We start from the raw sequence: 72,089 nt of genomic DNA on the forward strand, positions 1-72,089 counted from the left end.
GTCCTAGGGTGCAAAATGTCCATAATCTTTCAACGCTGATCTCAGGGGGAGGCGTCACCATCATGCATAAGCGCTGCCTCTCTCCTTGCTGCTTGGGATGCTGTGTTGGTTGAGGTCTGGCTGGTGAATTTCTGTTTGGTCCTAAATCCCCCTGGTGCAACTCCCAGTCCCAGGGTGCAACGTGCCCAAAATCTTTTGCAGCTGCTCTCAGGGGGAGGCAGGACCTTCGTGCATATAGCGCAAACTCTCCCCCCACTGTGCGGGACATGCGCAGCTGTGCCTGGGCAAAGCCTGCATCCATCAGCATCAGGAAGAGGCAGGCAGGGTCACCCGCCTTGGCTCTAACTTTGGTAAGGAGAGGAGCTTGTCGTGGGGGAGGGCTTACCTGATGGCCCGATGACTTACCTTGGACCTTGTTGACTCTGTAAGTGGGATGATCTTGTTTATTTAGAAAGCTCTCTCACCTCGTTTTGTAGTCCTAGCTGTTAATGTAATCCTTTCATGGATATACCCTTAGGGACATATGTATCAAGGTACCAATTTGCGATTCGAAATAGAGATTTTTAAGAAATCGCTATTTCAGAATCGCAAATTGGTATTGATATATGGGTACTGGTGGTCCGCACACTGTGTTAAGTTAGCATGAGCTTATTACGAGTTTAAACGCCATTTTTCCCTTTTGCTGCTTCTGCACACTGCCCATGTTATTACAATTATTCGTGGTTTACGACAATGTTTCTGCTTCACACGAGAATAAAATGGTTTTGCTAGAATATCAGCTTTGCTTAGTCAGCTATGTCTGCACTGTGAGTGCCGGAGCCTTCAAGGTTATCTTAAGCCCAGGAGCTGTTATTTAGTAGATCAGCTCACGTTCTAGCCATAACATACATGCAGCTGTGCCCGCTTCTGTTTTCCTCACGTTTAATAATGCGTTGCACAGAGCCTGCACACACATTCGAAGAACATCTTGCATGCTGAGAACTGGTGTAGAAAATGGTGTGATCTATTTCTACTGAGTTTAAAGGTATGGGCCCGCCCTTCTAAACCAAAGAGACCTTCATAGATTTAATATAATATCCTAGCAAGGGAGGGTAGGTCTAATGTGTTATTTAGCCTGATTCCCATTTTAGCATTTAACATGCTTGCTCCATTTGTATTCTATGGAATAGTAACTATGCTGATAATCTTGTTGCTTATAGTATGCTTGCTCGTATTATTTAAGATTCTGCGCTTGAGAACACTGCATTAGAAATAAACAGTTCAAACGCTCATCATTTACTCCCTGTTTTGGACTAGTATGATAGTATGACGAAAGAGTGCTCATGTGTTCCACGTTACCTGAGGGTTTCTAAGTCCATGCTCTGGGTTGTCTAATCATTGGGAGAAAGAAATACCAATGAGACACTGATTGCTGGTCTGGTAGGGGAGTTTGGACACTAAGGTGAGTTTTGGTACACCCTAATTCACTAAGGGCCACATGCATCAAGGAAAAAAACGGTTGCAAACGGGCAGATTCTCAGAATCTGCCCCTTTGCGACCGGCAATTTTGCATTTGGGATGCATCATCCCAAATGCAAAAATTGCAAATTGCTATTGCATTTAAGGAATCGCACATTGCGGTGCCTTGAATGCCATGCATTAAATAAAAATTCACTGCGATTTCACTATTAAGAATTGCAAATTACCATCAAACTAAAGTTGATGGTAATTTGCGATTTCTTGGGGAATGCACTAAAGTGCATTTTTCAAAGTCACATTTTATACACACACACGCCCTTGGGGCATGTGTGTGTGCAACATGTGTAAAAATTGGAATTTCAGGGATACAACAGGGTATTCTTTTGGAACCCTTGCACCCTTGAAATTGCATGCACAATTTGCAGAGTGGACCCCCAAAACGTAAAGTGGTTTGCAGAATGTAGGAGGGCTTATAAGCAAGCTCTTGATGCCTGCCAGTCCATCCTGTGGGCGACAGCCTGGGGGGAGCTATGTTAGGGGTGTGACAAAGGGGACAGTTCAAATAGTTGGATAGTGGTCAAGAGGCCCTTTTTTTGAGGGGATGGATTGGTACTGGTTATGGGCCAGATGTAGGTAACACATTTTTACCGACTCCAAAATACCGATTTTTACCGAATCGGTATTTCAGAAAAGTGAAACGAGATGTAGGTCAAAATCCGGTATAAAATACAGATTCGGTAAAAATCGGTAACCCCTTCACGGTATTCAACGAATCGGTATTTTCCGATACGGCAAATACAGAATCGGTAACTCACATGCAATCCTATGGGCCCGGAGGCCCTTAGGAATGCATTGAAACTACCGACTCGGCATTTACCGAATCGGTAAATACCGAGTCGGTAAATACCGTGTCGGGGATACAAAATATCAGGCAGTTGAAATATCAACCAATCACGTGTCTCCATCCCACCCCTCAGCCAACCAACAGAGCAATAGACCAATCCTGTGCATCGACCCCACCCCACAACCAGGAAGTGGCCACACCCATGCAGGTGCAGTGTAACTGATCACACAGGAGAGCAGACACACAGAGACAGGCAGTTGTGAAGCAGATCCCTGCAGGAGAAACAAATGGAGCCCCAAGACTCTCAGAGGGAAGGACCAGGGAGGAAGAGGAAGATGAAGTTTAGCACTGGAGAACTGCAGGTGCTGGTGGAGGAGGTAGTCAAGCACTACCCAAGAATCTTTGGAAAGCAGTCCCTGCAGGTACCAGAGGCTGTCAAGAGGAGCACCTGGCTGGGGATCCAGACTAAAATCAACGCCATAGGAGTGACCAACAGGGAAGTGGACGACCTAAAAAAGCGATGGTACGATCTAAGGATCATCACTAAGAAGAAACTGGCTGCAAGAAGCAAGGAGTCCAATTTAACAGGTGGAGGGAAGAACAAGGCACCTCCACTCACAGACCTGGAAGAGCTAGTGGAGTCCACACTGGAGCCAGATTGCGTCCTGGGGATTGGTGATGCAGACAGCTCAGCCCGAGCTGCAGCCAAGAAAGGTAAGGGACATGTCCATCATCCCACACCCCCTGCCTATGTACCTCCCCCAATGTGGCTATGTATTTAGGAAATCCAGTTCTGACTTTAGTACTCACCTGCAATGCATTATGGGAGTGGTAGTCTTGAGAATACCCATATGAGCAGTCAACATGAAATGTCGTCAGGCATGCCACACAATACAATCAGACACATAGGAGGAGCAGAAAATAGTGATGTGAAAATGTAATTTAATATTGATGTACACGGTGAAAGCACCACTAAGATACTGTCCATGTCTGTCCACAGGAGAGACATCACGCAAGTCACAGCAGGTGAGGGAGAAGACACATCCCCAAAGGGATAGCAGTGAGCAAGAAGGCAGGGATGCTGGGCCCAGCAGTGCAAGACCTACAGCACCATGCACACAAGCAGCAGACATACCAGAGGCAGACGACACCATGCAACTGGAAGCATCTCCTGTGCTCATTGGCTCACCACTACCTGCGTCAGAACAATCACACACGCCAGCAGACTCCGAGGCGTCTGAAATCCTCAGGCCTGTGAGGCATGAGGGTCCCCCCGCATAGGATCCTACAAACATCCTCAGATGAGGAAGGGGAATGTGAGGAGTCAATGCAGTCTATGGCAGGGAATGCACCAGGTCACACATCCACTCCTGTCAGGCCATCTGAAGGAACAAGACGTCTCCTTTCTTCTCCCATACCGCGCTGCTCGTGGACACAGCGCTTCATCAGGTTTCCTTGCCCTTTCTGCCTCCTGTCAAATCCGCAGCACAGGACCTCGCCGGACCCGCTCCGCGGGTCCCGCATCGCCCTCGGACAGAGGCGATAGCTTGAAGATTTCTGGGGGCACTCAGTGGGCAACCGGCAGGGCTGCGAGCATTGGCTGGGACTCCAAGGACCAGGAATCCCGGCGCGCCCTTGGGAACAGCTGGGCTGCTCGCCCTGCCGGCCCCGCCCACCTGCTGGACCTCCCAATAGGGAGTTATTTAGAGTAGGCGTAGACCCCGCTGCGCGGGAGGGCGCCGGGAGAAGCCCGGGAGAAGCCCGGGACAAGGGCGGGACCGTCTGTGGCCGTCCGGGGCCGTTGGAGGCCGGGCAGGGCTACCCCTTTTTCATCTGTGGAAACAGGCTTATGGTAGTGACATTCCTTGGTAACTATTGTAGGACTACTGATTATAATCTTTCCAGCTAAATATATCTAGTTATTAACATAGAGTTGTTGTGTTTAAGTATCAATTCTGTTTGTATATTGCTATTTACATTCTGGTGCAAGTTACCATGTCAGCACCCGAGGTGACCACACGGCAAATTACGCCTGGATCTCTTATCTTGGGTCCCTTGGATAAATTCTTTGCTAAAATAAAGAGTGATACTGACAAGGAACTCACTCTCGCTGAGAAGCGAGCAGGACGACGCCTATCAATTGAGTTGTTAAAGCTAAGACCACTCCTTGCTGAGAATGTTTACCCAATTAGTGTTAAAGATTCCACTAAATGTAATGACTCAGATAGTGAATCTCTTAGCACTGAGGGCATCCCACTTATATTTCAGACTAATGACCCCGTCCAAAATGACATTATAGTCATCCCTGATCCTACCAATTCAGAGTCTATCGATAACCAGTTAATTGATCTAAGTACTCCGCCATCGAATGGTTTAGCCCCTCTCCCTCTCCATGATATAAATGTACCTTCTCCCATATTCACACCCCTTGGTTTAGACGAGCTATCTCATTTATCTAGCAACCCTGAAAAACCAAAGGAACCAAAGAAATTTCCTATTAAGAAAAGTAATAAGGGTTTGAATAGAGTCTCGGGCTCACCCCCGAGAAAGAGAAGAAGGAAGGGTGCACCTTTAAAGGGAAATAGCTCTTTTACGTTCCCTATGCACACGGTGTCGAAAGATGTGGAAAAAAGGGATTTAGGAGGGAATGTGTCTGCTAAATCAATATCTGTCCCAAGCTATGCAGGCTTACTTAAAGATATTGATGATCTTATCAAGGCTCTGATACTCCCACTCACTGAAAGGATCAAAACATTAGGGGAAAAAATGGATCAGATCCTTGACGGACAAAAGGCAAATCTCGATAAGAACCAAGTTGCCAAACCACCTCCCACTGAATCGTCAAAGAAACATATTGGGCCTCCCCCAGTCATTAATAAGTCTGCTGTGGGGAGATCTAACTTAGTGGCATGTACTAAACCATCTGACAAACTGACGACGACATCAGATAAAAAAAGTAAGGATACCTCTCACCTTAATATAGGGATACAAAAAAGAAGTAACCATATGGCAGATATTTCTAATGGTACGATCCCTGCGACAACTATGAGAACAAGAAATATAGTTGACCTGCCCCCGGATTCCCTAAATTTTGTTATCATCCTCACAGGGGTCCCACCTATATCAAACGATAGTCATGAACATCATTCAAGCTTAAAAAATAAGGTCATTCATTGGCTAAGGAAAAATAGACCCCTACCCCCACATCTAAATGGTGATATAGTGTCGGTCAGGCGATGTCAGTGGGTGGGATTGAGACCAAAGGACATCGAAGGAGATATCATCATTGTTAATTTTAAAGATCATAGATTGGTCACGCATATTAGTGATTGGTACCCTGGGGACGGGGAGGGGGGAATTACTACCTACAACCTGAGCTATTTCTATCCAGAAGCCCTTATGAAGCCTCCACCTATTTGTAATCCATCAAGGAAGAATAGAAATCATAGTACCCTAAACAACTGGAGACTAGAAGGTTTGCCTAGATCTACCTCATCGTCAAATCAGGCTCAGAGGTACTATAATGGAAATGGCTCCCCCCACCCCCAACCCATGTTTACGTCATATCATCCTAAGAGCAATAGGCCAAAAGTACCATATAGGTTAGATACTCCTATGAACTCGGTGGTCAACAATTGTTATAATAGGAATACCGATCCTTGTAGCCCACTGTTATACCCAAATTACCCACAGGTTTATAATCATAACTCATATGCCAACAAACCGAGGGACTCTTATCAGATCTATGACCCCAAGGATACTTGGCATATACCTCTCTCTAATTTATTCCATCCCCTCTCTCGAATGGATGAGAATGATTGACTTAATATGTCACACAAAATGGAAGAGACCTATGATGGGTGGGGCTGCATTGTGGACCAAAATGATTCGTCAAGTGTCCCCAGGAACCAACAGGTTCAAAAAGCTTGTGGGGAAGATCAACTAACACTTACTGTGGAACATATTCCAGCCCCATATTATCCTCGGTTATCCTCTAATGATTGTTGCAAAGAAAAGGAAGAACATGCTACCACCTATAAATTGGATAAACAGAGGATCCAAGAGCCGGGGTGTCACACTAGTATTCGGGATGTTAGGTCAAAGAGTGGCAGGGAAAATTTAAGGGTGCAAAATAAGGAACTTAAGATTATAAGTTGGAATGTCGCAGGCCTCAAACATAGGGTCACTGATTCAGAATGGCTAAAGGTTATATCAGATAAAGATATAATACTATTGCAGGAAACCTGGGCACTGTCAGCAGTACACATAGAAGGATTCCACTGTTATTGTATTAAGGCCAAAATGCCTATTTTTGGCCGCCCGATGGGAGGATTATTAATAGGGTTTAAGATAAATATAGGGGGGACCATAAAATTGATCCCCTCTAAAAACCCAAATATTCAGATAATTGAGTATACCAATAGCCTTCCATACTATATAATCAACTTCTACAACAATGATTTCAACTCAACTCCGAATAAGAATTATATAGATCTTTTCGGGGAACTATCAAAAATAGCGGAAAAATCTAATAATCAGGTGAGCACTAGGACAATTTTAGCAGGAGATTTTAATGCAAAGTTTAAAACATCTGAAATGGATAACGCACAAACAGATAGGGCTTATAAACGGGGTAAAGAATTAGAACACTTTTTAAATGAATATATCTTAACAGACATAATGGACGTTAATAAAAATGAGCCATATACCTATATTCCAACCTTCAGAGGACAAGAATTCTCTAGTACAGTGGACTATATCTTTATGTCATCTGACCTAATAGATAGAGTCAAGAAGGCTGGTGTCCTTGAAACTGCCTTTGGGGATCACAATGCCCTGGAGGTTAATATTGGCTTAGGTTCTCCTAGTGCCTTTGTTCGCCTCCTGGGAGCAAGGGATATTGTGGCCTCAACTAATAATTTAAGATTAAAATGGCGAGGAATAGACAGTGGCCAAGTAATAAATACAATCATAAGTACCCATGGTCTGTTAATTGAATCTTGCTCCCTGAATGATAAGAATCATCAAAGAATAGTTAAAGATTTTACTAAATTATGTAATATCATAAAATCACTCTTAAGTGTGCCTATTAAATTGTCTACCCCTGAACCACGGTGGTTTGACCGCCATTGCTCAGCAGCAAATAAAGCTCTTCGCAGAGCTTTAAATTGCAAACCCAGAAGCATAAGGGATGTGAGGGCCGCTAGACAAAACTATAAAATAGCCATAGGCTCAAGAAAGGCTGGTCTGTTAGTTGAGCAATGGGAGGCATTAACAACTGCTGCTGCACTAGGGAGCAGTACGACCTTCTGGCCTGCTGTTAAAAAGATGCGTGAGATGGGCAAGCAATTAATACCAACTAGCTGTATTATAGCGAGTGAACAATGGGAATTGCATTTTTCCAAAATATATGCTAGTCCTGGAGCCGATACAGAAGAGTATGCCCAAGGAACGCTAGAACCCCTAGAAATCACCGTGGGGGAAGTCACTATGGCCATTAATCAGAGCCTTGGTAGCAAGGCACCCGGGCCTGATGGCCTACCAATAGACATAATTAAGTACAAACCAGAACTTTGGGGGGATATTCTTGTGAACCTTTTTAATAGCTTAACTTATGCCCCAATACCCGCATCTTGGTCCACAAGTATTATAGTGCCGATTTATAAAAAGGGAGAACGATCTGACCCTGTAAATTATAGGCCTATTTCACTCCTAGACAACACACTGAAGATCATGGGCAGGGTACTATATAATAGAGTCAATGACTGGGCTGAGGAAATGGGGGTACTAGACCGTTGCCAAATGGGTTTTAGATGCAGGGTTGGGACCCTTGAACAATGCCTAAATTTAAATCTTTTAATTAGTAAATATAACATAGCTAAGGCATCTCCCATTTACCTTGCATTTATGGACTTATCATCCGCATTCGACCTAGTAAATAGGTCAAAATTGTGGTCGATCCTTTTGTCGCATGGCCTGGACCCCCCTTTGGTACATTTCCTCGCACACCTGCATAAAGACACAAAGGCACAGGTTCGGATTGATATGGAGGGAACAGTTTCTGGGCCAATTAGTGTACAAAGAGGTGTGAGACAGGGGTGCGTTTTAGCACCCCTGTTATTCATTATCTATATAAATGGCCTGAGCAATTCTCTTAAGACGGTTACCTCCGATGTCCCTAAAATCAAAGGAGGCCTATTACCCTGTCTTCTGTATGCAGATGACGCTGTGCTCATGGGATTGACACCAAATGCCCTACGTGCACTAGTCAAGGACTTCTCATTTTATATGGGGAATTTGGATCTTAAAGTAAATTTTAAAAAATCATTCATCATGTCCTGTGGGCCGGGTGCTAGGCAACTAAACTCAATTACGATAGGAGTCGATAAGCTGCTCTCAACTAAAAATTTCCCTTATTTAGGCATAGTCTTTGCTGCGAGCGGCCTGTGGGGTGGGCATATTGCCCACGCCACAGGCAAGTTCTCAAAGGCTATAAATTCAATTTTATCCCTCCCCAAACCAAGGAAGATTGGAACAACAAAAGCCATTTTAAAGATATATAGGCTCCAATGTATACCAGTGGCAACCTACGGCGCGGAAATATGGGGTTCCTCAAAAACACCTACCATACAAAAAGAAGAGAATCGGCTATGTAGGAAACTACTGGGGGTCCCCATTTCATCATCAGGATATATTTGCCACTCAGAGCTGAACATTCCCTATATTAGTGATTTTATTGCTGCTAGGCCCGCACTATTTTGGCTGGCTATCTGGGCAAATGATTATGCCAGCCTAACACAGGACATTTTGAGTGAGTGCCTAGCCTGCGATAAATGGAATAAGATCCCATGGCTCCGAGGTATACAAGAAAGTTTGTCTAGCATAGACAGAGGAGACCTCTTTGATAATCCATCCCATATTAAGAGGTCCGATAAAAAGGAAGTTCAATTCGAACTATATGCCATTTATAATGGAAATAGACTGTCAGAAGAGATGCGAAAACAAACTGTTGTGTCCTATATTAATAATGACTTACCAACTCACCAATTACCACTGTATCTGTTATTACCTATGTGCAATTGGGAAAGATCGTTACTTTTTAGAATGAGAGCAGGAACGATAAAGTTTGCCCTCTGCTTTCCCTTGGGACACAGCCCACATGGATATATCCCGTGCCCTTGTGATGGAATAAGTAAACAAAGTGATTTACATTTCTTTTTTATGTGTAAATTTTATATGAAATATATTAAATGGTTTTTAACCCCATATTTTAAAAAATTTAGACCTCTCTCATTGAATCAGTCCTATCTTATGCTTCTAAAATTAGAAAATGATGAACTTATATTCCGCACAAGTACTTTCTTAAAAGTTATTTTCAATGTTCGTAGAAGTATGGAATGCCCCTAATTCACTTTTGTACTCTTTATGATTATTGATCTTCTTTTACCCAAGAGTTGGAAATATATGAAATATATGATTTGTTACTTGTACTCATATGCACTGCATAAACATCAATTGCACTTAGGTACTGTAATTTTGAATATGCTGAATTGTATTTTTATGATTGTACTTTTATGGATTTTTGTGTAATCCGAATAAAGATTTTGAATCGAATCGAATCGAACAAGACGTCGTGGGGTCCGGGAGTCAGACGGCAGTGGCCGTGATGAGAGTGTGTTCCAAGGCCTCGAGACCACAATGGTGAAGGTTCAGCGCCTGCAGGCAAAAGGGATAAGTGCAGTACACAGGCAGATGCGAATTCTGAACACCAACTTCACAGACATGAACAAGGGAATAGCATCAATGGCAGACAGCATGAAGGACATGGCAGAGGGAGACAGGGACATGTCTCAGTGTGTGATGACACTCTGTGAGGAACTTCGTGAGGACCGTGCACAAAGGCACAGGGAGAGCCATTGTACGCAGCAGCAGACAAGGGGAATGCGGCAACTTGCAAATGCAACTTCACTGATGTGTCGCCGGTCAGTTGCAATGCAGGAGGGGCTGGTGCACTGCTGTACTGACCTCACACGGGGGATGGGGAGAGTCACTACAGCGATGGAAGTGTTGCTGACAAACCAGTCAGCCACCACAGGAGCAGACGGTCTTGGGGACACAGATACCACTAGTAGCAGGGGCAGCACCCCTGTCCCTGAAGTAAGGAGGAGTAGCAGACGCCAGAGTGCCGGCGCTGGCACAGCAGACTTTGAACCCAGCCAAGCTCATGCATCATGCGGGGCTGTTCATGGCCGTAAGCAGTGAGTCTACCATGTTCAGTTGGACATGTGAGGGTGAGGTAACCCCTGTACACACAGTAGTGCCAGGCACACTAGTATGTGACATTTGTGGCTCATGTCTTTTCTACGTAGTGCTAAATAAACTACGTGCATTGACGTACAACATGTGCTTTGTCTCGATACTTACTCAGAAGTAGTTGTGTGTGATTTCTGTCCGTCTCTGTCTTCCATCTGTGGGTGTTGGTACTCCGACTGTGTTGGCTGCTGGTAGTGCCTGCTCATCATCATGGTCTACATACTCCTCCAATTCCACCTCTGTGCCCCTCTTAGTTGCGAGGTTGTGCAACATTGCACAGGTTGCAATTATCTTACAGCACGTTTCAGGTGTGTACTGCCGTGCCCCCCCACTTTTGTGGAGGCAGCGGAACCGGCTCTTCAGGAGCCCAAAGGTGCGCTCAATGATGTTCCGGGTGGATTTATGTGCCACATTGTAACGTCTCTGGCTGGGGGTTGTGGGGTTGAGGTAGGGTGTCAGGACGAAGGAACGGAGTGCATATGCACTATCCCATAAAGTGGAAGACAAAATATACATTACTCAGATGCACATATTGACATACGTCTGCTTCATCTATCAAGGGAGTGTCACCCATTTATTTACCTAGCAGGTATCCTTCCCCGAATTCACCCGCTGTCAGGCGGGTATAGATCCCACTGTTTTGGAAGATATATGAATCGTGGGTACTTCCTGGGTATCTGGCCACTATATCGGTGATGATGAACTTAGCATCACAGATTGCTTGTACATTAATTGTGTGTGTTGACTTCCTGTTCCTGTATATGTGCTCTGTGGCAGCTGGGGGGCAAATGGGGATGTGGGTCCCATCAATGCAGCCAATCACGTGTGGGAAGTTTGCCATGAGGTAAAAGTCAGTCTTGGTCCTGAGCAAGTCCGCATCAGTGTCTGGGAAGTGGATGTAGTGATCCATTCTTTGCATCATGGCATCCAGGAACTTTTGGAAAAAACGCGACAGGCAGCTCTGGGACACCCCACCTACCGCTGCCACTATACTCTGGTAGCTCCCAGATGCTAGGAGGTGTATGCTACAGAGCACCTGGACATGGGGTGGGATGGCATGGTCCCTTGGTCTTGGGTGGTCCAGGAGTGGATGCAGGTCCCTGATCAGGTCCATGATGGTTTCAGGGTGCAGTCTGTATCTCTGCAGTATCTCTGGCCCTGTCAATTGGAGGAGTGTAATCCTTTGCCTATATACCTGTTCCTCCCTTCTCCATTCCCTCTCACCTGCTGCCTGTAGCCTTAGCCGTCTTGCTATGACATAAAAAGCCGCCATTCCTGTTCCAGTGTTGCATTTTGGGGACCTTTTCTATAGGCTGCACCTGATTACCACCTGCTTGCAATCCATGTTAAATACCGACTCGTAATTACCGAATTTCGGAGCAAATCGGTAATTTAAGGCTCACCTACATCTCGATGGCGTGGTATTTTCCATTTCGTATTTTCCGATTCGGTAATTTTACCGAGTCGGAACCTTTACCGACTCGGTATTTGTTCTGAATCGGTAATTTTACCGAGTTGGAAATATTGACGTTTCGGTATCTTTACCGAGCCGGTAATCTACCGATTCGGTATTTTTTCCGGTTTTAGGCGACCTACATTTCATTTTCCAAATACCGGTCGGTAACGGCCGAAAACACCGATTTTCGGCCGTTACCGACCGGTATTAGGCTACCTACATCTGGCCCTATATGTCATCATAGCTCTGAACAGAAATGGCTTGACCACTTTGAAGGTGTCTACAATTGGTGGGGGGCACATGGGAACAACAATATGTCAGTAGAGATTTCAGCCAGTGCTTCTGTGGTTTTCACCCTGGAGGAAGTTACCCAGGGCATCCTGGCACTGTCCCGCAATAAGACACCAGGACCCGGCGGAATTCCTCCTAACTTCTTCAGGGCTGATGAGGAGCTTTGGGGGCATATGTTGATTCAGGAACTGAAGTCAGCTGCCTTGTTGCCCTCATGGTCTACAGCCGTGATCGTGCCAGTCTTTAGGAAGGGGGACAAGGAAAACCCCCAATAAAACCGCCCAATCTCATTAATAGATGCAGTGGTAAAGGAAATGATGAAGGGTATTCTAAATAGGCTGCGGGAATGAGCAGAGGAGAGTAACATTATGAGTGATGCCCAATATGGTTCCAGGTTGGGTAGGTCCACTTCTGATCAATGCCTGAATTTATACCTCATTATTAATAAATACACAGCTGCCTGGTACGATTCACTGAATTTAGCTTTCGTGGACTTAACGTCTGCATTTGACAGGGTTAACTGCGCTAAACTCTGGGCCTTGCTCTTTAGGATGGGGGATGACCCTAAACCTGTGCGCCTTTTATCCAACCTTCACTCAGAAACCTCTGCCTCAGTGCGTTGTTCACAGGGCGCTGCTTGCACCCGATCATTTCCCACTAGTAGTCGTGTCCTTCAAGGATGTGTTCTCGCCTCATTCCTCTTTACTTTATACGTGAACGGGCTAGAGGCTGCTCTACTCTCAGTATTGGTGGACTGTCCTAGGGTAGGAGTTAGATCCTTTCCCGTCTTATTATACGCTGACGATGCTTTTCTTATGGTCTGCACGGCTCAGGGTCTGGCTCTACTGCTGACCGGGATTGCCTCATTTATGGGGGACGTGGATTTGTATATACAGTTTTTGAAGTCCTATGTTATGGTAGTTGGCCCAAAGTCCACTAGCAGCAAGATGTTTAAGGTGGCTAATCACAAGCTTGGTAACGTCTCGGCTTTCCCCTACTTTGGGCATTCTATTTGATGCTAGAAATAACTGGAAGCCGTTAATTGAGGCACAAAGATCTGAGCTCATTAAAACCATGGGGGCGGTTTCTAGTTTTGCATGTAGCCTAGTTTCTTGGTCACTGAGCGTCCTTTGAAAAATCTCTCAGGCTAGAATGTGTGCCCCAGTTACAGTATGGTGGTGAGGGCTGGGGGTACATCAACATGAGTAAGATCCAAACCACAAAGAACCAATTCCTACGTCAGGTAGTGTAGGTCCCACATTCCATCCCTGCGTTCTCAGTCCAGGCAGAGCTTGTCCTTGGCTAAGTTTCAGATATAATGGCCCTCCGCCCCTAGTTGTGCTGGATAAAGGTGAGGACTAGGGAGGAATTAAAACTTAATTGATCGATTCTTGCAGACTGTTTGTACCTCAATCGGGTGCACAAAAACCCATGGTTACCCTGTGTGAAGGTTGCTTTTGCCTCTTTGGCTACTCCAATTCTCTGTACTCTAGAGAATTGTTATGTGTAAAGAGGTTGTTTCTGGATCGAGCCCTTATGGATAGGGGGCAGCGGTTCGGGGACATATGCTCCTGAAGACCGTTCAGGGTATAGAGTCATATCTAGCTCGGTCCACCTCCATCAAGAAAGATGCAAGTTCAAACATTTCATATATATCCCTACTCACCAGTTCAATTTACTACTAAAACTTCTTAGAATTGACTTTTTTCAGGGTTAAGACCATACACCGTCCATAGTTTCAATCTAACTGCACACCATTGACTTCATTGTCATCAAATCTTTATTCGGATATCTATTTATCCATAAAAACTATTTTAAAATACATGGCATTGGAGACTTCACCTAGATACATTATAATAAAGTAATCTAATAAGCAAAATTGTTTAAACAGTTATACAATCAAAATCTTAATCCATTTTACATCCTGTATTCAGCTGCACATAAATATATAATCTAAAGATCTAAAAAGCCATTCAGATCATTTTCATAAATATCTATTTTTTAAAAACAGTTTAACCCGATATGTCCCGCACAATTCAAGGTACTGTAAGCTCTAAACTTCATATTTCAAATCATTACATTCTGTTAGTTGTTTCCTTCTGGCAATAACATGTATAATATACATTGAAACAGTATAACGGAATAATTCACTCTCGAGTTTACATGGCCATTTCAATGCATCCTGGTACAAGAAGAGCTTCTGGGGTAGAAAAAGTGGGCGTGACAGATACTTATATCTCGGTTTAGGCCCCAAAATAACATGGAATGGACAGTGGATAATTTTGTCCGGCCATCACAAGGGCATTTTAGCAAGCCAGGTGGCCCACTCAGGGCAGGGCACTAACGGATGTGATACGCCCGATCGTAGATGTGTCAAAAAGAATCTCTGCTGGGTATATTTAATAAAGATATATACTTAGGTAGACCCGGCTGAGGAGACATATAGCTTGTCACAGAATATTTTCCATTCACACTATTCCCCCTAATGCCCCTCCTGTGGTTATTGAAAAACAATTTTAACTCCCTCTTGCTAAACTGCAGGTTGCTTGCTAGATTGTTGATAGTTACTCCCTCAAAAGGCTCGGTAAGCAATCTATTCACAGAGCCTGACCGAGGGATCTTATAATATTGGCTGAGATATAAACAATCAGGTGTGACATCTTTTGTAAATTTCGAGCCTGGCTCACTCCATATATTGAACCAGCAAGTAATAGAACTCTGATCAATCAAATCTTTTATGAATGGCATATCCAACTCTTTATGAACTATAAAGGATGAAACAGTGCAGGTTACAGCCAATATCTTACATAAACATGATTTTCCTGAGACTGGGGTGGTGGGGAGAACCCTCTTCATGTCCCATTCTGCAGCCCCATATTTAGCAGCAGGGATACATCTGCTCCTATATAGTTTAGTCAGATCTCTTATTTGCTTATTTCCTATTTTTCTAGAGAATCTGTTCAGAGCCTCCATATTTCTGGCTGCTTTTGCTTTTGCATTTCTAATGTGTGAAAACTGAATGCCAAGGTAAGAGAAACTCTGTCCTTCAACCAATGTAAGATCCCTTACACTGTGCAGCCTTTATTAGGATTATCCCTACCACAGATCATAGTATATGTTTTAAATCAAGTCTTAAATCCAGTATGATGTGAACCCCTCGATAAAGAGCTGCAACCCATTTGCAGTTCTTGATATTAGGACTGCGTCATCTGCGTACAGGAGCACAGGGTCTTGCGTAGGCCTACTCTAGGGGCATCCACTTCTAGCTGTTGTAGCGCCTTATCTACCCCATTAATATATATTGAGAAGAGAAAAGGCACTAGAACACACCCCTGTCTTATGCTTATAGTTACATTAAAGCTGGGGGTACACTCTCCTCTCAACCCACATCACACTTGTGTCGTCCACCTTTGACTTGATAAACAGCATTAAATAAAGTTTAACATCAACATGAGGTCAGTGTCACAAACCATGGTAACCTAACAAGAATTTCCTTCCAGAATCATTTTACAAACATACATGAAAGCATCATCTGAAATAAATCAGTTTTGGGTCCGCAAAATATCCATCAATTGTCATCAGTGGGAATTCATAGTATTTGAAGCCGCACTGCAAACCAATATTTAATTTTGCTTCAGCCTCAAATTTCAAGCAGAACACATACTTCTTATTTCAGAAAGAAATTACTAACATGAATCTAGTTTTACATATTTCTAGACTTGAATCAGTTCATAGTTGCAATATTGTGTCATTTGAATTTTCTTAGGCAATAAATAATCAAAGAAACTTTGGCAAAGTCAGTAGGTCTCGACACTAAAACCTGTGGCTTTGACAATGCTTTTTAATATTAGATAGTCAAAGTGAATGGATTGAAATGCATGTTGATCGTTGGTTGATCTGAAATAGACTTTGTAAGAGCACATTTGCCCCTTAGTGCCAGGATTCAAGCTGAGGCCCTTCTCCATTTACATCAACCCAATGCTGACTATTGTTGTTTTGATGATGGTCACTGTCAGTCAACTTCTTCTATATTATATTTCAGGATTCCTTTCCAGTTATGCATCTTCTCATATGGTTCCCTTTCCAGTGATTAAAATAACAGGTCATGGGTTGCGTCACTTGTCTCTCCTCGACAAAGGCCAGTGCTCCTGGTGTTTCACATATTACTGGTCAAGCCTGTTCAATAGATATCTAAGAATCCCCGTCTGCCTGCCTTGGGTGGTGGGTCTCTTGACTGAGGCTGCTGTGGATTCTTCAAAGGTTAAAGGACAGTTACAATATCTTGCTGCTTGGAGGAGTTATGGACCAGAATGGTATCAAGAGTCTGTCCCCTTTGTATGTGACCCTCTCAGTATACATTTTTTATTGTCAGCACCCGAGGACTTTTAAGAGGGGGGTATTGCCAGAAATGATTTGCATTTACCTTATAAGCAACATATTCATCAAGGAAGTGTTCGACTCCACACTTGGTGCGCTTCTGTGTTTGTGTAAAATGGATCTATGGAACCTTGGTCTTCCAACCCATCATTCAATCTATGGTGTTTAAAAGGCTTTGTAAAATCACAGATGACTAACAAGTCGATGCATTATGGAGCTTATTCATTTTGGCTATATTGCTCTCCTCTCTGCATCCCACAATTGTGCTGTTTTCCTCCCGCTGGGTTCTCTAGGAGCAAGTTCTTGCTTTCGTTTTTCTTTCTTCTTGTCTGGAGTATTGTAATTTTCCTCTGGTCGCTTCTCCTTTTGTCACAGAGTCCTAAGATGATGGCTGCAACTTTTCCCTCTGGTTAAGGCCAGCCAATCACAGCGCAGATTGAGCTTGTGGATCCGCAGATCCATTACGGATCTGCCACAGATCCAGGTGCATGATACATATACATAGGGCCCGAATCACAGAGTGAATTTAAGATTAAATCCTAAACTTACTACTGTTAGGTATTCACAGAATGCCCTTACTACTTTCAGGATTCACAGAATGAACTTTATACTTTCGGTATTCACAGAATAGATATATCACTACTAACTTTACGTCCGCATTCGGGCCGGAAATTGCGGCCTGGAGGCGGAGCTTCCGCCCCGGAGGCAGAGCTTACTGCTTGGTGGCAGAGCTTCCGGCTCGGAGGAGGGGATTTAGCCATGGCTAAAATCTCCACCTCTCGGCTGCAAGCTCTGCCTCCGTGCCGGAAGCTCTGCCTCTGGGCTGGAAGCTCAACCCCAAGCAGGAAGCTCTGCCTCTGGGCCGGCAACTCCACCTCCGGGCCGGAATTTCTGGCCCGAGTGCGGACGTAAAGTTAGTAGTCTTAAATCTATTCTGTGAATACCAAAAGTAGTAAGTTCATTCTGTGAATCCCGAAAGTAGTAAGTTCACTCTGTGAATCCAGAAAGTAGTAAGTGCATTCTGTGAATACCAAACAGTAGTAAGTTTAGGATTTAGTATTAAGTTCACTCTGTGAATCGGACCCATAGAGTTTGAACCCTAATTTCTCAAAACCTGCAGAATGAACCAAATCCACCAAATCATAAAAGGCATGCATTCTGGACTAAGATCTAGTGTTATGCCAAGTTCCACCGCATTATGGATTGCCCAAAACATTTCATGCATAAATTATGTAAAAAAAAAAGCCCATTTTGGAAAGATTTGGCAAATATTTCTAACACTATTAGCAAAATAAAAACGGCATTTCCAATGGAAATGCTGACCTAACTATAACGACCCATCGATGCTCGTCACTGGGTAGTTATAGTAAGGATTCTGTTTTAACCACCTCTCTGATGGGGTGGGCGAGGACCTGAGTGAGTGGCACAAACATTATTTTGGTGGAGGTTCTGTGTCCTCCCTCACCAAGACTCTAAGAGGCCCTGGGGACTCCATCCCCCAGGGGAGATGTTTTAATGAAAAGGATCTGGGTGCATCGGCCCCCTACAGGAGCCTAAAAAGGCAGCAGGAACCCTAACCCTATGTGCCAACATCTTTCTAAAGGAGCAAGGGTGAGTGGCTGCCTTAAAGAGCCCCAGAGAGGCTCAGGAAGGTAGACTCAGAGGCATGCTTCTTTTATTTTTTAATAAACAAAACAATATATTTCTGATTATTAAATTTCACATTTTCAACCACAAAATGTAAAAATAAACACTATATGAAAAATTTCATAGACAAAGAGTGTGCTCTGAAGGGGGTTGGCTGAACACAGGGTTTTGGATGAAGATCCTGGCTGCAGGCCCCATGTGCGGCAGGGGGTTGGCTTTATGTATGGTAATAAAAAATTTTGGCAAAGAAATACTAGAAATTCACTGAAAAAAAGGTTAAAGTGCTGTTATAGTTAGTTGAACATGTCATTAAAATATGCCATTGTAAATGTACAAAACCGATGAAATTGACCAGCTATAGTTATCTCAAGTAATTATAACTCGTACTCTAACATAACTATAACTCAGGCCCTTACCATGCACTGCTGATTACACCATGTATTACGTCACTCATGACATCTTGCATGACATCATTGATAATATCACATCAACATTTGCATTTAAATTATTGGCGAGAAAACTGTGCATGGCGGGGGCGAGTCACAGTGGAGGGCTCCCAAAGCCAGGTCTCAGCTGCGCTTTCTCAGCTTGGAAGACCTTAATAGCAGCAAACTGCAACCTTATCTAATCACAGAAGCATCTTGGAAACAACCTTGTTATCCAGCTAAGGTATGCCTGCTGAGGCCATCTACCAAACCCATCTGGGCACTTTGGCACAAGATTAATTTATTCAGGGTAGCAAGGGAGGGGTTGCCTCAAAGGTGTCTTACGTCATTTAATTTTTAATTTAATGAATGCCATTCAAAATATTGTAAATATTTTCAATAGGCTTATTCACCTGTTGCAGCCCTCATGTTTATTTTTATGGATTCATCTTCACATATAGTCTGCTCTGGATTAGGCATTCATTTTAAATCAAGCCTTTTTACGTAATAAGGGCCTGATTCACAAAAGCAAACTTACACGTTTGTGTAAGTGTAGTTAAGGTTGTTTGCTATCCTTAAAAGTATTTTACAATTAGTTTATTTCCGAGGGCAGAGTCTCTGCACACAAAAAGATAATTCTGTCCTTGCTATTTAAATTGGGAGACTCCGCACATGTAAAGATACGATTCGTTAAAAACCTTTGTGCATAGTAAAAAATTGTAAACTTACACAAAAGTGCAAGTTACTTTTGTGTACTCAAGGTACGCAGATGTTGTGTTAAAAATAATAAATCTATACTTACCTATGTGGACACAACTTATCGATATTTTGGACCTCGACATTTCTGACATGATATTGTGTTCACGCAATATTTTTAGCTTCGATATTCTATCAGACATACTTCTATGTCTAATTTCTGTACTATAAAAAAAGTCTCATAGAGAAGTTAGGTGAGTTTATTGTCTCCCTTATTGCAGGATTCTGCTCAAGGACAGAAGTATGCTTTGGAGCCCAGCCGGTAGGGACTGAGTCACTATACCTCCTCACTATTTATGAGCCGGAGCCCGAATAACTATAGTGCCTCACTTGCTGTCCTAACCTTTCCAGAGAAACAATTGAGTTGACACCCCAGAATATAGTACTCTTGACCCTTTAAAGGATCGCAGTAACAGGACACTCCTTTCGCTCGGTCACTTGTCCACAATAGGATAAACAAGAGACACAAAGGAAGTTTATAATATTTATTTAAACTATTGTGCTCTAAGACGCAGTATTTGTGCCACAATTTGACAAGAAACGCACAGGATAATTATCATTAGCATGGTTAATTAACCCTATATCTTAAGATGCCCTGTCATATTATAAAACAGATTAGCCTAACCCAACCCCTTTCTGCTGAGGCGAAATGATGATATCTGATAGATTTCTGAGGTTAGTGTCGGACCCTGTACAATAGTATTCAGGGGTGGAAGTGATGAAGCAAAGCTTCGCATATTTTGCGGCTTGCCGAAGTCAAGAACCTCGTTTATGTGTAATAAGGTAACAAAAACGTATGTTTTACTAACGTTTATTTTTGTTAGGCAAAGTTTGCGAAGCTTGCCTACGTGTATTTCTAATACATTTAACCCGTGTACTTTAAAATGGCCGCCGCTTGTATTTTAGTTACTGCGCATGCGTCAGCCACACTCACGTGTCCTGACGCATCTGCAGAAGTGGAGGGAAATTTATGCGCATGCGTAATCCATAGCTGTGCTCATCATGTGGTACTGCTCGTGCCACTGCTCTTGTGTCTGTATCAATGTAGCTAACATTTAACCTGCATAAGTATATTTTATAATGATAAGTAGAAAGTACAAACCCTGTGATGTGTTTTCATGATGACATTATTATGTATTAATTTGTTTTCGCTTACTTTTCATGTACCGCGGGGAATGGGGGTCTGAGTGAAAGGAGAGCCATATTGGAGGTCCCTTCTGCGCCTGCGCAACTTTGGCAGCACAGTAGACCTTGACTGATGGAACATAGCCAGTTGGCAGCGATGGGCGAGAGGCTCCTGAGAAAGTCACCTCTGCCCTGCGAGAACAGCGAATGTGGCTCCTTATATGTTACATTGTAATATTACGCTACTGTTTGCCGTGTAGCTTCTCATGGGAACCCCAATCTTACTAGGCGGTGCCCAAACATGCAAATACAGGCTTGAAATGTTGAATTGTGATTGGTGTGTTACCCAAATCCTACCTTAGGACCAATCGAAATTGAGGGATTCTGACACTTTGCAACATTGGGGGGTGGTACACTGTCCCCAAACTGTATATCTACCCTGGGTTCACCTAGGGAACCGTCCGACTTGTCTGGTTTAGCTGACCTGTCACTGACCCATCGTACTCAATAGGTGACTGAAGATACAGAGAGCTGCGGAGCACTCTGTCCGAATTGACCATAGACTAAGGTTTTACTGAACCTTAAAGTGCTGGCGAAGCACTTTGCTGGGAGTTCGCTGACCCAATCGGGGTCTTGATCGATAACTGCAGAGCGGGTGGAGCGCAGGCGTTGCTTCCGAACTGTGGGTTCCGGTCCTGTCCTGAGCGGTCCTGTCCTGAGGGTTTGCTGTCCTGTCCTGAGGTCCTGTCCTGATTCCTAATCCGAGGGTATTCTGTCCTATCCGGGGTGTCCATTCTGCACCTGCTGTCCTTTGAGGGGTATCCTTCCTTGAGGGTTTCCTGTCCTTAACTGACCCGTGGCCAGGGTTTGGTTTCCACACCTTTCTAGGTAAATATTGCTCTGAACCTCTTAAATCTTGCACCTTCTGAATTTCTAACTTTTGCTTCAATAAAGTTTACCATTGCACATGTTATTTTTCCATGTCTTTCCGCAACTATTGAAAGTCATTTGCATTTTTCCATAAGTTTGTTCCTATGTCTTCTCACTTGTTAGAAATTATATTTTGCATTGCAGTTTGTCATTTTCTGATATGGTCTAGAACCTCATTGCCTAGATTGTTTAAAGGCCCGTTCACCTTAAGTGAAGCGTGTTACTCTTTATAGGCCCTCCTGTACTTATACCTACATAATCCGCCCATGCTTAAATATTATTGAATAGCATAGTATCTTCTCGTTACATTTATATCAGTATTTCAATGATTACTCTGTCATTATTTCTTTACAGTTATATCATTTACGTTATCTTGGTTATTGATTGCCTTATATTGATGTACCTTATACATGAAGCAAATGAACTTTAGATAAACATTTTTAAACTTCCCGTTGTCCGTGGTCATTTCAAACAGTATTTGAATGTTATTGGTTGGGTTTGTATTTTGCTGCCTTTCCTTTTACAGCTAGCTCCCTGATTCATTGTGGTCATTAGGTACCCGCATCGGTGGATGGTAAGTCGGGTGCACTGAGAAATAATAGTAGGGAACACACACACAAATTGGTAGAGCTCGTGAAGTCACCTGGTCAATGTATATGGTGATTTGAAAGTATATGGGCCCTGAAGCCGGAAACGGCGAAAATTATTGGTCGGGTGGCCTCGCGCGCTCTATCAGTTTTACTGGTAAGCAGAGGTATGGTTAGGGACTAGCTAAAGGTTAGGCAGGATTAGTTAGACTAGTTGAGTCGGAAGCTGCTAGTACATTAATGCTGCTATAAGAGCGGCTGTTCCGAGGGGACTGATCACTCTCTTGTGAATACGCTGCTGAAATCAATGAACTGTTTTTTCATTATTATTCTTGTTCTTATATTGTTATATGTATTAATCCATGCGTTTGTCAACCGTTTAGTTTCTTGTTATCCGAACTCCCCGGGGAATTGAAAGGGCAAGTGGTGAATAGAATCCATTGTCCTGAGGTCACAGGCTCGAGGAAAGTTAGGTGCAGGTTAAGATAACCGGGAAGCACTAACTAGGGTTTTCTGAATACATGTGTGAATAAATGTCAGTAACGGGGTTCATTGGCAAAATTCCCATAGTGGCGTAACCGATAATCATAGATGATCAGTCCAGTGAGTGCGAGTCTGAAGTTGCGTTCTTGGACTTGCCAAACAAACCGACCGGAAAGGGAATGCAGCAGAGGCATAACCCTTTTAATGCAAAAGAAATTAAATTAGAGTCAGCAACAGGCACTAGGAATGTCTCTCTGGTAACTCCGGATGAAATTGAGAGTTGGAGTCGTGAATTAGAGAAACAGACTCCGCAAACGAAACCTTTAGATCTCTACAAGCTGAGGGTAGAAATAGAAGAATTAATGGCAGGAAATGTGGGGTTGGATCGATTGAATACCTACTCTGAAGAAGAATTGTCGTTTATATGTAAAAGCTTTACAAGGAACACCAGAGTGCTCCACGAAAAACTGACCGAAACCGCAGCTAGTATGGGGGTAGATATCTCGAAATCCAAGCCCTTACAGAAACCGTACAGAGCAGACTTCTCAGACAAAGATATAGAGCACCTGAATGTGGCGGGAAAAAAGTTGCAGATTAAAGAATTATTGGGGGTACTGCAGAAATGGGGAGATGTGGAAAGATGGAGAAGCAGGTGGGCGAAAAAGAGGGAAGAGGCTCGCTCCCGACAAGTGACTCCTGAATTTGCTTTAAGGGAGGTAGAGAAACCTGAGCAGTTATGCCCCATGCGCGAAGTACCTGGAGGGAAATATGTGCATGTCCCCTGGTCTAGACAGGATATTGTGTCCTTTACGAACGATTTTCCAAAATTAAGAGAGAAACCAGTAGACTGGTACAGGCAGGTGGAAAGGTTCGTGAAGGTACAGAAATGTCTGTGGAAAGACCTGGATGGGTTTTTCGACATTGTGGTTCCGGTAGATTTATGGACCCAGTGTAAAATAGCCATAGACTGGCCTACTGAAGAGTACCCAAGAAATAAGGAAACAGGGGAGCCATCAAAGGATGTCATGCGAAAATATGAGCAGGTAATTCAGCATTTGAAAGAAAAGGTGCCCGCAAAGGAAACTGATTGGACAAAAATAGATAGAACAACACAGGAAAGGGACGAGACAGTGCACTCCTTCTATGAGAGGTTATTGCAGGTATTTAAAACATACAGTGGTATTGATAACATCGATTTGAAGGACATGACGCACTTTATTTACAGGTTTGTAAATGGTTTAAGACCTGAAATTTGTCAGTGGATAAAAGATAATAAAATCTGTTGGCATACAAAGAAAATGGATGAGGTCCTGCGGTACGCTAAGTACTGCGAGGACGAGATGGCAGAAAAGAAAAAGGCCCTTAAGGAAAAAGTGATGTGGGCTCAAGTAAAGCTCGCAGAACAGCAGGAAAAACAATTGAGTAACATGGTTAAAAATGCTGAGAACAAAAGTCCTGGGGGAGGGGGTGGAGGAAAGCCCCGGCCCAAATTTAGCAGGGAAGAGGCTATGAAGAAATTTCCCTGCCATCAGTGCGGCGAAATTGGACACTGGCGAAACGAGTGTCCCCAACTGACAGATGATAACCCCAAAACACCTGATTTAACTCCACAGACGCAGAAAGAAAGACCAAGAAAAACGCAACCACAGGTAAAAACAGTTCAGGTGCCTCGTGCGCCAAAGCAAGTATACAGGGGAAAACAGGGAGAGGGTGAGGAGATAGAAGTTTGGGAAAGCGGTGAGAACAGAAATACAGCAACTTCGCAGTATCTGCTAAATGATACCTTCCTTTGTAATGATCAGTACTGACGGGGCCTGAGAGGGGAGGACGAGGAGTGCGTACTTGGCGCTTCCTTGCCGGTAGACCAGTCTGGACCATACATTGAAGGAAAGGTCAACGGAAATGATGTCACCTTTCTATTGGACACTGGCGCTACCCGTTCTACTGTAAGAACAGTGGACGTTCCAAACCTACCCCTCTCGGGAGAAAATATCCAAGTAGTGGGTGTATCTAATCAATTGATTAGTACTCCTGTTACCGAACCAATGGAGATTTCAATTGGAAATTTTAAACAAATGCATAGGTTTGTCGTCTGTGACACCAGTCCAGTGAATCTACTGGGTCGTGATTTGCTGTGCAAAATGAACTGTACCATCTTTTGCACACCAAAAGGTGTTGAAATACAGACCCCGGATGAAGATGGCATTTATAAACTATTGTTACTTAGACCTGACTCAGAAATTAAAAGATTGACCCTGCAGGATTTGCCCCAAGAACTCCAGGAAGCGGTAAAGCCAGAGGTGTGGGATTTCACTGGAAAAGATGTGGGATTAATGAAAGATGTGGACCCCATACAGATAGCCATCAAGGACAATGCAGTATATCCTAACACTAAGCCCTACCGAATGAATGCTGAAGTGAAAGCAGGTGTCACTCTGGATATACAAAAATTATTAGAAGGAAACATCATACAGGAAGTGATGAGCAGCCCATGCAACTCACCGATTATGGGCATCAAGAAGCCTAGTGGCAAGTATAGGGTAGTGCAAGACCTGAGAAAGGTAAACAAAATTGTAGTTCCTTGCTGCCCTATTGTCCCGAACCCAGCAGTGATATTGTACCAGATTCCTTGGGATGCTGAGTGGTTCACTGTGATTGATTTGTGTCATGCATTCTTTTCGATACCCCTGCACCCCGACAGCAAATTTCTTTTCTCGTTTGCCTTCGAAGGTCACGTGTATTGCTGGAACCGGGTCCCCCAGGGGTATACAGAGAGCCCTTCTATCTTTAATCAGATCTTGAAAAAATGTCTAGAGACTTTGATCTTACCTGGGAACTCTGTCTTAGTGCAATACATAGACGACCTTCTACTGGCGTCTAAAAGTCATAGGGACTGTGTAGTTGACACCATTGCCCTCCTAAATCATCTGTGTGAGAAAGGGCATAAAGTGGCCCCTGACAAACTACAGTTCTGTGCAAAATCAGTGAAATATCTAGGACACCAGATAGAAAAGGGTGTCAGAAAAGTCACATCAGAAAGAGTGAGAATAATTCAAAAGATGCAGTTGCCCCGTACTCAAAAAGACGTCAGAATGTTCCTGGGTGTACTAGGATACTGCAGGCAGTGGATTCTGGGATTTGCAGTCTTAGCCAGGCCTTTGATAAAAATGACCACGAGAGGAATGCCAGACATTGTAGAATGGGACGATGAAAGCCTAATGGCTTTCACAAGACTGAAAAACTGTCTGTGTACAGCCCCTGCGCTGGGAATGCCAGATTATTCCAAAGAGTTTGCCCTATTCTGTGACACTCGCGATAATTGCGCATTGTCAGTCCTGACTCAAGAACATGGCACGACCAGAAGGCCTGTGGCCTATTTCTCTGCCACCCTGGACCCAGTAGCTGCTGGGTTACCAGGCTGTCTGAAAGCAGTAGCTGCTACCTGTGCAAGTTTGGAACAGAGTGAGTCCATAGTCATGGGACATCCTGTGATTGTTTATGTTTCACATGGAGTGGTAATTCTATTGACCAGAACTAAAACGCAGTATCTCACCCCTAGTCGGCTGACTAAATACGAGAGGATTCTTGTGGGTGCAGCAAATGTAAGCATTGTTAGGTGCGGTATTCTGAACCCTGCCACTTTACTCCCCGACTCCCTGGAAATGGAAGGTGGGGATGATGATGAACATGATTGCATTGATCTGACAGAGTTCAGCACCAAACCACGCCCAGACATAAAAGAAACGCCATTGCCTGAGCATGATAAAGAACTGTTTGTAGATGGTTCCTGTCTAAGACATGAACTAGGAGGCCTGAGTGCTGCTTATGCAGTAGTCTCTTTAACAAAAATTGAAGAAGCAGGTTACCTATATAACATCAAGTCTGCACAAGTAGCCGAATTGATTGCTATGATAAAAGCTTGCAAAATTGGGAAGAACATACGCATAACAGTGTATACTGACAGTCAGTACTGTTATGGAGTTGTGCATGACTTTGGCCAATTGTGGCTACAGAGGGAATTCCTGACTTCCTCAGGTACTCCCATTCGGAATGCAAAAGTTGTTCATGACCTTTTAGAGGCCATCCAATTGCCAAAGGAACTGGCAGTGGTAAAATGTGCTGCTCATCAAAGGAGCATGGACAAAGTATCACTGGGAAACGATTATGCTGATCGAGTGGCCCAATGGTGTGCCAAAGATCGGTATATCGTAAATCCAAAACGAGGGGGGCCAGGAACCAGCTGCCAACTTCAAGTGTTTGAGGAAGTGCCTACTTGGGATGAAGTGAGAGAGTGGCAGGAGTTGGCTCCTTGGCAAGAAAGAGAGAAATGGAAGGAGGATGGGTGTAGACCGAGACGTGTGGATGGTGTCATTTTGGGCCCAACTGGTATGCCTGTGTTACCCCGACACTTGCTTGGCACAATGGCAAGATTAATACATGAAGGATCACACATTGGTAGGGATGCCATGATTCTGGTATTTCAACAGACTTGGTACAGTAAGAAGTTCAGGAAAGTAGCAGAGTCCCTCTGCCAGAGGTGCCTGTCATGTCAACAGATGAACCCAGGCAAGAGGACAATGGTTGAGCTGAGCAAAATTGGGAGATCAGGGGGTCCCTTTGTAAGGATACAGATTGATTTCATCACCATGCCCCGTTGTGAAGGGAAGCGATATGTCCTTGTCATTGTTTGCGTATTTTCAAAATGGGTAGAAGCTTACCCTACTCCCCAAAGTGACGCACTGACAGTAGCGAAGTGTTTACTAAAAGAACTGATACCTAGATTCGGGGTGCCATTCATTATTGAATCAGATAAGGGTGGACATTTTCAGAATGAAATACTGGCTGAACTCTGTAAGGCCTTTGGAATAAGGCAGAAACTTCACTGTGCATATCATCCAGAGGCTTCTGGAATAGTGGAACAAGTCAATGGAACTATCAAAAACAGACTAGCAAAGCTGACTGATGCAACTGGCATGACCTGGGTGAAGGCCCTGCCCCTGGTCCTGATGGGACTGAGAAGTGTTCCTGACCGCAAGACAGGCCTAAGTCCCCATGAAATCATTATGGGAAGAGTGATGAGACAAGCATGGGTGCCAGGAAGCAAACTGTTGAGTATTACTGATGATTTGGTGCTTGAATACTGCAGAAGATTGGGTGACCAAGTGCGTTCTATCTCTCGCCAGATTGGAGACGACGGCATCCTCAATCCAACGACTCCTCTCCACAGCTTGGTTCCAGGAGACTGGGTCAAAATAAAGAAACACACTCGATCAAGCTGTCTGGCACCAAGGTGGGGAAAGAAACGCCAAGTAATCCTGGTAACAACCACTGCAGTGAAGGTCGCAGGTATTCCCCAGTGGATCCACGCTGGCCACACCCAGAAGGTATTACCAGACAAAGAACTTGAAGAAGAAGGGCATCCAGCAGAGGACTCTGCAGGAGCCAGACCAGAAGCAGCTGACAACGAGCAGCCCAGCACCAGTCAGGCTGCAGGAACAGCAGACGTTGGCCCAGGAGTAGTTGATTACGAACTGCCGAGAATCCAGCCTGCTGAAGAGGTCCAGGAAGCTGAGCCAGGAGTAGCTGATGACGAGCTGCCAAGCATATGGCCAGAAGAATGGATACCGATGATTGATCTGACCGAAGATCCTATCAGAACAAGAGAGCGACTTTGTGAAGGTAGAGAGTGGACTAGTCAGGAAAAGCAAGGCACAGGCGAAGAACCTCAGCCGCCTGAGATTCACATCAAAACTGAGGAAGGAGAAGGTCAGACAGGGACAGAACAGGTGTTCGATACACCTCCACTAACTCCTGATGTGGATAAGGGACAGCTTAGACATAGAGTGATAGTTCGAGCAGAAGAAAATCAAGAGATCGAAGTGCTTGAACAGGATCAGATAGGGTTAGAAGAACGGGTTCAGGAAACAGAAACAGAATCAGAAACAGAGACAATCGAAAGCCAAAAACAACATATTCCTGAACAAGGCCAGATTAGTAACCAGGCAGAAGAATTTGATGCTAGCCCTGGAACTAGCGAGATAAGGGAAGAAGAAGAAGAAAGTGAAGCAGAATTGCCACAAGCTAAAGAGAATAAGAGGATAAGAGAAGAAAGCGAAGTCCAAGTACCAACTAAGAGACTAAAGAAAAGAAACAACCTTGAGCCTAGGTTCGTAAAGAGACTAAGGCTAAGGATAAAGACGGTGGAAGAAAAACGTGCAGAAGCAAGGAGAAGTGCACGGATAGCAGAGCAAGAAGAAAACTCTTCCAAAAGAAGGAGTGAGCGAATAAAAAGACAAAACAAGAAGTACAAGTCTCCTGAATGGACACTCGTTTTGGAAGAACTTGAAGATCTTGATATAACTGACGTAAGCGACGGAGAGCCCGTCCCTGAGTACTCTGCTGAAGAAGAAGACGAACCACCGTGAATTTGCACAAAGTAAGCTAGCTGTGTAAAGACACAAAGAGGGGTCGAGAAACTTCTTCTGAGCCGAAATGTCTGATTCAACTGTGAATGGTAGACCTAGTTGCAGTCGTTTCAAGACGTGCTGCAAGGTGTGTATATGTAGTATAGTAGTATTGATAGTAATTTGGATAGGACTAACAATCTTTATACCCTTCACTGTAAGTAAAGATACTAACATTGTCCCTACTGAAATTGTAAATACAGACAGTGAGGAGTTGACAACACAGAGTGTAGCAAGACATGAGAGAGCACTGAGACAAACAAAACGAGACTTAGAAGCATCAGATGAGGGAGGACTACATTATCATGGAATTAAGAACAGGACACACTTAAATGTTTTTGCAAACTTGTTAATACACTATGTAGAGACTATGGAAATTGAAGATTGCTATGTCTGCATGAAGCTACCTACTTCTGTGGCTGAAGGCGTGACATACCATCACTTGCCATTGACATATGGAATCTCCTGTAGCATTTTAGCTAGTTTATTTTACAAAAGAGGACCGTTACAGTACTATTACTCTAATAATGACGTAATCTTTTCTGAACTTCCTATACGTGGGAACTTGAATCCTGTACATACCAAAAGCGACACCATAAGATATATGGGAGACTACTTCTTGACTATAGGTAACATTGACATAGCTGATGCACACAGAGATAACTTGACTTGTTCTTTGCGTGAACAGGAAAAGATGTTCCTGAACATGGCAGAGAAAAGAAGAATTAAAATACAAAAGAAGGCTAATGACGAAAGTCAGAAAAAGCCAAAGTGGGCTGAGAACATGGAAGGCACCTCAAATGGTGGGGCGGGACCTGCTCTGTTGCTGGATTTTGAAAAGAAAGGCAAGCTATGTCTTCACCGCGAGAAGACTAGCTATTATAATAATGTTTTCATTGGTTCCAGTGAATGCGAACATAATTACAAGGTAATTGGAGGTTGGGGTTTCAAAAATGGGTCAGAGCCTGTGTTTCCTGGAATTTATTATATTTGTGGGGACAAGGCTTATTTCAAATTGCCGGATCACTGGTATGGAAGCTGCTATTTTGGCATTGTCTTCCCGAAAATATACCATGTGAATGGAAAAGCTGGAAGCAATGAAGATACTAATGGCTTAGTGCGTAGTAAAAGAGAAAGTATAGGTGAAATTATGGGTAGTATTTTCAGTGCACTGATACCTGGAGTGGGAGTGGTTCTGAACACTCACAGAATTTGCAAATTGTCTACTATAGTGGATGTGCTGTCTACTGAAACAGCTCATGGATTTCTGCTGGTCAATACCGAAATGGTTGCGATCAGATCAATGGTTTTGCAGAATCGACTTGCTCTTGACACCTTATTAGCGAAAGAGGGCGGAGTCTGCCGGATGTTGAAGGCGCAACATTGTTGCACTTATATTCCGGATAAAAGTGTACAGATCAAAAGATATGTGAAAAACATTACTAATTTGACAAAGGAACTCAAACCACTCGAGGTTGATAGTGCCTGGAAGAGACTGGTAGATGGTCTCTCAAATGTAGGTCATTGGCTTGCTAGCGTAGGTAAAAGCTTATTGTTCAAGATACTGATGCCAATTGGTATTATAGGTCTTATTATATTTCTCATTTTTATCTGTTGTAAATGCCGTAAGCGCACCAAGAAGCACGAGGTAAATGCAAGAGGGTTAAAACGGAGTGTGGATGAGATTGAGTTGGAGGAAGTGAATGATCAGATATACAAAAAGGTGAAGACTTCTCACCCTACTAAAAATGAGAGAGAAAAGTTAGAACGATTGCTGGAAGAGATAGAATTGTATAAAGTGTGAAAGAAAGTTGGCATCTGGTTCCATTTTTGTGATGATAGTAAATATCATCAAAGAGGGGATTGATGAAGCAAAGCTTCGCATATTTTGCGGCTTGCCGAAGTCAAGAACCTCGTTTATGTGTAATAAGGTAACAAAAACGTATGTTTTACTAACGTTTATTTTTGTTTAGGCAAAGTTTGCGAAGCTTGCCTACGTGTATTTCTAATACATTTAACCCGTGTACTTTAAAATGGCCGCCGCTTGTATTTTAGTTACTGCGCATGCGTCAGCCACACTCACGTGTCCTGACGCGTCTGCAGAAGTGGAGGGAAATTTATGCGCATGCGTAATCCATAGCTGTGCTCATCATGTGGTACTGCTCGTGCCACTGCTCTTGTGTCTGTATCAATGTAGCTAACATTTAACCTGCATAAGTATATTTTATAATGATAAGTAGAAAGTACAAACCCTGTGATGTGTTTTCATGATGACATTATTATGTATTAATTTGTTTTCGCTTACTTTTCATGTACCGCGGGGAATGGGGGTCTGAGTGAAAGGAGAGCCATATTGGAGGTCCCTTCTGCGCCTGCGCAACTTTGGCAGCACAGTAGACCTTGACTGATGGAACATAGCCAGTTGGCAGCGATGGGCGAGATGCTCCTGAGAAAGTCACCTCTGCCCTGCGAGAACAGCGAATGTGGCTCCTTATATGTTACATTGTAATATTACGCTACTGTTTGCCGTGTAGCTTCTCATGGGAACCCCAATCTTACTAGGCGGTGCCCAAACATGCAAATACAGGCTTGAAATGTTGAATTGTGATTGGTGTGTTACCCAAATCCTACCTTAGGACCAATCGAAATTGAGGGATTCTGACACTTTGCAACATTGGGGGGTGGTACACTGTCCCCAAACTGTATATCTACCCTGGGTTCACCTAGGGAACCGTCCGACTTGTCTGGTTTAGCTGACCTGTCACTGACCCATCGTACTCAATAGGTGACTGAAGATACAGAGAGCTGCGGAGCACTCTGTCCGAATTGACCATAGACTAAGGTTTTACTGAACCTTAAAGTGCTGGCGAAGCACTTTGCTGGGAGTTCGCTGACCCAATCGGGGTCTTGATCGATAACTGCAGAGCGGGTGGAGCGCAGGCGTTGCTTCCGAACTGTGGGTTCCGGTCCTGTCCTGAGCGGTCCTGTCCTGAGGGTTTGCTGTCCTGTCCTGAGGTCCTGTCCTGATTCCTAATCCGAGGGTATTCTGTCCTATCCGGGGTGTCCATTCTGCACCTGCTGTCCTTTGAGGGGTATCCTTCCTTGAGGGTTTCCTGTCCTTAACTGACCCGTGGCCAGGGTTTGGTTTCCACACCTTTCTAGGTAAATATTGCTCTGAACCTCTTAAATCTTGCACCTTCTGAATTTCTAACTTTTGCTTCAATAAAGTTTACCATTGCACATGTTATTTTTCCATGTCTTTCCGCAACTATTGAAAGTCATTTGCATTTTTCCATAAGTTTGTTCCTATGTCTTCTCACTTGTTAGAAATTATATTTTGCATTGCAGTTTGTCATTTTCTGATATGGTCTAGAACCTCATTGCCTAGATTGTTTAAAGGCCCGTTCACCTTAAGTGAAGCGTGTTACTCTTTATAGGCCCTCCTGTAGTTATACCTACATAATCCGCCCATGCTTAAATATTATTGAATAGCATAGTATCTTCTCGTTACATTTATATCAGTATTTCAATGATTACTCTGTCATTATTTCTTTACAGTTATATCATTTACGTTATCTTGGTTATTGATTGCCTTATATTGATGTACCTTATACATGAAGCAAATGAACTTTAGATAAACATTTTTAAACTTCCCGTTGTCCGTGGTCATTTCAAACAGTATTTGAATGTTATTGGTTGGGTTTGTATTTTGCTGCCTTTCCTTTTACAGCTAGCTCCCTGATTCATTGTGGTCATTAGGTACCCGCATCGGTGGATGGTAAGTCGGGTGCACTGAGAAATAATAGTAGGGAACACACACACAAATTGGTAGAGCTCGTGAAGTCACCTGGTCAATGTATATGGTGATTTGAAAGTATATGGGCCCTGAAGCCGGAAACGGCGAAAATTATTGGTCGGGTGGCCTCGTGCGCTCTATCAGAAGTTCTACATCTCAGTTGACGCAGTGCTCTTGCTTCTGGATCTTCATTCAGTGTGTGATTTTATCACAATCCATGTCCTCAGTTCAGTTATAAGACAAGGCATGTGTGCTCACAAACAGCAGCTGCGTGCTCTTGTTATGTCTAAGTGCTAATGTCTGACCAGTGAGAATAACAAGGGGCATTGTTGTTTAACCTTGTCTAGTGTGTTCAGACTAAATCCCAGGAAAAGAATAGAGCACAAAAACATATGCAGGGTCTGTGTGAAAATTCGATGTGGCACAAAAGCAAGTGTGTTATGTAGTAATTGGTGCAAAGGAAATGTGGCCTACTATGTGTACAACTAAGCTAACATAGGCAAAATGACAATGGGCCATGTAGGAAACAAACAACACTCTGGATTGGTCAGGATAATAGCACAATAAAAAACACTAGATGATATGAATGTAATTTCCCCTTCTTCAGGATATTACTGAGCTTCAATATTCTGTCAGACAACCCCCCCTGTCTACTTTCTGTACATTGAGAAAAGTCTCCTAGAGAAGTTAGCTGTGTTTCTCTTCTCCCTCTCCCATGTCCCCTTCTTCTAGGATATACCTTTCCTGACAGCAGCAGTGTTAGATACTGTGGTTCAGGAAAGACTGCCTTCAGTCTCAGCAGAGCCTTGTAGAACATGGAACTAACACCCAGGGCCACTAGCTGAACATCTCCGTAGAATCACTTACATGTGTGTTATTGAACAGCAAAGCACACATGTGTGATTGAAAGCTAAGCCGTTCTTCAGCCCCAGGTCCAGATTAGAACTTCTGAAGACAAGGATAGGGATCAAGTCAAGGCATGCTCCTCACATCTAAGCTTTAAGATGCAGGAAGGAAGGAAAGAAGTTGTTGAGCAAACAACAGTATTACTGTCCTGAGACCCAAATCAAGACTAGCTCATAGTGCCGCACCTGCCCTCCCAACCTTTACAGAGTAACAGGTAAGTTAGCGCCCCAGAACACACACTCTAGACCCTTACAGGCATCCGGAAGCAGGCAATCACCTTTCGTTAGCTCACTCATAAGTATCCACAATGCAAAGAAAAGAGACAAGAGGCAAGCTTACTATATTTATTATAACTATTATAACTATTGTGCTCTATTTTGCAATAGCTGCTCTGCAATTAAAAGACATACGCAAGTATAAAATGTCTTTAGCATAATTAACAAACTGTACACAATGAAAAGGCCTGTCATATTGGAAGACATTTGCGCCTAAACCTACCCTCACTATAGAAGCGCAGTGATATATTAAAAATTGGTGGGATTTGTGGGGGACCCCATCCCTGGCATACGTAAGTAGTTGCTTTACATCTCAGGCAGCAGAGCTCTTTCTCGTCTCAGAACCTTTGCATGTTGTGAATGTGTCCTCTCTGTTTTCAGAATGACAAATTTTGGTTTTTATGATAAGATTTATCCAACCACAGAGCTAAGACTGCACCATTTTTTTTACCTGGTAGGAAAAGTTCTGTATAAATTCCCAGCAGAAGAACAGAATAATAAAACATGTATTGACATTTTCTGAAATAAATGTATATAAAAAGCAAGCCTGTTGAAGCAAAGGCAGCATATTACCTTTAAGAAATACACATCAGGGGTGTTCAATGTATCAGAGAGGGTCGTACAGAGTATCAGCAGTAGGATCGAGAACAGAGGCCGCCCCGATCAGAGCACTTATATCGCGCGCCGAAATTGAAGTGATTTTGCTCATCTGTATGTTAAAATTGGAAATTAACTTGAGGAATTGCTTTTTAGAAATAAAAACGGGCACCACTTTGATTATAAAACTCACGATCGCGCTGCGCACACTCACCCCCTGAGGCTGCTCTGCCGACTAGAGCGCCGAGCAACCTTCCGGCCTCCTCCCGGGTCCTGATCACGTGACCTATGGGAGGGGCCGAGGCAACCACAAATGCCAGCCGCAAAGTGGGAGCACAGCGGACACGCGCAGCAGGCGCGCCAAAGGCAAGCCCGTCTATGCCCGTCCACGCCCAGCCGGGCCCAGGCACTCTGCCCAAATACTTAAATGCTCCTCCCAGGAACTGAGAGCAATGAACTCTGAATCTTCTGCAGCTGCAAGCACCTTGTCAACCTGACTGCAAACACACAATATCTATCATAAAAGAATTGCCTTCCCTGTGGTCAAGCTGCCCCACAAACTAAGCCAACAACTAAAACAAGTAAGCACAGAACATGTAGAACTGTCAATATGCTATCTTAACACACGCTCCTTAGTAAAGCAACAAATTGAAATCTTTGACCTCCACGATACGGATAGACCGGATATTCTTTTCCTTTCGGAAACCTGGTTAACCTGGTAAACCTGGTTAACCACAGAATCTACACCGACATTATAGCTGCACTTCCTAATGAATATTACATCTTGCAAACTAACCGCTCTATGGGAAAGCCTGGCGGCTGAGTGGCAGCAATCATTCACAAAAAAATGAACTTTTCTGCCCTTACTCCACTCAACCTACCCGCCACAGAAAACACAGTGCTCAAACTTGAATCTAAGTCAGCTCCTATCATCTGTATACTCATTTACAGCCCCCCCCACATATGCCCTGTTTCCCCACTCCTTGAGAGAACAATTAGCCCCCCTAGTCACCGACCACATAAACATTCTGTTATCAGGGGACTTTAACTACTGGGCTAATGACCCCCAAGAAGGACCACACTCAAGTGAATTGACCGAATCACTCAAATTTCAGAACCTCACCCAACAAATCTCTTCCCCCAACCACATAAAAGGCCACATCCTTGACCAAATATGGATCACAGATAGGAAATGGAACACCATAGACAACAATGATTTTATCAATACCCTAGAAAACACCGCACCCAACCCCAATCGAAGATATTGACCACCATGAGGAGTCCTCCTCTAACTGGCTTCAAGCAGCAAGCAATACCCATGCCCCCCTCCAAACAAATCAGACTCATCTGCTGGCACGAGGCTCAGAGGTGATTCTCACCCGAACTTAAATCTCAAAAATGCACTCTGCGCCAAATAGAGAGGAAATGGAGGCAGAACTATTCATTAGAAGGAAAGGACAACTATGTCAGAGCCATGAAAGAATACAAAAAAGCCATTACCACTGCAAAAGCAACCTATTTCTCATCTCGCATCCTTAACGCCAGTAACCAATCCAAATAAATATTCTCGATTGTAGATGAGCTATCAAACCCAGAGAGAGTATTAAACAAACCAAAACCCTCTCAAGCCTTCTGCAACTCTCTAAACACCTATTTCATTGACAAAATAAATATCATCAAAGCAAGCATCGCTCCCTCGTCAAACAATAATGGCTCACCTACCATTAGGAACCCCCAAACTACCGACCAATTTACCCCAATTGACACTACAACCCTGCGCCAATTACTGGCCAAGGTTAAATCTGGCTCCCCTCGGGATTACTGCCCCCCTTATCTCCTTAGAACAGCTTTCTCAGCTTTCCCAGACCCAGCTCTTGCCCTCCTCAACCACTCCCTGGTTCAAGGCTGTGTACCCAACGTGTTTAAGGAAGCCATTGTAGTCCCTCTTCTCAAAAAACCTGCCGCTGACCCACAACTGCCGGTCAACTATCGTCCCATTTCTCTGCTCCCTTTTATGGCCAAGATACTGGAATCCCATGTGGCCAGATGTCTATCTAATTTTCTGGAACAGACAGGATTCCTCGAATCCAGTCAAGCTGGCTTTCGCCCAGCACACTCAACCGAAACTGTGATAGTAGCTGTACTCGACACAGTACTACTTGAAAAAGCAGATACTAGCACACCACAGGCCCTGGTATTGCTCGACCTCTCGGCGGCCTTCGATACGGTCGACCATGGGATCCTGGCCGACAGGGTTGAAGATGCTGGCATCAGAGAGCCAGCGCTCTGCTGGATCAAATCCTTCTTGAATAGCTGCTCGCAGGCACATCGTTCTGGCCCGTTCACCGCCCCCAAGGTAACAACTACTTGTGGGGTCCCACAGGGCTCGTCCCTTTCCCCCACTTGTTCAACATCTACCTTCACTCACTAATAAGTGCCCTTAAGGAGAGAGGAATCACCACGTTCAATTACACCGACGATCTCCAACTCCTATTCCATATTGACAGTTCACCCCAGTCAATCTCTGACTTCAAAGACACTATGACCTTCATCCGCTCAAGGATGAATCACAACCATTTAAAACTGAACCCCAGTAAAACTGAACTCATTCTGATAGGTGCGGCACGAAACCACTGGGGCCCACACTACTGGCCTATCAACCTAGGTCCCCCCCCCTATTCCCGCTACCTCAGTAAAAAGTCTGGGGGTCACCATAAGCAACAATCAGTCCCTTAAAGCCCACATAGGCACAGTGATTTCCACATGTTTCCTGCAATTACACAAGATCAGGGAAATTAGCAGGCTTTTATCCCAAAATGCACCGATCCATGTCGTAATTGCCCTAGTCTTATCCCGGCTTGATTAAGCTAATGCTACCTTTCTGGGACTCCCATTAGGACTTGCCAAACGTCTACAATTAGTGCAAAATCAAGCGGCCAGACTTGTCTACCAACAACCCAGACAGCAACACGCCTCCCCCCTCTTAAAAAAACTGCATTGGCTACTGATCCCCCAGCGGTGTGCCTTCAAAATCGCCCGTATGGTGTTCAAATCCTTAAACAGCCACAGTCCCAAATTCATCACTGATCGCAACTCCTGTTACACACCCTCACGCAACCTTTGTTCTGCCCACCTCCACCTTCTCACAGTTCCCGTTTTCAAACTGTAGCGACAAGGGGGCTGCAGGTTTGCAACCCTTGCCTCTCGACTATGGAACTCCATTCCACTAGAAATCAGACTGAGCACTAACCTTATCAAATTCAGAAAATCCCTAAAAACTATTCTCATGCTCATATAATTAATCTGTTGAGTTTAGTGATCCCTCTGCCTCACTAGCGCCAAGAAACCAACCGGTGAACGAGGGCTCTACAAATCCCTTTTAACATAACATAACAACATCTATTCAATGTATCAGTGAGGGTTGTAAATAATATCAGCGGTAGGAAGTATTCAGTGAATAAGAGAGGGCTGTGCATAGTATCAGTGGTAGGAGGAATTCAATGTATCAGAGAGGGTCATATATAGTATTAGCAGTGGGAGGTATTCAATATCTCAGAGAGGGCCGTACAGAGCAGTAAGAGGTATTCAACGTATCAGACAGGGTCTTGCATAGTATCAGCCGTAGGAGATATTCAACGTATTAGAGAGGGTTGTGCATAGTATCAGCCGTAGGAGATATTCAACGTGTTAGAGAGGGTTGTGCATAGTATCAGCCGTAGGAGATATTCCATGTATCAGACAGGGTCGTGCATAGTATCAGCCGTAGGAGATATTCAACGTTTTAGAGAGGGTTGTGCATAGTATCAGCCGTCGGAGATATTCAACGTTTTAGAGAGGGTTGTGCATAGTATCAGCCAGAGGAGGTAGTCAGTGTATCACAGAGAGTCATTCATGGCATCAGCCATAGGAGGTATTCGGTTCATCAGATAGGGTCAGCTGCGCAAACGCTGAATTCAGTTCTGGGGCCTGTGAGGAAGAAACAAAAGAGAGCATGAAGACACTTCTCAGCCTACTTTTGGGGTTATTCAGGAGCTTAGAACAACATTATAGGGTGCATATGTTTTTTAAGCAATTAATTAACCATATTGTTACAGGGAGGCCCAGCTACATTTTAAACACCATGTGACAGCAAGGTTTTAAATGTATTTTCTTAAATTCTTAACTTTGTGTCCTGTAGGCTGAGTGGAAGCGAGGGGAAGAGTAGACATTAGAGACACCGTTCCATGTCTTCAGACTCGACATGACCAGAGTGTGGTTTTCAGTACTCCTGTAATTAGACTGCTTGTTCTCCAGGCAACATTCTTCTTTCCCTGGAGTTTGAGGAGACTCTGTAAGCTGAGTGTGCTCAATGATTTTAATGTTTTAGTGCTACATCCGCTATGTGCATATTTTTATTTTGTCAGATTTTAATGGGATCTCATGCTGAATAAAACTCCTGAAGGTGTCTATATTTCCCTTCATTTTAGGGTAAGGACCTTAGAGGGTATAATAATGATAACAAAACCTGTGCCCGCCAGGATCCTTACTTGGTGATGGCTTTGCGTGCTTCTCCGCTACAATTTTCAACACAGTTGCCAATGCCACCACAGAAAGGCATGCGGTAAAGGCTTGCGGGGGCCCGTTGCTGGCCCCCAGGGACTCTGAAGGGTGGGGGGTGCACATGGGGGTCCCTATGGTACCCCCCAGCAGTTCCGTGCACAACATGACAGGAACCGCGCGGTGCCTGCCATGTTGTGCATGGAAGTGCACAACATGCCTTCCTGGCATTGTGGAGGGCGGTGCTGAGTGCACCGCTGAACACAATGCCAGGAATGCAGGATGCGCCCGCCACTTTGGCCGGCGCATCCTAATTGCCCCCACGGGACCCCCGCCCTTATGGCGGGCAGTCCCTTTTACCATGAGGATGGCGGGCGGATTTTAAATTCTCTGTTTTCCTCTTGGGAAGCAGCCTGAAGCAGTTGCATTTTCCTGCTTCCATCAGCTACTGATCTTGTATGCAGTCATCCTGTTCTTGTCTAGGAAGACCACACAGCTGGTCCCCCGGCAGTGCTCCCTTTTGGGAAAGTGATGTCGATTTATGAAGACCACCCTATGCGAGTTTAGCTTCCATCCTCAAATTCCACATTCCTGCTACAGATGCTAGGGGCAGATCCTTTTTAGCCTTTACTATCAGTTTGTGATGTAAGTTAACCACTCCTCTAGGGAAACTGCATATACCCTATACGCTTTATACTCAACACATGCATATGATCGTATCCTAAATATTGATTAAAGAATATTTTCCCCACGGTAGTAATTGGTTTACCAGAGGGGGTGGAGGCCTTGCAAGGAACCCTGAGGGTCCCCATGCCCTCACACTGCCACCCAGGCCCCACCTTCCATGTTCATGTACCTAACCACTGCAGCCAAAGCCTGATGAGTCAATAGTCATAAGTGTGACAAAGACTTTCAAAGAGACCAACATGTAGAGAGGCATACTCGAAGCAGTTTCCTGTGCTATTAATATAAACAATGGGTGTTGTGGGGGAAACTGTCAGTGTCCCTGGCATCACATAACTTGAATCAGTGCAGCCTGTGGCAGCTTGCCGAGGGAGTGCTGCGGAGCGCATAGCGGGGGAGGGGCAGGGTGGGGGGTATTGGACTCGGACTTACGACAAACAGAACTCAGAGTAGCCTTACTCAGAGTCTTGTCTGTCGTAGGTCCGAGTCCACTACCCCCCACCTTGCCCCTTCCCTACCCTGCCTCACCTCCCTGCAGAATTCCCGCGGCAAGCCGCCACTGCGTTCATCCCTTGAGAAGAGTCTTTAGTGAGTTGCCGATGGACGTGCATTCCATTCAACAAGACGTGAAGAGTAAACTCACTGACTAACTATTGATATACAGCATCGGCCAACTTGAGGCATCTCTTGGTGTTGTCATCTTCACTACTTTCATCGCTTAAATAAATCTGGATTTCCTTCTTTTCTTTGCGCTGTATTGTTAATATACAGAACAAAAGTGTACTTGGTGAGACACTGAACTGGAGCAGAAACACTGTTCCATGGCATGACCTCAGAGCTAAGTGGACTGGGTTCTAATTCCAGCTACCAGTTCACCAATATTTGTGATCCTGGGAAAATTAAGGGACCTCGATATACATTGGTTTCATTCTCTCTGAAAACTGGTGATGCCAAAAGGTGATTCATGTTGAGGCACTTAGGGCAAAAATACCAATCACATCTTTTGAAGTGAAAATGAGCAAGGCTCCTTTCAGGAAAAGGGGCAGAGGTCAACCCTCCTTTACCAATTATTTGGAGAAAACGGGATCAGATCATGAATTTTACAATATGGGGCTTGATTTGGATATCCCGTCCACTGAAATAAAAATTCTGCTATATCCTATAGGATTTATATATCGGTGGACCGGGTATCCGCCACCGTTGTGATAGAGTAACCCGTCCACCAGCATCTAAGTCAGACCAAGAGTTTTTCAATACAATTAGCTAGTAATGCATAGGTTTTCGAGATTATTCTGAGAGGGAAGACATTGAACATTTAGATACTTGAGTATCTGCCACGATACCCTAAAGCATTACTTTTCAGCATCAGCAAATCATTTATGTGCACTTGAAGCTCTTGGATTTATCATTTTTTCACACAACGGAGAAATACAACTTGCTGTGCTGCGTGAATATTGAGAGGGCAGGAATGCACCATATCGCTCAAATTATGGCACAATCCTGTCCTCTGCTTGGACTGGCGCACTCGGTGCATCCTAGCACCGAAGCAGGCACGATAGCACCGTGGTGCAGGGACGCCTCTGTTGCAGGTAGGATTGTTTTTTTGTGTAGAAAGCACAAAGGCTTATTACCCCTTTCTAAGTGTATTGCAGAATGCAGCATTCTTAGAAAGAGGAAACAATGAGTAGAAATTAAGATATTTCTCCTCGTTGCACCTCCCCTGTGAAGGGGAAGTGTTTTGATGCATTCCTAAGTTTACCAGTCTTCTTAACTCTGGGAATGAGGCAAAATCCTTAGGTGGATGCGTGAGAACCATCCACGTAACGCTGTTATATTCCCGAGTTAGGCTCATGGGGCGAAGCAGCTTATTTCTTACATTCTCCTCACAAACAACATTATCACGATGCCTTGAACATCATGTACAAGGTCTCCTTTTGCACTATGTACAAAGGTCTCTCTATCTTCATCTTCGGGATGACAGGGCTATCTATAGATCCATCACAAGGCGGCTTTCAATTATAAAAGAAGATTATCAAGATAGATTAGACACTACCGCTGTCCCCGAGGGTGCTTGCATGCTGAGAAATCACTACGCAGTGGTCTGACATCGTGTGAGGGGTGGCCAATTTGTGACTAAGATGGGGTCCTTAATTCTATCCCATCAGGTAATGGGGTTGGATCATCCCTTGGACGTATTCTTGTACAGGAATTTATATAGCGCAAATCACCAAGCGGTTTCTAAGCGCTTTATTAGGGAACCCGTCCTGGTATTCCCCTGTGAGATAACCCCGGCAGGGTATCCGCAAGGTGAAAGCCAGGCATCCCGCCGCGAGGGGCCGTTGTGGAGATTAAGCAAGCTATTGCCCAGAGTCGCAGAGTGTGAACCCGTGAATCGAGTAGGCACCAGAGCAAGAATTGTCGAGTCCATGGACATTTTAGGACTCAAGACCCCGCCGAGCCGGGAATTGAACCCTGGTCCCAGGCTGACCTCTGCTTCCAGGTCTGCCTCCTCTAACCAGTGAGCCACACTTCTTGGCTCAACACCTACACAAACTCTCGTTATAGTTTGCATCGTAGGAGTATGCTCAATTACTGCCTGGTTTATAGGCCTGTCCTTATACATTGCTTTGCCACCATGGTAGAACTATATCTACTATTCACGCTTTTGGTGCTTGTAGACACATGTATCTGCTTCTGTCTATTAATCATTGCAGAACCAAGTATTCTATTGAAGAATAACGTTGGTTCAATAAATTCATGAAAACGTACCACTGTGTATTCTTTGTATACTTCTCTGAGAGCAGGTGAGCATGAGTGACTGAGAAGTGTTCTGTACTGTTTCCACGATCCCTGAGGGGTCAGAGTTGTCATGTTCAGTGGTTGCTGGAAACTGTTCGCTCCCTGGTAGGTTAGGGGGGCTTACAGTGACACAGTGACCTAGGTGGTCTATAGGCCAACATATCCTGCGAGGATGTCTGAAATCAGACCTTAGTTTATATTGTCCAAATATGCGCAGGTCCTATCGATTAGTAGGAACTACACAACATGGCACCGCCAACGCTGGTTAGGCACTTATTTAATGGGCAATCAGTTGAGACCCCTACTCACATTAAACCGGAGGCGTCCATAGTGGAAAGAGGGAATCCGCCTCAGCTGAGTAGGTAGGTCCTATGTATTGGCTGTAGGTTTTATCAAGCTTAATGGATGAAAAATATTCCCATATTGTACAAATAAGATCTCAATAAATTAATTTAATAAAAAACTGTTATTTATTTTTTATTTTTACAATAGCCGATCAGGGAGAGGAAGTTGAATTACAATCAGCTACTCTAAATATTTCAGAACATTTGCAGACAGAAGTTACTATGAAACTATTATAACATGGCCTCCCAGCAACGGGTGGATATGTTACCTTCGTGGTTGAGACACACAAAGCATTCAGGACAGAGGTATTTTATTCTTGGGTTTCATTCTCAGCTGTAGACGCACCCACCAAGTAGTTTCACACTTACATTGAAGATGAGGCACCAGATGAATACTTTCAATATGTGGACATAGAAGTGAAGAGGTCCCACTGTGAATTCTCTGTATACTTCTCTTAGAACAAGTGAGCATGAGTGTCTGAGCGAAAGGTTCTGATCTGTTACCTTGATCCCTGAGGGGTCAGGGTTGTCATGTTCAGTGGTTGCTGGAAACCATTTGTTCCCTGGTTGGTTAGGGGGGTTACAGTGGCACTGTGAGCTAGCTGGTCGATAAGCCAACATATCCGGTTGGGTTGTTCGGAATCAAGGCCCTAGTTTATGTTGTCCAGAAAATGCACAGATCCAATGGATCAGTAGGAAGTACACGGCAACGCCAGATCCTATGGATTAATGGGAAGTGCACGACAACGCCTTACCACGATACAAGGCAGTGACTTGCGATGTCTTGCATTTCTCCAGATTACCACGCCATGCAGGACCATGCATGGTGGCCTGGAGTGATATGGTACATCTCATTCTGGGATTTAAGGCAACCTGCATCCCCTTGCGTAGTGCAAGGGCGATGCAAAACCTGGATAATCCGGGCCTGGATGCCTAAATGACAAATAATCATGGCGCTCATTTCCCTGTGTCTGATGTTAAAATAAGTGCCACACAAGAAGCTGTTCCTGATGCTGTGTGTTCATCACTGCTCTTTTGCGAGTTTTGACCTCATCAAATTGCATTTAGGAAATAAGATACCATCAGGCAAAATTATCGGTAAAGGTACACAATGAGTGTGGAATATTTCCAATGTATGGGCCTATTTCTCACATTCTCCAGGGTGCTGCTCAGATATCTTGAGGTTCTGATAATAACATCACACCCTATATGCAAACCGCCCTTTCTGAGGTTTGGCCTAATAAAAGAAGGGATTTCCAATCTGCCAGAGGTGTTCCTAAAACAAGCCTGCAGTATGCATTGTTCATGGATTGTTATCAGTCCACCTGTGTGCAACTTTTTTACAGGTTTTAAACTACAGATGTATACCTCAGAGTTGCTTATAATGTCGCAATACTTGCATAACACTAAAAAAGCACAGATTTCTATGTAAACTTCCACACTGTCACAGTGTGCACAACACACACTCAGCAAAGGTCAATTCAATTTGCTCCCCAAAAAAATAAATTATTCACAGATAGAGTTTTATTCTCTTGGTTTCTGATATCTTTCATTCTTTAACTGTACATCTCAGATTTTACCTCCTGCTATCCTTTGAGTGCATTAAAGTAAGCAAAACATCACATTTTAAAGTTAGCTAACACTAAAAAATGTGGTGCATGTAAACATAAAGGGCAAGATGTAGGTAATTCATATTTACCGACTCCTAAATACCGAATTTTACCGATTCGGTATTTAAGAGTCGGTAAATATGAAGGGGGGAGATGTAGGTATTTCCAGATGTGGAAATACCGAATTGTTAATATTTGGTATTTACCGATTCAGTAAATACCGAATCAATATTTCCTATTGATTCCTATGGGCTGTAAATACCGAATTCTGCAAGGGTGCAGGGGGTGTCACTTTGACACCCTCTGGCACCCCACAAATAGGCATGTGCGCCATGTGGCACACAGACATGTCTGTCTGTTACATGGCTAGGTGTGCATGCGCACATGTGCATGCACACCTGAATTCGGTATTCGGCCTCTTCTGGTGTAGTTCAGCTTTCTCCTGTTTACTAACACAGCTCAGCAACGTGCCATGCTGCACTGCCTCAACTGTCAGTAAATCTAGGCCAGAATGTTTTACTGGAAGGGTAGGCTTCCAGTATACATCTTATGCAAAGGAGCATGCACACATCATTGCACCATAGTGCAAAGGTTGTGTGGTGCACTAGGCAGACTTTAAGAGCGTCGGTGCGGAGGAGGACAGCAGTAGTAGGCCATTTTAAATTCATACTTTGATTGGTCTGTTGTGCTGTGCTAAAAATAATAGATCCACCCCCCAAGAGTGTTCTATCTCCTCAGTCATTCTTTCCATTTGTGGGATACTGGGCATTTTTATTGCTTTTCTATGTGGCTGAAGGTAGTACAGATATTGCAGTGAGGTGAAGAATGTGACGTTTCCCATTTCTTACCTTTGCAGGTGCCCATATGTTGTCTGATCTCCATGTTTTAATGCCTGCAAGGTAAAGAGACAGTATTAAGACGCCTTTAGAAGATACATACCTGGATTGTATTGAGAGGGACAGTCTTTGCACGGACTTTTGTTCTGTGGCATTTATTTTGCTTGTTTCCTCCGTTCTATTTGCTATATCGTTTCTCTTATAATATGTTATTGTTATGTTATGGTATTGTATTCTTGAAGTAAATGAAAGAAGGCTTGTATATCACGTCACTGAATAGGTGAGATTTCAGTGAGTGGATGAACAGTGGAATGGAATCTCCTACGGTCCTTGATCATAGGCTTCGACCAGCATCAGGACAAAGTGAGGACCGACACTCTGTGTGAATACAGCCATCTGCCTGGTTTATAAAGCCGTTCATTGAGCTCATCTCAAACTGATGACTAGATAACCCTTCATGTCTGAGTAGGGGTCCACGCTCAACTAACCTACAATGGATCCAACTGTTAGCTGGGATACTTCTCAGTGAAGGTGCCATCTTGTGGAACACCTCACCTCTGGACATGCAAATAGTGCAGTTCACGCTGCATTTCCCAATATCAGCGATCCAAATGAGAGAAAGCATATTTCTTAGTGAAGACAGCCATCTTGTGGCGCACCTCACCTCTAAGTGTACAACTGGTGCAGTCCACACTCTACTCCCTCACAGCAGAGATCCAACTGTAAGACCGGATGCTTCTCAGGGAAGGTTGTCATCTTGTGGAGCATCTCACCTATGATCGCACACTTGGTGCCATTTATTTGCTAGTTTCCAAAGATCTTAATTCCGGTCTGGTAATATTTATCTCTGCCTATAAACAGTCCCTCTTTTTATTCCCTCAGGCCGGTAACATTTAGCTCTTCCTATTAGCAGACCTCCTTTTTATTAGTACAGCACCAAAAGGACTTTGGATAGTTAATTAAACTACATTGTTGCTACAAACACAACTTTGCCGAACAAGAAAATTATATTTGCTAAAACTATTGTACAATCGATAAGGGAGAGTATCTTATCATGTCAGTTCAAGAGATTCTGTTTTGTAAGCTTAGATATCCCTGACAGAGTAATCCAGAACCCAGGCCTTACTAACCACCCACGGGATTGTGTTTACTTACAGAGGTGACCTAATTCAAGAGGTATCAAAAAATAACATGTATCTAAGCAATCAAAAACACTGTTATGTGCTGAGAGACACTGTACATTTGTCTTACCATGTAAGTCTGGTCTGCATCAGGGGACTGCGCCTGGGGAAAAAAGATGAGAAGTGGTCACCAGAAGATGACTAGATGAAGAAACAGCAGCCATACCCCACCTCTGGTCACCAGGTGACTAGATGAAGAGAGAGCAGCCATGCCCCACCTCTGGTCACCAGGTGACTAGATGAAGAGAGAGCAGCCATACCCCACCCCTGGTCACCAGGTGACTAGATGAAGAGAGAGCAGCCATACCCCACCTGTGGTCACCAGGTGACTAGACGAAGAAACAGCAGCCATGCCCCACCTCTGGTCACCAGGTGACTAGATGAAGAGAGAGCAGCCATGCCCCACCTCTGGTCACCAGGTGACTAGATGAAGAGATAGGGGCTATACCCCACTTCTGGTCAACAGGTGACTAGATTAAGAGGGAGAACAGCCATACCACACCTATGGTCACCAGATGACTAGATGAAGAGAGAGCAGCCATACCACACCTCTGGTCACCAGGTGACTAGATGAAGAGAGAGCAGCCATACCCCACCCCTGGTCACCAGGTGACTAGATGAAGAGAGAGCAGCCATACCCCACCTGTGGTCACCAGGTGACTAGACGAAGAAACAGCAGCCATGCCCCACCTCTGGTCACCAGGTGACTAGATGAAGAGAGAGCAGCCATGCCCCACCTCTGGTCACCAGGTGACTAGATGAAGAGATAGGGGCTATACCCCACTTCTGGTCAACAGGTGACTAGATTAAGAGGGAGAACAGCCATACCACACCTATGGTCACCAGATGACTAGATGAAGAGAGAGCAGCCATACCACACCTCTGGTCACCAGGTGACTAGATGAAGAGAGAGCAGCCATACCCCACCCCTGGTCACCAGGTGACTAGATGAAGAGAGAGCAGCCATACCCCACCTGTGGTCACCAGATGACTAGATGAAGAGATAGCAGCCATACCCCACCTCTGGTCACCAGGTGACTAGATGAAGCGAGAACAGCCATACCCCACCTCTGGTCACCAGTTGACTAGATGAAGAGATAGCAGCCATACCCCACCACTGGTCACCAGGTGACTAGATATGGAGGGAAAGCAGCCATACCACACCTCTGGTCACCCGGTGGCTAGATGAAGGGATAGCAGCCATACCCCACCCCTGATCACCAGGTGACTAGATGAAGAGAGAGCAGCCATACCCGACCTCTGGTCACCAGATGACTAGATGAAGGGATAGCAGCCATACCCCACCCCTGATCACCAGGTGACTAGATGAAGAGAGAGCAGCCATACCACACCTCTGGTCACCGGATGACTAGATGAAGAGAGAGCAGCCATACCCTACGTCTGGTCACCTGGCTGTCACGAGAGGTGAGTAGAAACTCATCCTGGTTTTAGTTAAAGACCCACAAACATCTCATCTTGTTCGTCCAGACTCACCCTGCATGTGTGAGATGATTCCTACACAACCATGGATACTGTTGACTCAAAAATATCCAATTTGCATTTTTAGCAGCAGGTGAAATTAATGAGCTTAACAGATTAAAAACAGAATTACCAAAGTCCAGACTTCCCAATTCATAAAAGAAACAGCGTTCTTGTAAATCTAAATGCGAAAGTTGAATTAACACTAGAAGGTGATGGAATATACTGGAAACGTGTAGAAGATGTCTAGCGTCCTATTGTTTGGGGATAGCATCACACTACTGGAATATCTTCCAATTTTAATCCCCAGACAACTCCATATTCCTTCATCACACGCACGTCCTCGCTCATATGATGCACACTTCCTCGTTCGTGTATGAATGAACACTCTCCTGGTCTAATCACTATGTACTCCTCATCCTTCCTTCCTCTACAGCTGCCAAGGTGTCTAAGGTCTGCCATGTAGTGCAGCTAATCAGGATCTACAACACAAATACCAGACACCACAAAACCACCATTGCAGTATGAACTAGACATACACACATCAGCTAACTCTGGACACCGAACGGCATCTCCCACTGAACAATATTCATTATGGAACATATTCCCTCCTATGAATATCATTCCCTTTCTAAATCTGAACTCAATTGACAGACCCCCAACAAAGCCTTATTCTTTCAAGATGCTTCAACTCAACAGCGACGCCCCCAGACCAGGTCAACATACATCTTAGAACCATCCAAATAAAATGCATTGAAACATGTCACAAGATCAAATGCACAACATTGAATCACAGAAATGTACCTTCCTGTTAAAGTGCTCTTCTAGACAAGCAACAGAACTCAGACCATCCAACTCGATGAACTCAACTAACTCAGCAAAATGGTAGAGCCATTGGAAGACCTGTCTATGGAGAAAGCTCTCTACAAATATCTTTAACAGGGAGAAGCTCATTATAATTTCAAATTAGCAAACACAATCCATAAAGAAGATGTTTAACAAATACTAACTATATGCAACCACAGACATAACATCAAATTGAAGAAAATTCAAAAACTCTACAAACCCTTGCCAAAGTTATGAAAGCACAATAGTGCTAACCTACTACTAATAATAACTTGTTTATACATAGCCTTTCACACTGCATTTCTGCTGCTTAGTTTCACTGTAAATATCAGGTGTTACCATTGATGCTGCCATGGGACATGGGTCAGAAATATGCATATTCAAGCTCAACTTTCTCCCAAAGTAAGTTGGAAAGGCGCTTTAGTCTACCGTCCGCCAGGACCAAAAAAAGAGTTCAGTCAAAGCCTACTGGAATATATTGTCCCCCTTGTGCTTGCAGCACAACAGTTCCTCTTGTTGGGAGACTTCAATTACCATGGGTAAGATTCCTCTGAGACTTGTCAACTATTTTCCAACCTTGCAACACTTGGGGGCAGATTTATGACTTCTGGCGCATCTCTACTAATCAGCAGAGATGCGCCAGAAGATTTGCGATGCATCTGCCCACCCATGCGCCACCACTGATACACCGCATTTACAATGCGGTGCGCCATGGTGCTCAGGTGGGCAGATGCATGACGCATCCCGGCGGAAATTCGGCGCAGTGCTGGAGTTGCGTCGCAAGCGCGACGCAGCTCCAGCAAGGCTCAGGGGTGCCCTATCCCTAACATGCTGCGTCAATCCTTACGCCTGCTTCAAGCAGGCGCAGGGTTTTGATGCAGCATGGCCCTAAAAGTGATTGAGTGAAATCTTGTAGATTTCTCTCAGTCACTTTTAGAAGGCGTTCCTGCGCCGGAACGCCCCCCCTGCGCCAGAACAACTGCATGTGGAGCAGGGCTTTACAAACCACCCAAATCTTTACTCTGGACCGACCACTCGCTCATCTGGTTTCAGATTCCTAAGTATAATGTGACAGGAAAAAGAAAAACGCATTATAAAAACATGTCTCAACAGTGGTGGATATTCACCCCTTATTCTGTGGCTAAGGTGCGGAACTTTAGTGTCCCCGTCAGATGACTTTGATTTAGATCAGACACTTCCTGACTACAACAGAGCTCTGTAGTCGGAATTTGATCAAAATAGCCCCTCTCATACCTTACGACAATCGAGTACATAGACCCCATCACCTTAGAAAGACAATGGCATCCGACTAATAATGTATCCAATATGGATGCTTATTAAGTATCCTTAAACCTATACAATCTCAACTTCAAGATAGCCCATAAATCGCTTATATCAAACCAAATTGCAGAGGCAAAAACTCTTCCAAAGCCCTTTTTAATGTGCTTAATACTTTTATACATTTTGAAGCATTCTCCCAAGAAATAAATGCTTCACAAACACTTTGTGACTCCTTTACTTAACCATTTTGAAGACAAAATCAAAATGATTCATCAGAATTTCTCTAGTCCACTTGATCAGGCTTGTGAGAAGCTCGACTTTTGTGCACCCCCCAATTGTGCTACCAGCCCAAGCAAATTTGTATGTTCTACACCAGAGACAATTCAGAAAATCCTTGTCTCAACTAAGTCAGGCTCTCTCTTAAAATTCTGCCCCCCCGAATTTTGTCTGACCTTGCTAATCTGATTGCCCCTTCAATGTGTTCCCTGTTCAATCTCTCTATCAAATCAGGACTATTCCATTGTACTGGAAGGTAGCTCAGGCAGAGGTGTAACAAAGGCCCCTGCAGCCACCGCAGTGTGCAGGGGGCCAGGGTTAGTCATACTGGAGGGGGGCCCTCAGCCCCTACTGATGTGAGTGTGAGGGCCCATTCAGTATATCTTGCATGGGAGCCCCCACATGTTTTAAATATGCCACTGAGCTCAGGTCAGACACCGAAAAAAGCCAATTTGGCATTGACCATTCTTGCTGCCATCTTGAGCTTGCTCTAGCTCAAAATTTCAGTGGACAACCTGCTCAACCAACCACACAGACTGAACAATAGCACCCTGACAATCAACCACGATGAAGCAAAAAACAAAGCGCATTGGGATTCCTTCAAGCTATATGATCAGAATACTATTGCCAAAACACTATCGGATATTGAACCGAATAACCACTATAATGACCCACTCCCTGCCAAATGTCTACAAAAAATCCACCACATCATCATCCCAATATGGACCACAATAATAAATGCCTCGCTTTCTCAAGGGATCCTTCCAGAGTGCTTAAAAACAGGCCAAGTTGTCCCCCCAAAAAAACAACAGCGGACCCAGCAGATCCTAATAACTTTCGCCCAGTTACCAATATTCCATTACTTGCCAAATTAATCGAGAAATGTGTACAAAACCAACTGAGCCATCACATCGCTAATTTCATGCTATTGGACGACTGCCAATCGTGATTCAGAACAGGCCACAGCACGGAAACAGCAATCCCACATATCGTCGATGATGCGTTACAGGCCCTAGATCTGAATAGAACACGTCTTCTAGTCCTTCTTGACCTGTCATCTGCATTCGACACAGTAAATCATGAAAAATTACTAAGCAGGCTGCATAACAGGATGGGAATGTCGGGAAATGTGCTGAAATGGTTTAAATCCTTCCTTCAAAATAGAACTCAGAGATTTTTGGTCAGCCAGACCCTATCCCCATCATGTCCTAATTTGATCGGAGTCCCTCAAGGATCTACACTATCTCTTTCACTTTTCAACCAGTATGTCGAACCTCTGACAGAAATTCTCCGAGACGGAAACATATCTACTCAAATGTACGCAGAAGATACGCAGATATACATCAAGATCGCATCTCTGGAAGATATCAAGTTAATGAATGAGGCCTTAAAAGTGTCATTAAGCTGGCTAACCAGCAATCATCTGAAGTTAAACGCACAAAAAATGGAATTCCTATTAATCTAACCACCAAAGAACCATACGGAAGTGAAGGAAAGGACCAAATTGATCACAGCACTAAACTGCACCCCTACTCTAGTGGACTCAGCGAAATCATTAGGAATCACATTGGATAAGAACATAGACATGAAAGCCCATTTCAAAACAATGGCAAAAAATGCCCGCTTTCACTATAAATACATTAGGAAAGTGAAACCAATCATCTCTATGGCAGATCTCAAATTGGCAGTACAATCCTTAGTTATCTCAAGGATTGAATATGGATGTACAACCTTAGCAGGTCTGCCAAAAATGTCCATGGCACCACTAAAAGCATGCCTCAATGCAGCTGCAAGGCTCATCACCGGATCGAGGAAATTCGATCATATCACGCCACACCTGAAATCGTTAAACTGGCTACCATACGAAACCAGAATCCAACTTAAAATGGCACGTATCACCCACAAAGCGCTCCACTACAAAACACCAAGATACCTGGCTCAGAAGATTGACTATCTGGAGGAGGCAGACCAGCTAGGAGTGCCAAGGAGTTGTTGCTGAGACCACCCATCTTTCGGAAGAAGAAAACATACAACTGAGCTTTCTCTGGGGCAGCCCCCAGAATATGGAACTCACTCCCTTCAAATATTAGGAAAATTACAAACACGGCTACATTCAAGAGGGAAGCTAAGATCTTCCTAATGAGTAAGTTCCTTACGTAGGCAAGAAAGGACATCACCACCACCGCGACATAGCTGTGCTAAAACGGAAAAACAAATGGAAGAAAAGAGAAAGTCACTTGTTATACTGGGGATAACCTAGCGGCGCTATACCTACCCAGAATCTGGAGGAAGAATGCACAGATAAAGACAATTCGGAACTATTGTTTATTGGAGTACAATTTACAGTACAGTAGACAAGTAGAATAACTTTTATGGTAACCTTGAAGATAGACATAGACTGAAATTATATAGAAATATGTAAATGCCGATATCAAGTACTAGCCTAAAATACCACGCCATTGTATATATTTTATGCTATATTACCTTATAGACGTATACCTAACCTACGTCATATCAGTGTGAAACATTTACTATATAGCTCTATACCTACCTACCTCATTCACTGAATGGTTATGCTATGCAAGATGTATCTCTAACCTGCCTCATGTTTATGTATCTGTGAAGCGCTCTTATACCTAAGGGTCACGTTTGCGCTATATAAAACTTTCCAAATAAAATAAATAAAAAACTGCTCCATTTGAATGGGAAGATATTGGAGAAGCATATAAATAAACTACTTATAAATTAAAATGAGGCAAACAGTATCCTAGACTCATCAAAGTCTGGCTTCAGAGCATCATATAGCACAGAGGCAGCTCTGGTAGGGGTCACTGACCACATCATATGCTCTACCAATGCTAATTTACCATCTATGTTGGTGCTGCAGGACTTGTCTCCAGCGTTTGAAATTGTATCTCATCCCAGGTAACTTGGTAGGCTTAATGAGATAGGTATCCATGGAGGAGCATTACAGTGGCTTTCAACTTTCCTTTCCAACAGGATCCAAACGGTTATTCTAGGCTCCTATAAATCGTGTACCATGACATTGGATGGGGGGGTTACCCAGGGCTCATGGTTTAGCCCTACACTTTTTTACACAGATGGATGTGGTGGCTGTTCCATTAAGACAGGTGAATGGTGCTGGCTGTTTCAGTAAGACAGATGGATGGTGTTTGCTTCTCCAGTAAAACAGGTGGATGGTGTTGGTTGTTCCAGTAACACATATGGTTGGTGTTGGCTGCTCGAGTAACACAGATGGATGGTGTTGGCTGCTCCAATGAGACAGATTGATGCTGGTGGCTGCTCCAGTAGGACAGATGGATGGTGTTGGCTGTTCCAGTGAGACTGGTGGTTGATGTTGGCTACTACAGTAAGACAGATGGATGGTGTTGGCTGTTCCAGTGAGACTGGTGGTTGGTGTTTGCTGCTTTGGTAAGACAGATGGATGGTGTTGGCTGCTCCAGAAAGACAGCTGGATGGTGTTGGCTGTTCCAGTAAGACAGATGGATGCCGTTGGTTGGTCCATTAAGACGGATGAATGGTGTTGGTTGCTCCAGTAAGACAGGTGGATGGTGGTCGCTGTATAAGTAAGACAGATGCATTGTGTTGGTTGCTCCAGTGAGAGAGACAGATGGTGCTGGCTTTTCCTGCAACCCAGATGGATGGTGTTGGCTGCTCCTATGAGACACATGGATGTGTTCGGTGCTCCAGTAAGACAGATGGATGGTGTTGTCTGTTCCAGTAAGACAGATGGATGGAGAGACAGCCTATATCCTCTCCTCAACTATACTCTGATGCATCTTGGTTTATGCCTCTGTTGGGTTCTCACAATTGACAAATCTGTTTTTACAGATAGACTGCCAGATTAGTTAAGCTAAACCACAACAGGTTAGGTGATATTTAAATAGTTTCTTTGCTTTTGTGACCTACCTAATGTGCTTCATATTTTATGCACGGGCTCCTCAACACAGTGTAATGTGTTGCATCAGATTCACATATTCAGTTGACGTGGTCATGAACCCAAGTAAGCTAAAGTGAGGCGAAGAGAACCCCCTGATAAGGAACGTGTAATAATTGCCTTAGTCAGTCAATTGCTCATTAAGTATCTCTTGCCCAGTCTGGTAGGACAGTAGACTTCAATGCGCTATTAAGACTGGTGCAATACAATGGTTAGAAATTGAATAGTTCTGGAATCTGTGTCTATCCCCTCTTATCTGAGAGTTGTCATAGATTCCAAACTTTTAGCCAGCTTTAACAGAAGACATTGCTTTGTTGTTAATAGAAACTCCACTGTGAGGGTTAACTATTGTCTTAGTGGTTAAAATTCTGAAGCTTTGCATGTAGCCATACCACTTTAGGAGCTAAGATACCACCGTTTAGCGATGCATAACGCCTACTGATGTTAAACTACATCCCAATGACTTTTTATTACCTCCCAGTGGACCACCATCTGACCCCATGCCTTTGTCCCTGATGCAATGTCATGTGTTTAGTAGATGACGAGCTTAGATGAGACATCCAGTGTCCAAGCCTGCTGGTGTATCCAAACGAGGGCAGGAGTGTTGAGGCTCTTCTCTGTGAAATGTGGATAGTGTTCCCAGAAACCTTCCTTCGTATCAATCATTTAGTCAATATATATCAGTATCAATATGTCTGCAGCACTGAGTCCTAACCTACGTGGATTGGGAGGGCAGAATAAAAGTGCAGGGGATGTCTGAACACATACACATGGGTAGATTATAGATACAGTCATAGGGTGAATCTTACCAACCTAACATGGAGGGGGGATTAAATGGACATCCTACTCAGGAAAGTTCTTTTACAGACCTGGATCCTGGATGGAGGATGCAGGAACCGGATTTTATACGAGGTGGCAAACAGGCCAAAATTCAATTAATTCATATGTGAAATATATTGGTTTATATCTTTCTCAGTGGTTCACATTGAAAATAGATCAGTGTATACCATTGTTATACAGGAAAACTGGTCTGAGTAATCAGTATACTGGTTAACACATAGACAGGCTACTGATGCTCTAACCAAGCAGATAGGTTTGCCTAACAAGCATAAATTTTAAGGTGAACACAACATATCAATTTATGTTCCCAATATAATGGTTTATGTTAACAGTTTACTGCTGTGTCTGTTTGGTGCACTGGTGTATGCACTGTGAACACTGGTTAATGTATAACACAACAGATTACATGCACAATATACTCTTTTGTAGGCATACTCTATTTGTTTGCCTGTATAATTAATTGGTTCATAGGCATAATATAATGGCTTGCATGCATACATCAGTGCTCTGCGTGGACAGCACACAGGTCCACAGGTCTCAATCATTAATGTAACAAGGTTTGTGCTTCATTTCACCCCTGAAACTTTACGAGTGAAAATATCAAAAGGAAAGTTGGTGCAGACACTGTGTATTAGAAACAAGTGTGGAGTCATGACAGGTGTGTAATCATAGTGTTTGGATGCACAGGCACAAGGAAGGTGTCATAATTGAGTAGCCTGCTAGGAAATGTGTACTTTTTTTACTCAGTCTTTCACCAAAGATAGTCACAACCGAAAGTAGGCAAGTTGTTCCAGACATTTATTTACTTTTTGCTGTAGCTACCAGGAACTTTACATTGGATAGTCACTACTTGTGTAATGCACTGTGATGTGACAAGGATTTGTAAAGCGCAAACTAATCACACATGAGAGTATCCAGGGGTGAGTAGGTGCGGGCATCCCAGAGAATTGGAACCAAAGCCAGGTCTTCAGTTTCTTGCAGAATTCATGAGTGTGGGGGCTGCTCTGATGTCCTGGCAGGGGGAGTTTTACCTCTTTGCTGCCAGCTAGGAAAAGAAGCCTCCTGTCCTGCCTCTGAGAATCATATGGGTGTGTGTGAGTGTGAGAAAAGCCAGGCAGAGGTTCAGGGTCAATAGATGGAAATGTAGTCATCAGTTGAGGTAGGCAGGGTCTGTCTTGTGCAGTGCCTTGAAGGTGAGCCAGTAGAGTTCTCGGAGGTGTGAAGTGATGTGGTTGCTGCAAGGAAGGTTAAGTGCCTGTCTTGCAGCTGCACTTTGTATGGTGTGGAGCTTGTTTGGGAGGTGGGTAGAGATACTGACACTGAGGGCATTCACCGTAGTCCAATCTCCTCGCGACCAGGGCCTGGGGGATGGTCTCTCTGGTGTCCAATGGCAGCCACATGAAGATCTTTCTGAGCATGTGCAGGATGTTAATAAAGGCAGAGGCGACATTGTTGATTGGGAGTCTCATGGTGAGGTCGGTGTCCAGAATTATGACCAGGTTTCTTGCCCAGTCGGTGGGTGTGGGGTGGGATCCAGCTCAGCGGGCCACCAGGTGGAGTCCAAGGGAGAATTATTGGATCCAAAGATCAGGAATTTTGTTTTCTCTGCGTTCATGACGGAAGGGGCAGCTTGGACACGTGCTCACTGACTAAACTCAGTTACAACATGTCAAAGTTGCCTTTCCGTCATACATCTTTTGAAGTTGTTTTTGTAGTTGTCAGAATCATCTGTGAGGGACAGGATGAGTTGAGTGTCATCAGAGTAAGAGAGAATGCAGAGTCTGCGGGAGCAGATGAATTTTGCTAGGGGAGCCAGGTGAATGTTGAAGATGGTGCGGCTGAGGGATGAGCCTTGTGGTACTCCACAGTTGATGTCTTTAGGTTCAGAAGTGAAGAGAGGCCATCTGATCTGTTGCGTTCTTCTAGCCGAAAGGAGGACAAAAATTGAAGGGCTGCACTTTGAATTCCTGAGTGGTGAAGTCTAGTGATGAGTGTATGGTGGGAGTCCGAATCGAAGGTTGTGAAGAGATCGAGAAGAATAGGGGCTGCAGATGGTTCTTCATCAATAATGGTGCAAATATCATTTGTTGCTGCAATGTGGGCCGTCTCGCTGCTATGGTTGCAGAGGAAGCCTAATTGTGAGTGCTCCAGGAGTTTGTGCTGTTTTATGAAGCGGGAGAGCTGGAAGTTGATTGCTTTTTCCATTACTTTGGCTGGAAAGGGAAGCAGTGAGGTGGGTTGGGAGTTGCTAGTGGATTCTGGGTCCACAAATGGTTTTTTGAGGAGGGTGGTGGCATCTGTTTGTTTATAGATATGCAGGAACGTGGTTTGAGTGATAGATGAGTTGATGTTGGTCTGGAATGCAGAGCGTTTCGTGAGACCTCTAAGGTTGAACATCTAGCAGGAGCCCATGCCAGAGATTATTCTGTGTGGGCACCAGAGTGAGTTGATGTCATAATTGGTCTGAATTCCTCAGTGGTCATTGGGGTCCAATTGGTGAGAGGAGGGACTCCTGTGATGAGGGCTGGTGATGGAGGGTGAATCATGGGGGGTCACTGAGGGTCAAAGTTCCTGTAGATGTTGGCTTTCTTGCAATGCCTTGTGTTTCACACCACATAATTCAGGCTTTGTGTATATAATGTATTACTGTCTTTCTACTTTTGAAACTCTCCTGATAAAGACCAGATTCAAACCTACAAACTGGTAGTCGAAATGTCAACATCTTTTATTGAATGGACTTGCAATGTATGGATTGACAAAAATTGGGTGGAATTTAGCCATATTAATCTATGTGAAAAGAACACAGGTTGTAGAGGTGGGCATCACCCATTACAAGTGTATCTTAGCTACTTTAAATTTCTATCATGAGGACTGCGCCTGCAATCAGTGCAAAAGTAGGCGAGCACTTTGATTGCATTTGGTATATTCACTACTCTTTATTGGGAAATTACAATGTAATCTATCAGACAGCTGTAGGGACATCAATTTCATTCAATGGAATACTTTGTGTGACAGAATAGTAGACTTTTACACCTTCAGAACACTTGCATCACCGATTACATCATCCAGTGAATGTGACTATTTGATATACATTTACAATACTTGAAGTTATTTAGTGAAATGCATCCTGACCAAATTATCTATAGCCTCTGTACTGTCAAAGTCAAAGTCAAAGATAGCTTTATTCGATTTTAAAATAAAATCATAAAAGCACATATAAAAGATATATACATTCAGTAAAAAACTCGCATTGAACTCACGTAAAAAGTACATACAATTATACATAATTCATGGTGGGATTCCTTCTAAGAACAATTTAATTTTAAAAAACATCACTGCACTTATCCCATAGTGGATCTACATCTGATTGCGAATTTCAGGTACTTAGACACAGCAATAATGGACATTTCATCAGACAATATGAGTAGTTTGAGTAGAGCGGGTCTACATTGTCTCAAATTCCAAAACCTCAAAAGAGGTAATAGGTATCTCTTCCGCCCCCACTCATAAAATCTACAGAACAAAACACAATGAATTGTAGATTGGTTTGAGGAATCATCACACGGGCACTTAGCTAATGTTAACGACCAGTCATTAGGTGTAGGAAAAGTTAACATCCTAAAAAAGCTTTCTGTTCTCAGACGAGCTATAAGCATTCTGCTGTAGCTTGTCTGATCAGATGACAAATAAAGCTGCAGGCCAGGGCCCTGCAGCAGAAGTTGGTGGTAAATAACAGAGGCCTTCTTTCCCTCTAGGCACCAGCGTTGCTCTTCCAAGAAGGCAAGACTGGATTCCTTTAGAGCTTTTCGTAAAATTGAGGACATTGATGAGGGTAAATTATAAAATTCTTGGCACCCTATGTTTATAAGAAATTCCTGCACATAGGAGAGCCATTGAATCTGTTTAGATCCCTCTAGTTTAATACAATCCAAACTAATCGCCCGCTTGAAAACTGTTTTTCTAGGGGTCCAGATTTTGTGCCAAAACTGCACCGGGCTAATCTTAATTAAATATGAAATATAGACCAAGGCCAACTCCTTGTGGCAAATATATGTGGAGGTGGACTTGGGGACAGCAAGCAAATATCGCAGGAAGCCATTTTCCTTTTCTTGAATTTCGCGACAATCTGCGACCCCCCAGATACCAGCTCCATAAACGGCAGTAGAAACGCATTTAGCCCTATATATATCGAGCAGAATGCGTACTGGCCTGCCTCCTAACTTGTTAGCAAACTGCTTTAGTGCACTGATGGCACGTGAAAAGGCTAGTTTCCTGGTCATAATAGCTGTATTCCAAGTTCCCCTTTTATTAAAAACGATCCCTAAATATGAAAAAGAGTTGGTTAAGCCTATCTTTGACTTTCCTAAATATGTGTGGCAAGAGATTTTTGCCTGTGTAGAGCAGCACATGGTGAAGGTTTTCCCAATATTGATCTTGAGGCCCCTATCTCCCATGTATGCTGAGAAGCAGGTTAATGCCTTTTGAAGGCCTACTTGGGTTCTGGCCATAATAACCGCATCATCAGCATACAGTAGGATGGGCACTGCTTCACCAACAATTTGGGGGTAATCTACCTCTAGTTTAGTTAAATAGTCTGCCACACTATTAATAAAGAGGTTAAAAAGAAGAGGTGCCCCATGCCCTTGGCCCCAGCCTGGTGGGGTTGGAGCAGCTCCCCGACTTTAGTCCTATTGAGGCTAAACTGTTTATGGGCGACCTGGGCGACAAGAAGGTCTCTCAGATATACCGCTCCCTGGTCATACACTGTTCCCCCTCCCTTTCGACATTGAAGGCCTCCTGGGAGCATGATGTTGGCCCCATGGATGACGATGATTGGCGTGAGGCCCTCGAATCCCCCCGTGGTGCAGCTATAGCCGTCCGTCTTAGGTTTATTCAATTCAAGTACCTTCATAGGGCCTATTATACTAGGGAGCGGCTGTGGCGAGCGGGCCTCATAGCTACCCCTGAATGTCTGAGGTGTGGTGCTGAGAGGGGGACGCTTTTCCATACAGTATGGTCCTGTGAGAGGCTGACCCGATTCTGGGCCGGGGTATGGGACTGCCTGTCGGAGGTATTGGGGTGGGACATTCCCCGTACCCCTAGGCTGGGTCTCCTCCATATACTGGAAAATGTTGGGGGCAACACCTACAAACGACACCTGCTGCTGTTGGGGCTAGTGGTGGCCAAACGTGATCTGGCCCAAGCATGGAAGAGCGAACGTGCCCCCCCTTGAGTGCGTGGAAGGCGGGATTGGACTTTTTAATGGGTCTAGAATTACCCGTATTTGAGGCCAGGGGGTGCCCCCGGAAACACTACAAGATCTGGAAGCGGTGGGCAGACTACAGGGGTCTGGACCTCGATCCCCCAGCTGATATAGATGACGTACTGGCCCTTGATGTGGATCCCGGGCCCTAGGCTATTAGCCGACTCTGACTCTGATTTCCATCTCATGTTGCTGACCTGTGATCACGTGCACTGGGTTAGGGTGGGATAAGGGGTGGGTAGCTGGGGGGGCGTTGGGGGGGTGTTGTTGGGGATGGGTGGGTCGGGAGGGAATTGGGGTGTGCTTTTCGTATAACTCTGAGTTCATTGCCATGCTCTTATCTGTCTGTGTTGTTGGCAGTCTCCTCCTGACTGTGGAGGGCTGTCCTGAACCTTGATTGAACTCTTAATAAAAACGGTTTTGAAAAAAAAAAAAGAAGAGGTGCCAAGATACATCACTGGCGCACACCCTTCCTAATTGGGAATTTGGAGGTACATTCGCCATTCTTGCCATATCGGACTTTTGCCCCTGCCCCTCTATAAAGCTCTTTGAGGAAGTTAAGAATGTTAAAATCGATACCAAGATCTCCTAAAGTTGCCCACATGGTGTCGTGATTCAGGCAGTCGAAGGCTGAACTGACATCTACGAATGTCATAAATAAATTACCCTTCTTAGCTGCCATGTATTTACCTATTAACATGGCCAAATGTAGGCCTTGTTCAACGGTACCCAATCCAGACCTAAAGCCATATTGAAATTTAGAAAGGACAGCTTCGTTCTTATCCCAAATCTGCAGTCTGTTTAATAGAATTCTGCCTGCGACCTTCATCAAAGAATCGAGGAGGGAGATGGGCCTGTAACATTTAGGATCATCACGATCCCCCCTTTTTAAATATAGACACTACAATAGCTTCCTGCCACGCTGTTGGAAAACCTTTATTGTTACAGCTATTTAGCACGTTGGTCAGGAGCAGTGCTCACAGGGTTACGTTATCCTTATAGATATCTATTGGGATACCATCTGGACCCGGGGCTTTGCTATTAGTGCTTTCTGCTTTTGCTAACTCCACCTATGATAAAGAAAAAACTACATTCAATGGGAGTAAGTCTGCAGTAGTAGGTTCTACAATACCTGACTGTACAGGGCTTAATAACTTGGAACTGGTCCAGGCATCTTGCTTATAGAGCTCAGTAAAATAATTAACCCAGACATTCTCCTCTATGGCAATCTCCACCTGGTCAAAATTCCTTTCAACGAAAAAGGGGGCATTAACTGCTTTCCAAAAAGCAGTAGTATCTTTCAAACAACTCGCCTTTAATAATGTTCCCCAGGCTGCGTTCTTCAGATCCTTTCTTCGTTTTTGTAAGGTGGCCTTATAGGATGCCCTTGCAGATCTAATATCTAACACATTTCTTGGTGTCTTTTTCAAGGTTTTAATTAGATGAGAGTGTGCTTTAGTACACTCATGGTCAAACCATCCCTCAGCTTTGCGGTTCCCCCCTTCCCGTAAAGTACCAGTCAATTTACTGCTAATGTTAGCAGAGATCTTATGGAAGGCTGCAATGACCTTGGTGGGGTTGGGGGTATCCTCAAGGCAAATCATAAAGTCCTCTAGCTGACCCTCTACTAACTTCTGCAGGAAATTTATAGGATTTACCTTATTCCATTTAATTACATAGCCATTGGTTCTAGTCAACGAAATCCCGTGACAATATACGTTTTTGGCTATGTTGGGAGGTTTCGTTCCACACAGCCCCACATCAAAGGTAGAACCGATGGGAAAGTGATCACTAAGTGCAATGTGCTCTGTATTAAAAGAAAGGACGCTACGGTGATAACTAATAGAAATCCGTGTATAATCAATAACAGACCGAGACCCCCGCCCAACAAAGGTAGGTTGGAAATTAACCTGTGGGTTACATAGTTCGTTTGCAAAACCTAAGTCCCAGTCAAATAATAAATTGTTAAACAGATTCCCAAGCACAGAATGCTCAAAGTGAGTACAAGGGTCGCCCTTGAGATTCACCAAACCACATATCTCTGTGTGGCTATTTGGGCATAAGTGACAATTAAAATCCCCCGTCACTATGATATATCGTTCCTTCTGTTCAGGCCCTGTTCCTCTACGTAGGGCCTCATTTAGATCTTCAATGGCCCTTTGTTGATCGGCCTTTGGAATCTTGTTATACAAGTTAATCAAAATAATAGACTGGTTTTCTCCCGGCTTTATAGAGAGAACCTGGTAGTAATTGTCCCCCCCCTTAGTTAAACATTTACTGGTTAAGTTAGCTTTATTGGATATAAAGGTACATAACCCCCCAGAGGATCTGCCTCTATTGTTCGGCTGTGCCGCTAAAAAAAGTGTGCGGTAGCCCTCTAGGTGTAATTCGGATTTCTCCCAGTATTCCTGGAGGCAAATAATATCAAACTTATCAACAAAATCCAAGAAGATAGGGTCTTTTATTTTGTTTGACAGACCCGCTATATTCCATGATAGTAGGCCCATCCTGATCCTTTGGTCGTAAAGAGGTGTCCCTAAATCTTGCATAGCAGTAATTGAGGTACACCTAAGCCGGGAAGAGGAAACTGCTCTATCTCCATAGTCCCCCACAAACTTGCTTGGTAAATCACTTCGGGCTGACATACTAACTCCAATCTCCTCGGGGTGGTGACTCTCCGGTGCTCCTGGACTAGTCATCCCCTGGTCTATGAGGGGCGGGCTGATGGACATCGGGGGTTCAACCCCATCCTTTCCCCCAGAGGTAACCTCCAAATCACCAAGGGCCATCTGTCCAAGCTCCCCACTTGATACAGTACACCCCTCCCAGTGCCCGGACAAGGCTCCTGTAGCCGGTAACAGTCAATCTACCATCTTAAGGCAGCTGAATCTGTTTGCAGTCTTGATGCCTCTCCAGCTGTCCCTGAAGACAGAGTCCCTATTAAAATTTCTGTTAAGGTTTCCGCCCCAATCCCCCCAATCACCTCCCCAGTCTTGTTGACCTATTCTTCGCCAATTCCCCTCACAATCAGGTCCCAGACGGCTCCTAGATGGGTAAAAAAAGGAGAGGCGTTTAGTTTCAATGCCCTCATAGCCACCTTGGGTTCTCCATGAGCAAATTTAGTCAGCCGTACAAGGATCCTCAAAATTAACCACAATACAGTCACCCTGAGTTGTTGTTCTCTCCTGCCCTACCCACGGGACCCTGCGGACCATTAAAATCTTACTCGACCGATTATGCGGGAGCGGTCTATTATTATTTAACCAGTGATGAACCTTGTTCTTTAGTGACCAAGTCGGTTCCTCCCCATGGTCAGTCAACTCTGGTACCCCCGTCATAACTACCACATAGGGGCTCGCCTCAGACGGTAAATTAGCAGCGAGTCTGCCCTCTGCTGCTCCCCTGTTCCATTCCCTGATGGGAGGCACAGACAGGGCCCTAGATGTTTTCTGTTCCTGAGTAGGGTGTGTACTAGGGTTTTTGGGTTTGCCTATCGTTTTCCTCTCAGTGTCTGCTGGGGTCTTCGATTTTACAGGAACCAATGGGGTTGGTGTTTGTTTAACTAATGGGGGCGCAGGTTTGTTGTTATGCGGTTTGTTAGCTTGATTAGGTTTGTTGGCCCCAACTTTGGGAACCACAGGTTTCAGTGAATTCTTAATATGAGTGCATAGTTCACCTAACTGTTTTTCTATATTCAACAGTCTAATTTCTATTGGGGAGAGATAAAGTTTGAAAAGCTCACCCATTCTAGTTAACAATAGTCCATCGGATTCTTCATCTTTAGAGTCACCAACAAAAATGGCTGATGCCTCGTCACTGCCCAAGCTAACATCCCCATTTGTCCCATTTAGAGCTAATTGGCCATGCCCTATTAATGACATTTGATTGGGTTCCTCCCTAAATTGTTGGAAGCTTCAAATGTCTCCCCGGGCTTTTTTAAGTTATTCTTTTTTCCCTTTTTCTTTGGTATGGCACCCTCCCTCCTTCCCCTGGACCGCCTGCTAGTGTTTTCGACTGGCGTTAAATTCATAGCTAATTCTGGGGTCTTTTCTTATGGCAGGCTTAATTGTGAGTCTGTTAAAAGTTGGGATACTGACAGATCAACCTCGTTTGGGACACTATGTACGTCGGCATGGGCATGTACAAGGCCTGCCTCCTTAGGATGCGGAGGGGTTCTAACAGCTGCGATCAGACCCTGGGACGATCTCTTTGCCAGGGCCAAAACTTGGGACACTCTAGGTTCCAAAAGAATGATCCCTTGGTCTATAAACGATTTTGCCCTTACGATAAAACTATCCAATGGACCAATCAACTTATCCCCACCCGCTGCCGTTTTACTCCGGGATCCTCTGGTAGACATGATAAGATGCTAAGCACTATGGGCAGATTTAGAAACACAACTGTTATTAACAGGATAGGAAATCTTAGCAGTTTATAGGTAGATCAGGCAAACATACAAAATAAACACTCACAGGACCTAGAGGGGGGGCCCGGTCCGGTCTTACTCGGTCTCCAATGGGCACAAACGGGCCCGCCCTTGGCCCGGGCTTTGCCCGGGCTCGTCCCGCGCGAGTCCTGCGTGCGCAGGCTGGATACCAGTAAAAATAGGAGAAGGTGAGGGAGGGGCGGGAAGAGGACCAGCTGCGGCCGATCAACGCCGCACTGCACGCTGGTCCTCGCAGTCCCGTCCCATCGTTAACCTGTGGGTGGAAGTCCAGGAACCAAGTTCGGCGCTGCAACAGTTCCCCGCAGCGTCAGGGACAACACTCCTTCAGCAACAAAGGCACGAGCGGAGCCTGCAAAGCGGGGGCCGCGAGAGGTGGGCAGCTTCCAGAAGAAAGGGTTCCACAGAGAGTCAGTTGTCCGGGGCTTAGCAGCACGCCCTCAGCTAAGCAGGTAAGCAGGTAGAATGTAGAATGTATCCACCAGGCAAGGTCCACCAGGCAAGGTCTCCGCAATGATTTTATGCAGCAAGGAGGGGCGGGAAGAGGACCACCTGCGGCCGATCAACGCCGCACTGCACGCTGGTCATCGCAGTCCCGTCCCGTCGTCAACCTGTGGGTGGAAGTCCGGGAACCAAGTTCGGCGCTGCAACAGTTCCCCGCAGCGTCAGGGACAACACTCCTTCAGCAACAAAGGCACGAGTGGCCCCCGCGTGAAGCAGCTTCCAGAAGAAAGGGTTCCACAGAGAGTCAGTGGTCCGGGGCTTAGCAGCACACCCTCAGCTAAGCAGGTAAATTGTAAAAAAATTGTAAATTGATACTTGTAGAGCGCACTACTCACCCGCAAGTGTCTCAAGGCGCTTGTACGAATACCGCTGTGGAACCCATCCTGGCTTTCCCTGTGAGGTGTCCACTCCTGGGCACCCCCAAGGTGGAGGCCAGGCATCCTTAGCGTTGTGGGGGCCGTTGTGGAGATTAAGCAAGCTATTGCCCAGAGTTGCAGAGAGGGACTCCATGATTGAAATAGGCACCAAGGCGAGAATTATCAGGGCCGTGGAATTTTGAGCCCAAGACCCGCCGAGGCGGGGAATTGAACCCTATTCCTGGGCTAGACCTCGGCATCAGGGTCTTCCGCTCTAACCATTGAGCCCCACTTCTCCACCTAACCATTGAACCACACTTCTCCAGGTAGAATGTAGAATGTATTCCTGTACTGCTAATGATTGTAAGCTTTTGCAACATACTTTGACTTATAAAGGGTCATGGGTATCTGTATCGCTTTGTTCACCCTAAGTGTGGCAGGGTATGCTCAGACGTGAGTCCCTTGCTCACTTGGCCACTGGATTCAAGATAGCCTGGCTGATGAGGATTATGAATCCAAAACCGGTCCCAGGATGCTAGTTTCCGGTCCAGGGAAGACATGGCTTGGCAGTTCGGGCTGGACTGTTCCCATGAGGCACGGGGTCAGACTGATTTGCATATGGCCATGTCTGAATTGGGGTGGCTGAGTGAGCTAAAGAATGGTGATGGATTAAACCCAGATCAGTTGACTGGGGGTGAGTGTTTGACTTGCTCAAGCGCTCCGTCCATCACCACCCCCTTTTGTATCTGAAGAGAGTGAACTCTGCACAGATGGTTGTGCGGAGGGTGAAGATTGCACACAGCAGGAACCTGCCAACTCCTGTCTGGCCAGATACACACACGAAGGGCTCACTAGAGGCGACGGTTTGTGGTCTAGGGGCTTTCCCTCTTTATGTGACTTGGGTGTCTGGGTGGAGTGGATACTAAATGAGGGTTAATACACAGGATGAAGATGGAGTGAATGCGTGGTTGGTTTATCCCAAGAGGTCGACTACTAGCGAAGGGTTCTGTACAGGGTAAAAGGCTGTGTGTAGTAGGAGCTTGGCCATCTAATGGTGAATGCATATCTGAAGGGGGTGGATCTTTGTGAACAGCTGTGCAGAGGGCAAAGGCTGTGCAGAGTAGGGGCCTGGCTAGTCAATGGGGCTTGGTCGTCTGGAGAGAGAGAACTTTCTGTGAATAGGTGTGCATAAGGCAAAGACGGTGCATATTAGGGTCCTGGCCACTTAATGGGGCTCGGTCATCTAGAGATAGATGGTTCTCTATGAAGAGGAGTGCCTAGCGCAAAGACTGTGTGTAGTAGGTTCCTGGCCACATAATGGTTCTTGGGTGTCTGGTGGCAAAGATGGCTCTCTGTGAAGAAATGTACATAGGGCAAAGGCTGTGCATTAGGGGCCTGGCCATTAATGGGGCTAGGTCATCTAGAGATAGATGGTTCTCTATGAAGAGGAGTGCATGGAGCAAAGGCTGTGTGTAGTAGGGTCCTGGCTGCATAATGGTGCATCGGTGTCTGGCGACAGAGATGGCTCTCTGTGAAGAAATGTGCATAGGGCAAAGGCTGTGCATAGTAGGGGCTTTGCCACTTAATTGGGCTTGTTCGTACCAACACTGTGCATACTAGGAGCTGGTCCACCTCATATGGAGCTTGGATGTCTGGAGGAGTGGACTTTACGTGAAGAGTTGTGCACAGGGTGAGGGCAGTGCATAGTAGGGACTTGTCCACCTAATGGGGCTTTGGTCTCTAGAGGGAGTGGAGTCTCCAGAATCAGTTGTATACAGGGTAAAGGCTGTGTGTAGTGTGTGCTTCTTCATGGAAGGGGCGATTAGATTTATTGTAGAGCAAATTTAACATCAGTAGGCTAGCTGAGGCAATCAGTGATGTCATTAATGATGTCTTTGAACATGTGAAACTGATATATTATGTGAGGTCATAAGTGGTGCATGGCAAGGAGGCCGCAAGCTATAGTTAGCTCGTTAACTGTACATGATGAATTTCAGTGTTTTTTCTGGTCTAAATTGTTATATTATGACTGATATTGTTACCTAACTATACCGTCACTATAACCTTTATTTGTTTCAGTGAATGTCTAGTTTTTTTAATAGTAAGTTAATATCGTGTTCCCATACCTTACTATAACATCACTTCGACCTGTGTTTTTAGTGAATGTTTGAGTTTGTATATAAAGTACAATCATATTACCATGTCTAACTAAAATGTCACTTTCAAATTAGTGAATTTAAAAAAAGAAAATAATATGAAGTAAAATCTAATTTTCAATGTTGGAAAAGTTAGACATAATGCGAATTTCACCCTTAGATTTTGCAGAAAAGTTACAGTAGTATGCTTTAATGGTATAACTTAATGTGTATTGTACGCTGTATTTGTATTCATTTTTCCTTTCAATGGCCCTGTGGTACTCCTGTAGGAACCTTACAACCAAAGGAAGGCCCCGGGAGGAGTTCTATATGGGTTTTACTTCCTGTTCCAGGTTTCACTTGAGTACCACAGGGCCAATAAAAAAATAAAAAGTTGTTTTTGGCATGAAAGATTGTATTCTTTTATTTAAGTGTGAGGATAAAGCTTTTCTAATTGGGTCAATTAATTAGGATCCCATGAGCCTTTTTTAGGATTCACCTGCACAGAGCTTGCACTGTGCTTGAGAAATCTATTGTATTTAATATATCCTATAAGGGATTTAGATTCCGCCTTCACTTTTCTTCACTTTTTATTGAACCACCACAGTTTTAGTTTGCCGGTTAGCCATGGATACCCTCTCCCACCCTCCTGCGGGGACGACATGCGTGAACCCTAAACGCTTCTTCCCAGCACCACTCTGAGTGGTTCGCAGGCTGCTCTTTCTGTGCTACCTCACTCCCTGCATTTATAGACCTGCCCCATTGTCTAGTGGTTTTGACTGGGATCTGTAAGAGTCTGTCAATTTTCCTATGTCTGCTGTGCCGTATTTCTATCTGCACATGGCAGGCGTTGGGCAAAAGCGCAGGCGAGGAGTGTGCATTGAACCCGGGTGCACTGAGGCTGTGTCCTCCTCTGGAACACATCCAGAGAAGTTCCGGGTGCGTGCGCAACCTAGTCATGATAATATTGTTAGTGATTCAACAGACAGGCAGTGTCCTCACTTGGATCCGGGATGCAGCGCCTTGCCTTTAGCTGTTTTCTTGCCCCACTATGACCACACTGTTCAGGTGCCAGCTTTGTCTTTCATTGCTTAGTAGCATGCTGCAGCCAGAGTGTCACATTTAGGGGGATATTAGCAAGGCGGGTGATATGAAATTATCGCCGCTTTTGCTGCCTTTTTCGGCCGATAAGCGGCAATAATTTCATCGCCCTATTAGCAAGCTGGCCCTAACATCAGTTAGCGACAGCTTTCAGGCAATAGCAAGCGGTTTGGGGCCCGCTTTGCATGTCAGCGATATTTATCGCTATTGACATGCAAAGGGGGCGTACCCAACATGTCGCTAACATCGTTATCGCCTATTATCAACGCAGGGGTAGCGATAAAAAATTCGCGCTAAGTGCGAATATCGCTGAAAACTAACGCCTGCTCAGACCACTTCTTAACCTGTATATCTAATGGGAGTTGGATATTCAGGTTAAGACCCTATTGGCGTTAATGCCTGAATATCGCTGGATTTCCAGCGATATTCACGCAGTAAGCCGCTATCGTCGAATATTTTATCGCATTTGAGATAAACGTTGCTAATAGCACGTTATCTCAGCGATAAAATCCGGCGATGCGCGGCGATAAAAAAATTTCGCATAGCTCATTTAGCGATAAATATCGCGAGTTGTTGATAATATGCCCCATGGTCCTTGCGTGACCTCAGAGAAGGTTGTCCTCACTGGCAGGCACAATGTATTTCCAAGTCCTGCACTGAAACCCCACCCCCACATCAGCTGCTCCTCAGGGACTGTAGACATCTCTGCAGCCTGAGCGAAAGGACCCCGCTGGATGAAAGCACCACCTCACCAGCCTACAAGTGTAGGGCCAGGTGGGGCACTGTCTGGCAACACTTGTGTCTGGTCCCTTAAACTGTGATTCGACAGAGACAAACCAGCAGCAGCACATGCCTTATCCTCAGCTCTGCTCCAGGACGATGGGCAGCAGCACTGAGCAGTAGGGTACTGTCAGCCTCCACCTGCCCCTGAGCACCACAGCGCTTCGGTCTGACATAAGCACCTTCACGCGGGGTGGACTCCTTATGTCTACTACCGGTGTCACTACAAGTCCACTCTGGAGTGGGACGGCAACACGGCAAGGAAACGGCTACTGTATCCGAGGTCCCTGCACCCTGAGGTACTCTGCTACCCAGCACCCCTTAGTGCTTCACAAGTTGCTGATAGTTCCATTATTTTTGGGCATCAGTTGTAACATCCAAATGGTATCTACAATGAAATTATTCAGTAAGGGATAACCTACACACTCAGCTCACATTGCTAATGTTTTTCAGAGCTGTATGATTTCTTTAAAACAGTATTGTCTTTGTTTGATGCCCGACTGCATGCATTTGAAGCTGAGATAGTCCATAACCCACTGACTGCTTGCCAGCTGTTTCCCCTTTTTCCTTGGTCCCCTCTTTCTTGCTCTGCTTCTTTTACCCCTCTGAGCGGCAGAAGCGTTTTTAACATCTGCCTTCAGCTGTACTTCCTTGGAATGAATATAGAAGCCGAAAGACAGAATTCTATATAAGAAAACAGAATCTGATTAGAGCCAAAGTGAGTTCTGCAAACTATTGTCCAACACTTAAGCAATGTTGAGACCTGAGTATGCAGTTCCTTAGAGAAGATAGAAGCAGCAGCCTGGTCAGTATAGCAAAATATCTCGAGGTTGTAGAAGGAGTGTCCCCCACTTTAGGTATTAGGGCCCTTACACACCCGGCTGGGTGTCATGCTTCATAATAGGGCTTGCTCCTCGTCAGTCTGGTGCTGCAATGCCTGACGGGCCCCCTATGATATGTAACAGCAATTACAACTCACCCATCTTAGGTGATTCTCCAGCTACATCGAATCACTGGTGGAGGGTACGTTAAAACTTTTAACATCCTGGTTTAACACAAAGTACAAAGAAAGCATATTTAGACCAACTAATCAGGGCATCAGCACTGAAGCTAAAATACCATCAAAGGTAGGATGGGGTGGGCACCAGGAGGCGTTCTCGTAATGATTACTATAGTGAGGTACTTACAAGTGAGCAGCGGCTCAGTAACCAGACGATCTACCCTCTCACCACCTCGTCAGTAGAGTGCGGAGAGTCCTGGTCAGCTGGGTTAAGTACTCATATCAGCTGGCATACTCAGAGCAGCTGCAGGTGTGGAGAATGCCGGTCGCTCTGGAAAAGGTTGGCCCGGCAAAATGATTCAGCAGGGGCGGCTCTAGGCTCATGGCGGCCCTGGGCAGGGAGCATAGGTAGGTGGCCCCGGAAGAGGGGGTCCGGGCGAGGCAGAGCCCCCCAGAGCTCAGGAAGCTGTTTTAATAAAACATCCAGAAAAGACGTTAGATGACCAGTACCTGCAGCTGCTCCTACCCTTCCGAATTTGTCTCAGAACGATAACATTTAGGAGGAGGAGGGTATTGTGACACACAACGTGGCCAGCAGTGGGTAGGGAAAAAAGAAGCCAGTCAGGAACCAGGAGGAACGCAGGCGTGGAGGCCAGTGAAGAGGGGGATCAGGGTGTTTGGAAGTGGAACAGAGCCGGAGGCCACCAAATCCCTGCCAGGGGCCGCCACGCAAATATGTATCCATCCTCAGAGGATTATTATATTAAGGATATATATTGGCGTGGCGGCCCCTGGGGTTTGGTGGCCCTGTGCAGGTGCACAGCTTGCACATGCCTAAGGCCGCCCCTGCATTCAGGCACGTTGGAGTGACACCGGCTGCGATCCGGCATGAATATCTCAATATGAGCACCATGTTAGAATGATACAGAGTACAACCCAGGGGGCTTGTTTAGTGAAAACAAGAGTGCGGGTGGTACCTGTTAAGGAGAATACATTTGTTGTTACTCATATAAAGTGTGGGGTTGCCACATGTATAGGGAGCTATATGGCCGGTAAACTCATGTGGGCGTCATGGATATCTGAAACAATGGCGCCATGTGGGAATA

General features: G+C 44.6%; 1 long non-coding RNA gene across 1 annotated transcript; it reads right to left on the reverse strand.

The window, feature by feature from the left end:
* Positions 1-34,188: 34,188 nt before the first annotated feature.
* LOC144767939 (uncharacterized) lies at positions 34,189-45,590 on the reverse strand. The gene is made up of 2 exons (XR_013598387.1): positions 45,552-45,590; positions 34,189-38,696 (listed from the first exon to the last, which is right to left on the reverse strand). It is a non-coding gene; the product is annotated as an uncharacterized LOC144767939 (long non-coding RNA).
* Positions 45,591-72,089: the final 26,499 nt, after the last annotated feature.

The sequence above is a fragment of the Lissotriton helveticus genome, chromosome 7 (assembly GCF_964261635.1).
Source record: "Lissotriton helveticus chromosome 7, aLisHel1.1, whole genome shotgun sequence".
NCBI lineage: Eukaryota > Metazoa > Chordata > Amphibia > Caudata > Salamandridae > Lissotriton > Lissotriton helveticus.